The 72089-nt window shown below is 40.4% G+C and overlaps 1 protein-coding gene and 1 long non-coding RNA gene across 2 annotated transcripts in view; both read left to right on the top strand.

Moving 5' to 3' along the window:
* The window catches only part of LOC138568750 (uncharacterized), an 810508-nt gene extending 793640 nt beyond the window's left edge, over nt 1-16868 (top strand). The window contains exons 13-14 of the mRNA XM_069646535.1: nt 10086-10178; nt 16794-16868. Of these exons, the coding sequence (XP_069502636.1) occupies nt 10086-10178; nt 16794-16868 (168 nt within the window). The remainder of the gene's footprint in view (nt 1-10085; nt 10179-16793) is intronic.
* Nucleotides 16869-25830: 8962 nt separating this feature from the next.
* On the top strand, nt 25831-53050 carry LOC138569464 (uncharacterized). Its single transcript, XR_011303246.1, has 3 exons — nt 25831-26410; nt 44131-44223; nt 49572-53050. It is a non-coding gene; the product is annotated as an uncharacterized lncRNA (long non-coding RNA).
* Nucleotides 53051-72089: the final 19039 nt, after the last annotated feature.

Here is a 72089-nt window from a genome sequence, read left to right as displayed (position 1 = left end):
ACGCACTGAGAGCTATCTAATGTGATAAGCCAAAAGCTGTGTGTTAGGATGTGTATCTCACTGCTCATAACTAGCTCGCCGGCTAGTCTCTCCTTTCCAATCAGCCACACCGACCAAATGTAACCATTTCCAGGAGCCTCCAGCATCTCGCGTCCCATGCCAGGCGTTGGGCGCGGTCCAGCAAACTCACAACGGGGCACAGGAGCCACCAATTACCTGTTGCCCCTCTCTTGCCGACCGCCTGCTCCACTCACCGTGTATACCGCCACCATTCCTCGGTCTCTGGCAATAGGCACAGCAAATGCCCCAAGACGTGGTCAGCAACAGCAAGTAGTTTCTGACAGGGCTACGGGCTGCTTAGAGGAAAGCACCTCAGTACTCTATGGACGTGCATGTCAAGCCGCACTTGCATCGATCAACATGTCTCTCTCTGTCAGCCGCTTCCAACACGCTGCCCTTTTCTCAACACCCTTTGTCAAAAGCCTTTATTTGAAAAAAGATTTTTTTGTTATTTAATTTTTGTTCTTCAGTTTGAGAAAATTAATACCTATTTATTTGTTGACACCATTGTATCTAATGATGTCAAATTGTTAGATGTACCCTAATTACCTTTCTTTGTTCTTACATACTGGGTTATAGTTGTGGACTCACATTTAATATGCAATGTATTATACAAAAATCAAACGTTTGCATGCATTATTATATTATAAATTACAAGAATACATAAAGTTAATTGTCCTGGTTTAGACCTTGGAGCTGTCAATTTTTTAAATCTGTTTAGCTTCTTGTTGGCGCAGTAGTGTTTGACCATTTTCTCCCACAATATGAAGTTTAACTTGGTTTATTCCTGCACATCTGATATCCTTTATTGATGCCTGTGAATGTTTTTCTTGCCAGTGAGTATTTTTATTTTTGTTTTGATTGCTTGAATGTGTTCCTGTATTCTTGTTTTTAATTTTCTTATATTGTTTATATATTTTTGTTGGCATATGCATTCCATCATCCACCACCCACATTCTGTGTTGCACTTCATGAAATCTTCTAAACTGTATTTTTGCCATTCAGCAAAGTGATTTTGGTCAATGTATCTTCCATATATTGACAAACATAGCATTTCCCCCCCTTTTTTTTAACACTTTTTCATTTGTTTTGTAATCAGATTCACTTTTTTGCCCTAATTTCCTGGTCAGTATTTAGAAAGCTTGGACATATTGTTTATGTAGTACTATTTGCTCTCTGATATGTTATGCTTGGTTTGTTCTAAATTCATTTTTTTAAATCTTTGCATGATATAAGAATATTTCAATGTTTGTTTAATATTTATGTTACAATGTAGTTCTGCCAACTTTGTCTTGTTACAAATCTTACTATGTTTCTTTGAGTTAGGATTTTGTTTTTTACTTAGCAGAGATGGTCTTGATATTGTAATTTTTTTTAGGCTTGTTCGATTATTTTTTTTTTTTGTAGCTTCTTTTTGTAACTTATTTGTTGAGTTCTTCTGCCTTTAGTTGGTAATCATCATTGTTGCTACAGTTCCTTTTGTTTGTAAAAATTCTCCATAAGGTATGTTATTTAGTATATGCCTTGGATGGTTACTCTTTGCATGCAGAATAGTATTGCCTGATGCTGGTTTTGTATATATTATAATTAGTATTTTGTTGTTAGGTGTATATACCTCTAAATCTGATAAACAGATTTTTGTTTTAGAACAGTTCATTGTCAACAGGTGGCTCAATAGACACCGCAGCCAGACCGAAAATCTGAGAGCGGACTGCCCCCCCGCCCCAAGAGCCCACCGTCTTCCAGCTTACAGAGGGAATACAAAAGTTTTAAACTTAAAGTGAAAAACCAAAACTGCCCATCTAAAGGAGGGAACTGAGAGTAGATTGGAGGAAGCAGAGTGCAAACATCTACCTAGAGCATAACGGAGGAGTTTGGAGGTGATAAAGTTAGCCAATAGACCATGCAGCACACAATGCACAGTATGTTGAATATTCGTGTTTCCACCGGCAGCCAGAGCAGAGAGCGCATAATAGGCAAAATGTTCTCTTGTCAAACAGCTTTCAGCAGCACTCTGGTGGCTGCATTTTGTATTCTTTGAAGTTGACCGATAGCTACCTTTGGCAGGTAAAGGTATAAAGCATTGCAATAGTCAAGCCGGCTAGAAATAAAGGCATTGACTATTTGAATTTGATGAAAAAATCTCCTAATCTCCAGAGGATGTTTGAGAGACGTCAAATGAAAGAAACAAGCTCTCGAAACTTGGGATACTTGGTTCTCCAGCGATAGTTAAGAGTCAAGCCAGAAGCTAAGTTCCTAGCTTTTTGCACCTGCAAAGGACAGTTTCCTAAGGAAGAAGAACAAAATTGGGACACCCATTCAGCCACTTTGACTTACTCATAAACCAGCACTTGGACTGACTGTATAAGCAGAGCATGTCAACAGCTCAGTCTTCTGAACATTAAACCTGACCCTGTTTTGACTCATCCAAAAGTTGACCTAGTCCAGGCACGATATCAACCTTCTTCCAACTTGCGTCTCAACGTCACCAAGCTGAATAATTAGCTGAGTATCATCAGCATAGATATAAAAATGAACTCCAGCCGACCTTATCAAGTGAGCCATTGGTCTAATATATATATTAAAAAGTAGCAGATTTAAGGAACAATCCTGTGGAACTCTGCAAGAGATTGATTTAGCACTGGATTCAAAAGGAGGACAGACCACTACCTGTGATCTGTCAGATAGAAACGAGACAAGCCACTTTAGGGAACTATCCCCCACCCCCAAACCACTTACTGTTCACAGAACAATATTGTGATATACTGTGTCAAATGCCAGATCAGTGACGTACAGATATCCTACATATTCATCCATTTTCGCTTACATTCCATTCAACATAATCAGGATGTCACCAATATAATGCCACCAATAGACTATATTGTTATTCTGGGTAAATGCAAATCCAAGCATGTTCTATTTCATTGTCTCGGGAGGATGGCACAGGGGCAATGTGCTCACCTTGGAAGCAAAACGACACAGAGCAACACAGGTTTGATCCCCTGGTCCACACTTAGAAACCTCTGGCTATTAAGCGTGTTATAAATAACCTATCATATCATATCATAGTTGCCCATGAACACATTTTCATACAATTGGGCATACTTGGCACCAATAGCTGTTTCTTTGTTATATAGCTCTCCATTGAAATAGAAGACATTGTTGTTAAGTGTGCACGCTAAATCTTTCAGTATCATCTCATTTTATTTGTTGATGTAAGGATATTGTTCTTGTTTTGAGGAAATAGTTAGCGTGGCCAATTCCTTTCTCATGTTTTATGCAAGTATGCATCTCATGTTTTATGCAAGTATGCAATGAGGATACATCCAAGGTTACAAATGCATAATTGACATTGCGCTCTACATTTTCTAGTTGTTTTATCACATCTTTTGTGTCTCTTATGTATGATGAAAGATTTTGAGCAAGAGGGTTGATACATTGGCCTGTGTATTTAAATGCTGGTTCTGTTATAGAGCCTATTCCATTTACTATTGGTTTGCAAGGTGGACAATTGTCATTATCCTTGTAGATTTTAGGCATAAAGTAAATTGTTGCTAAGATTGGATCTTTTACTTGCAAAACAATTAGCAGTTTTCATCCAATAGTTCTCTATTGGCTTTTTGTATGTAGTCTTGTCTTGTCATTATCACAATTTTGCCTCCTTTGTTGGCAAATTCCTTAAGAGAATGTAGTGCTTAGTGCTCCTACTTGGTCAGATTGAAATGTGTTCTCTTTTCTGTGGCTTTTTTTATGCTCCTTTTACGTCTGTCATTACTAATTTATTAGATATATCGATAGAATGATCTTGTGCTAGATGTGTAGAATGTTGATTGTGTTTTTATTAGAGAGCTTATGCATGCATCTTTTGGAATGTCAATTTCATTTTTAAATGTTTCAATACTGTTACAGAAACTTTATGGTAACTGTGGTGGTTAGAAGAAGAACACAGACTCTGTTTTTCCATTTTATTATAGTGTTTTTTTAAATGAAAGGTCGAAACGTCTAACTTTCCCTAAATTATGGATGTTCCCTACCGAAAATACTAACTACGGTGCTCGTCAGTCATCAGTGAGAGTCCCAAATCAGATTCAGTCCACTGTCCAAAGATAACCTATCCTGACCCTACCACTATTAGAACAATTAAAGTAGAGGAGAATGACTCCCTTCTCCTAATGGGTAGGATTTCCCCAAGTTCAGTTCAATATAGTATTCGTGCGTAGTTTTTAGCAACTACTATCATCAAGTCACACAGCTCAGAGACTGGATTTTTCCAGGTCTCAATGGTTTCCTTCACTTGTTTTCTCTTCTTTTTCTTTTTCTTGTCTTCTCCTTTCATTCTATTGTTTATTATCACTTTCTTTTACCAGGATATGTCAGCACATTTATCTTTATTCTCACACAAGTTCTTCCAGTAGTTTATTGCTCACTCTTTATCTTGACTGGGACGAGTATGAGCATTCCAGTAACAATTCCCACTCTCTTTGGGTATTTTTAATACTTTATGAGCGTTCCAGTAATGATTTTCACTCTCTTGAGGTATTCTCAAAACTTTATCTTGACTGGTACAACTATAAATGTTCCAATAATGATGATCACCCTCTTTAGGTATTTTCTATACTTTGGGCCTCATGATGAGTGTTGCAGTAAGGCAACAACGGTGCCGGTAGTGCGACCAGCGCCGTTGTTACCTCGCCGCAATTATGAGTTCTGCTCGCAGGGCCGCTCTGTATGCCTGGTCAGACCAGATGTGCAGAGCAGCACCCCTAGCAGAACAGGATGCTAGCAACGGTTCCGTAATTAACGGGACCATTGTTACCATCCCCCATTCCCACTGAGCCCTGTGGGGGCTCCAATGGGAATGGGGATGTACCGGGTCCGGGTCCCGCAAATGGGAATTACCGGGCCCGCAAAGGTAGGAATGGCCTGGTAATTCCCATTTTTCGGGACCCGAACCCAAGTTTGGGGGTAACCATGCCAGTAAAAATGGCATGGCTACCTCCAAACTCGTAATGAGTCCCTTTATCTTGACTGAGGCGGGTATGAGCTCCCAGTAACAAATCTCTCTTTCTTCAGGTATTCACATTGCTTTATCTTGAATGGGATGGGTATGAGCGTTCCAGTAACAATGCTCATTGGCTTCAGTCCCCCTCCTGGGTCACCCATTTTCCCTGATACCTATTTTCAGCAGGGATAACGCCAATGGGGTACTTATTAGACTGGGACCTTCTCCTTCCTGTGTCAGAATGGCGTTGCACCTCTGCAGGAACATCACAGATTGTTCCTCTGTTCACTTCACTCTGCAATACTTCTGCCAATGTGATATCAGCATCGTTCAGGCACCCCCAGGTCCATCACGACTCACCTGCAGTTACGCTACCACTTTTCCTTTGCTCAGATGAAGGACGCTGTTCGGTATACCTTCCCTTTAGCTCAGCATTCAAGATCTCTTCCCTTTCCCATCGTCTTGCTTTGGCTGCTTCACCTTGTGCTCTTCCTTGCATCAGACGCTGCACATCCAGGACTCCTTCAGCAGGTCTTGGTCAACTGATTTGAAACTCCCAGGCTTTCTCTCATTCTCGGGCCTTGCCTCCCAGTTTTATGACATTCTCATGGGGCTTCCCTGGTACCTTGTCAAAGTCCTGCTTTCCTTTTAGATTCATGCTCGGTAGGTTTCCAGTGATCTTCTTCATCCCAGTTTCCTTTAAGTTTTCTTTCATAGACACCAATAATGTGTTTGGTGGACAATAACACATTTTGAATTGTTCCTCATGTCTTCCCTCATAGGAGGTTATTGAAGAAGGAGTAGTGGTACTTTGTTTAGGGAGTTCCTCACAGGAATGGGATTCCTTGTCCCCAGCGCGGGAGTCTCTCCTGAGAGGTCCTGCTTGCCTCTACCACTATAGAGGGTGTTGCATAGTGGGCTCACCTCCTGAGACTCAAAGAGAAATGATCCACTGAGGGAGAAGTGACCGAATCATGCAATTTGTCACAAAACAAAGGTTGCTCTTTACAAACTTTGTCAAAATCTAAAGGTACAGAAATCTTTTAAACTATAATTGAAAAGAACTTCAGACAGAGGTAAACGTCTTTGACCAAATGATACAGTGACACCGATGAATGTAGAAGAAACAGAAGATATCTATAGTATTGAATCTTTTGCAAATGAAATGAACATTATAACAGATGCACTCATAAGATCTCAAGTAAAAACACAATCAAAAGTCATCCTGTGTCTACTACAAGATAATGCTTTTGATATATTCAACAAATTAGTAATGACAGACCTAAAAGGAGCAGAAAATAAAAGACACAAAAAGAATATATTTAAATCTGGCCAAGGGGGAGAACCAAGCCCTACAGTCCCTTAAGAAAAGCCTAAGAGTAAAACCTGCCAACAAAAGAGATACACTTTTGATCAAGACACGACTACATTCTAGAAGCCAATAGGCAACTATCGGATGGAGGAAAACTGCTATACCAAAATCCATAGAGATACTGTTGTAAAAATCCAACAAACATCTGCAACTCAAATTGGAGAATGGAATCGAGCAGGTATATTCGATGATGATGAAACAGCATTTTTGCAAATAGGATATCAAATCTTAGCAACAGTTTACTTTAGCCCTAAAATCCACAAGGATTATGCAATTTTTTCACTTTGCAGACTGATAATGAATGGAATAGTCTCTATTTTTGATCTAGCATACAAATACAAAAGCACATTCCTCAACCCTATCTCAAAATCTTTTAAAAGAGCCACAAAAGATGTCCTTAAACAATTAGAAAATGTAGAGTGGAATGATAATTATGCATATGTAACCTTAGCTGTGTCCTCGTTTTATACCTGCATAAAACATGAGAAAGGAATTGATTGTGTCAGCTATTTCCTCAAAACAAGATAGTTATTGTTATGTAAACAAAATGAGATGATACTAAAGATGTATTTCACACTTAACAATGTTTTCTGTTTCAATGGAGAGCTGTATAAATAAAAACAAGCCATGGTGCCAAGTATGTACCTTGGATGACATGTTGCTCATGGGAAACATTGAAAAAGAACATGCTTAGACACATCTAGCATTTACCCAGAATAATAATAAAGTCTATTGGGGAAGTTATAGTGATGACATCCTGATAATTTGGAATGGTATGAAAACGGAATTGGATGAATAAGTAGGGTATCTTAACTTTAACAACTACAATGTAACATTTATAGGAAAAAATATCTTTCTTAAATTTAGAATAATAAATGTCAAACAAAAAAATACAAACTACAATATATACAAAACCATAATCAGAAATACATATTTTGCATGCAAAGAATAACAATCCGAGGCATGCCATAAATACCATATCTTATATGGATTTATTTAACAAAAAAAAGAAGAAACTGTAGCGAAAGTGATGATTACCAACGGAAAGCAGATGAACTGAAAAAGAAATTCTAAGAAAGAGGCTAAAGCTACAATGTACAGATAATCAAACACGCCTCAGAAAGAACCATATTAAGATTTCTAACAAGACAAAGCTCTCAGAACAACATTGTAACTAAAATATTGTAGAAACATTACAATATTCTGACATCAGACAACGATTTCAAAACATATATTCGGAATAAACCAAAGATAACATATCAGAGAGCTAATAGTATTAAAGAAGCAAATACGTCCAAGGTTTCTAAAAACAGACCAAGGAAACTAGTACAAAAAAGGAAAACTGGTTACAAAACAAATGTCAAGGTTTTTACACATGTGGAAAATGCAATATTTGTCAATGTATGGAAGATAAATTGACCAAAATAACATTGCCAAATGGCATAAAATACAGTTTGGAAGACTACATAAAGTTCAACACCAATTTGTTTTGTACATGATAAAATGTGTATGACAGCAAAAACAAACAACAAGAAAATTAAAAACAAGAATACAGGAACATATTTGAGCGATCAAAAACAAGAATGAAAAATACAGAATGTCTGTAAACTGGCAAGAAAAGCTTTTCCAGGCATCAATGCAGTACATCAAATGTGCTGGCATAAAATAAGCTAAAGTTCATTTTAGGGGAGTGCATTGTGAGAAACTGATATGCCAGCATGAAGCTAAATGGATAACATAATGGACAGCAGGTTCCAGCATCTAAAAAATTACAAAATGCTTGTAAATGTTCCATTTTTCTATTCTACATTTCCGATTTCATGCACTTTTTTCACATTAGTGCACAACTAAAACCCAAAATGTAAGAGCAAAGAACTTTAATTAGGATAGAACTAACATTTTGAAGTGCAAAAAATATGTTGATACAATGGTGTCAACAAATGAATCAGTATTAATATACTCAAAATGAAGCATGAGTAGTAGTGGATTGGAAACAAAGAGAATAAAACATATCAAATATATTAAGTAGAATGGAGTTCAGAGTATAGTCCAACAGTACAGTAACAAAACAACCAAAAATTAATTATCAAATTAATCATAACAGATCAGGAAATAATTAAAAAAACCGAAATGAGAGCATTCAAATCATAAAGATACAATCCGTTAAATAGAACGTGACATGGTTGTAGTGGCATTTAGCAAAATAACCCAAAAAACCGAGAACAGCGCTCCTGTGATGTCATTGTGTATACGTACGACGTGTTGTACAATTAAATCCCCTATTAGATTGAGGCAAATGTACAAAAAGAAGCATGTGCAGCCAAAGTGACAGACAAGCTTTATGTTGCAGGCCACACCAAGGATGTGGTAGCTCACACAGAGAGATACTCTTAGAAAATGTGTAAGGTAAGCAAAACAATTCACTAGGGTTGAATAAATATAATATCCATAACATCAGTAAATGGTAATGTTCGAAAACAATTAAATCAATAAATGTAACATATGAAGTAATATGTAAACATACTAGCAACCAAACATTAGATTCATATGTGTATTCATGCAAGAACATATTGGACAAATATAAGGTACCTTTTATTATGTATTTTAATAGGAAAATACATAATAAAAGGTACCTTAATATCTAAAAATAACATTCGAAAGTAAGAGCTAATTTGACCAAAGAGGGGGCCATTTTGTTTTTAAAAAAGGGAAATAAATGAGAAACAATACGCATTTTTGTTTTTTATATAAACACTGTGTTTTTGGTTGTTGCTCTCCATCTTACTTTTCTCTCTTTTTTCTATATGTGAATTGAAGTAATTATTTTGAAAAAGTAAATCCCAGATGAACCTACAGGAGTGGAGAAACACGTGTTGGAATAACAATGTGAAATAAAAATAATTAATGTATAGTAAAAGAATAAAAAAACAAACGAACAATATGTTACAATAAGGAAAGGCGCAAACATCATGTCAAATTACACCAGTTCATCGAATAATCTAAGCAGCAATACAGAAGAAGCTGAAATACGAGGCAAGCAGCCACAATCCATTAACATGTCAAACAGCAATTCTGCACAAGGCATGTCTACTCTGCCTTTATTATCAAAAGAGTCTGATTAATTTCTTCCCATTATAAATGTTTTTAAGTAATACAGATTGTGACAAAACCTGTTTGCTCCATTCCATATCATCTAAGCATTTGCTCAATGTTTAGCACCCATGCAAATGTTTAATAATCTGTCCCCAAGACATAATAGTATCCTACTGCTATACTGATGAAGTGGCTGTCATAGTGCAGACAATACTGATAAGCTGCAGCTGCAGTAGTCTAGATGGTACTGCAGTCGTGCTTCTCCCTAGTGCAGTGAGCCCTGTTTGTATTTATGTCTGTAAGCATGGGTGCAGTTATTGTTGCGCAAGCACAATTATTTATTATTTCAAAAACAATCATCAACATAATTCAATATTTATTTTGTATATATTAGCTACAGAACATGCTTCATTGGGTAATGAGAACTTGCAACTACAACTAGATGTGAAATATACATTGAAAAATACATAGTTATACTAAATTAAATTTGGAAATGTAAAACACTTTTGCACAATCAAAAGTTTAAAGTATTTTTTTAAACTATTGTTCTCTTTCCAGAGCACAGAAAATCAATCGTCCCGTTTGAACATAGAAGATTTTTTGATTAAGGATGCTGTGGGAGAAGATGAAGAAGGCGTTTGGCGCCCGGTGGTAAGGAGGACTTCTGATAACCATGGAAAGAATGCAGTGCTGCCCCAATGCTGGCAGGGCAGGGTATGCTCTCATGATGCACCCCGAGTGGTGGTTTTGACCTTCAACTTCAGGCAGCATTGGTTGGCGCCATCCTTGTATTACAATGTTTCCAAGAAATGTATCTGGGGAAAAGTTATGTATCTATACATCCCTTTATACATGCCTTCTTTCTGCATAGAATCTTACATCGATATATTCACAATTTGTTTTGAAAGATTTTACAAAAGATCTCTGTTTATTCATATTACAGATAACTGCTACAAATCATTAAAATACTTCATACCATTCCACGTGAATTCATTTGATCACCAAACACTTTTACTCTCAACAAATAATTTCATTATAGTCCATCAATATTCTAAAACACCCCATCAATTTAAACATTTACTAGCAATAGTTTTGCCAAATGGGCTACTTCCTTTGGATGTTGTCACCAGAAAAGAAGGAAGGCAGCACTTTCCTGATACTGGGAGGCCAGACAGATCTCTGAGGTGGTGTCTTTCTAGTGCAGTCAGATCTGAATGATGATAATGTGCTTTGAATTTAGGCAGAGCTGGGTGCTCTTCTTCTTGTATTATCAACTGGCAATTACCAATTCTCTCCCATTCAACACTGCATGTTGTTAGGATGTCTGATGCTGAACTCTTCTGAAAAATATAAAATCTTTCAGATCGCTAGCTTGCAGCCTCTCTCCCATACCCTTCCCACAGACATCATTATCCCTTATGACTTGGCTAGCCATGCCAGGATCTTCTCTATTTTTCTTCCCTCCTACCCCCTTAACCCTCCAACCCCCGTGACGATATACCCTGCCCACCCTTTGGGGTGTCTGGTGAGGTGATTATGGGGGTGGGTGCTGCCACCTATTCCGTGATGTAAGGCCAGGGGTGATATGGGGAGGGCACCCTGTTCACCACCCCTTACATCTGGGTCAGAGGGCAGGAGTTTGTCACATGGGGCCTAGCAAGATATCCGCACCTTTAACTAAAACATTAACTGGTATGGAGGCAGATCCTGTATTTATTTATTTCATTTGTTGATAGCATCCAGACCCGGAAGTATTACAGCTCTAGGTTACAATAGTTACAGAAGCATGGTAGGGTAACAGTTAATATCCGGCACTCAGTTACAGTTGGTATCCCTACATATTATTCCCACCAAAAATATCGCCGTATATATGGTCGTCTGGAACGCCATAGGTGATATATTTGGGGGGATAATTTGTGGGAGCAGGGGTTGCAGGGGTGTCCCCAGCACATTTAAAAGTAGGGTTGTTCCCCGCAGTGTCCATGCCTCAATATCGCCGCAAAAATATGGCGATATTTTTGTATTGCAATATTTTTGCGGGGACATTAACACATGGAACCGTTACAGAGGTGGTAATTAGGCATATTATTTAACAGGTCAGTTTTGAGTTTTTTACCGAAGATCAGGTAGGAAGGCTCTTCTTGTATAGATGTAGGGAAAGCATTCCATATGGAAGAGTTTGGAAGTATGGAAGAGTGTGTTATGTTCACTGCCAAAAACCATTTAATTGGCCTACAGAGGTAACCGGTTTACCAAACCAGAAATTAGGAAGTAATTTGCTCAGGCATCCGAGCATTAAGGCTGACGTGCACAGAGCTCTAACGCATCCATACATGTGCAGAATGTGAACAGAATTCAAGATGGCTGATCAGCATTAAATGAACTCTGTTCGAGGAATGTGGTAAAAGCGTGTTCCTCTACCTACAACGCCTGATTTGAAATGGATATTTGAAAGCAACCAGTTTCATACAGAAAGAGAAAATCACACACAGAAATAGGACAGGACCATATATAAGAGAAGCCAAAAGGTGCAGAGTTGTAGGTGTTCCGGGAAGATGCTGGTGTGTGTTTGGATAAGGCTGGAGAGAGGAGAATTTGGTGGGAGCAGAGTAGATTGGGCAGGGAAGAGACTGGTTAAAAGAGCAAGGAGAGAAGAGGTGGAGTATAGAGTAAGATCAGAGAATGTTCTCGCAGCTAGGTCCGCGCTCAGAAATACCATAATAATAATAAAAAGTGAAGAGCAGAGAGGTGTAAGGAAGAATATTATCAGATGCAAGTTCTGAAAGGAGAAGCAGAGGAGGTGAAGGGAGAGTATGCTCAGAGGAAAAGGTGGTGAAAGGAGGAGTCGAAGGGGAGGTGATAAAGGGAGGAGTAGAGAGGTAGAAGAAGAGCAGACCTGAAGAAGAGTTGGAGAACAAACTAGTGAAGGAGGGTGTCTGGCGAGGGAGACACACACCCTATTCAAAGGTAGTGTGTGATGCTTGTGGGTAATATTTTTCATCCACTGAGTAAATCACATTATGGTCAATTGTTAATGGTCACAAGAATTGTAAGTGATGGGCCCATCTTGAGTCAAGTGTTGGAGAGTATGAAGAACACATTTACTGAAAGAGGATATTCATGATCTTAGTAGACTGGCTGATTGCAAAATTATTTTGCACACTCATCAGGAGACTTGCAGTTTTCAGGTGTGATCCTAAGACTAAAGTGTCTTTTGAAAAGAAACATATGTATATGTTTTCTTACAAGCCATGTAGGAATTGATGAGATTTTTTAGTAAAAAGTTGTCTGGCCATTGCAGACAAACTTTTCAATGTTTAAAATGATTAAGTGGAACAATGTTGTTATGAGTGAAGTGCTGTATTATCTGAAAACTGGGAGAATATGTTTTAGGCATTTTGCCAAGAGTGATAAAGCAATGTCATTTATACTATGAGATGCCCCTGTCTTATACGTTATGTCGCAAAGCAACATCCGGTAGGTGGAACATGGGTCTAATATTAGATTAGGTAATCTAATGTCACTGCTACCCAGATATTTTAAAGAATTTGGACATCAAGTTAAGAAAATGCGGTTTCAGATTGTTGAGGTACTCTTCATAACAAAGAGTGAATACAATGTGCATACATGACTGTCAGTGAAAATGGTATTGGGGAGGTCAACTAGGCAATCATTTTCATATTGGGATGAATGGAACTTTTTTGTATGGTATTTGTGGGAAAGCAGCATTACGTAAAATATCAGGCATCTTACAAAGTTCTTAAATTTCCATTGAAGCTGATTACCTGTTGTGGCTCAGAGTACCTGTTGTGGCCTAGATCTTAAGGAGCCATTTCACCGTCTGACAAACAGCCTCTTGCCGGTCGAAGTGTCACAGTTGCAAAGTTGTGCTTAGACAAAGAGAAACTAATTTGCGTAGAGCCTGCAACCAAAAATCAACCCTCATTCTTCCAGCCTTATGGGGTTTACAATTTGGCAGGTTCCCTGTGATGAAGAAGAGTTGAACCTAACAAGCTGCTTCCCATGCTTCCAAAACCTTTACCTCCTTCGGATTCACATGCCATGAAAGTAAAGGAACCCAAAATACCAGCAGCAATGACAAGACAAATGGAGTTTGGCAGAGAATGGTGATAGAGAGGACTACTGGGAGGACAGCGGGAGGACAGCAGGAGGATGGGGCTGAAGGCAGGAGTGTCATCTTATTATATCATCTTAAATAGTTTTCATAGAGTGTGGATAATTGTTGGGGAGTGGAGGTGGTGGACCATGAGAATGGGAGAGGGTTGGAGGAAGAGAGGAAGAGAGAGTTGCCATCAGGGCGAGAGGAGTTGTTGGTGAGTGAAGAAGACAGTGCTTTAGAGAGAGTGAGAGTGTTTTGCAGGTGCTGGTGGAAGAGAAATTTACAACCAGAAGAAGAGGAGCTTTTTGGGAGTGGAAGAGGTTGGTGAAAAGCAATCGGAGAAACAACAATCCCTGAGACAGAGATGGAGTGGAAGTTCCTAGACACCAGTGTCTGGAATAGTAGAGTTAGAGGAGGAGTTATCATGACTATACCTAAGGATGTGGTAGAAGCACATGTACTCCTTATAGAGAGAGAGGGAATAGGGAGGTTTCAAAGGACCGAGTCACTCCATAACAAAATCTAAATCAGGTGGAAGGAGGTGCGCGATGGTGCATTCTCACTGGTGGTCAGGTAGTGGACCACACAAGGCATCCAAGAGAGAATTCTCTTGGATCAGGTTCTCCAGACTAGGGAGCTACCCAACAAATAGGGAACTCCCTGAGCTTGACTGAGACATGTGACAACAGTCTTTTAGCCAAATACATACAGCTCACAACTTAACCTCCTAGAGCGGTTCTTCTGGCTTTTTCCAAGCCTGGTTTGAATTGCCCATGATTCATTGCACTCAAAAGACAAGGTTTTGTGAACCCTGTGAAATCCACAACCCAAAGACAGTCCAGAGTCATCATTTGAACACTCAAGCAGGAGCAGACTGAGGCCAACCAATGAAAATTTGCAGTACCCGCTGTACTCTTTTTTTTTTTTTGGCTTCCCAGAGAAACTATCACAAAGGCCCAGTAATCCTCAGAGAGCTCCCCCTGAAACAAGCTGAATTTTAGTTTCCTTATTGCTACCCTTGCCACTTTGACTTACCGCTTTCATTTGCCTTACCTAACTCACTGTATTCCCTGTAAATATGTAATACCATTCTTTAGCTTGACACCAACCTTAGTCTTTTCGTGGGTCCCCCACATGGCACACTCTTTGACAATGTATACTCCATAGTGGTAGAAGTGGAACTGTGACTCCGGTGGGAGAAGGGCAAGGCAATAGCATGGTGCAACATGCATGTCAAGGAGTTGCAGCTGAGGCAGGTTAACAGCTAAATGTGTGCACAAGGCAAAAGAAGGATGTCCTCATGTATGATTTTTCATGGTTTTCTATCAGTCATTTGGAACATCCTGCTATCGTGTTTTCTATCGTGCATTTTCTTGCTTTCATTCGTTTCCGGCTAAGGTGTACAATAATCAACATTTGAGTTTGGAGTATTGAGCATACTAAGCTCAATCGGTGAATCCTCACCCATGTCTCCTCCAATAGCCACGTCCATTATTTTCCCAGGGCCCTTTCAGCCACACTATTAAATAGTATCACGTCCACTACCGTGCGAGTATCTGCTTAATTGCTTGCTCTTGGTTGGCTAGCCATTGTAACTTCTATGGTATTCAAGCTTGGCCTAAAATTAGTCATCATCAATGCTGTCATCGTCCTGGGAAGTTGTTGCTGAACTATCAAGGCTTGAGTGAACTGCATCAGGCACGTGCCTATTAACTTTATCTTCAAGGTCAGGCGTTGCAGAAAAGTTTGTAGGGGCTGGTGATGTAGCGAGTTCATTGTTACAGGCATTTCCTTCAGTGATGCACATCTAAGATTCAGGCACATATTCAACAAATAATTATTATTGTCGATATTGGCCATCAAGTTAGGCGAGCTGGCCGCTACAGGCGGACCTACAGGTTTTGCTGAGGAAAAGATTGGGAAGAGATTGGAGGTCTTCTCTTGTTCCCATGGTATTCTGTCTACAGATCGTGTACACCTTACGATCTTTACTGGCATTGACACGTTCTGTGCTCGCCCTCTGTACTTCAAGTAAATGGGTCTCACCCTCAGAGCATTGCCTTGGGTCTCCAATGTTTATGTCACCCACGGCGTCAGTGGGAACCCTTAACACCTGTTGTCGGCAGGGTTTGGAGAGAATCAGATCACTTTTTACTATGGGCCAACTACAATTCGCCAGTCTACGTAGGGAATAAATGCGAGGGGACAAAGGCTTGGATGCTTTTTTCTTGAGTCTAGGGCCTTCCCTTCTAGGCATTAGTCTGTGAGTATTATTACAATGTATATTTAGAAGGCTTTTTCCTTCAAATCAGCATATACCAATCAAGGTTATAGGCTGTTTCAAACAACCAGTTAAATTACCCTCAGGACCAGCATAGTGCAGTAGATGGAGATTTTCCCAGTGCTAGGAAAAATTAATATGCCTATGTGTGGGCACCGCAGGGGTGCTACTTAAAATAAGCACCGTTTGTCCCCACTAATGCAATACTATAAGGTAGGGCGTCTTTGTAGGGTGCAAGTAGCTCATAGGGGCCTTAATAGGGGGCTCACAGTCACTGCACACACACTCTAGAACTTTAATACACTTTTTTTCTTAAATGCATTTAGTGCATGTAAACACACTGAGAGCTATCTAATGTGATAAGCCAAAAGCTGTGTGTTAGGATGTGTATCACACTGCTCATAACTAGCTCGCCGGCTAGTCTCTCCTCTCCAATCAGCCACACCGACCAAATGTAACCATTTCCAGGAGCCTCCAGCATCTCGCGTCCCATGCCAGGCGTTGGCTGCTGTCCAGCAAACTCAGAACGGGGCACAGGAGCCACCAACTACCTGTTGCCCCTCTCTTGCCGACCGCCTGCTCCACTCACCGTGTATACCTCCACCAGTCCTCGGTCTCTAGCAATAGGCACAGCAGATGCACCAAGACGTGGACAGCAACAGCAGGTAGTTTCTGACAGGGCTACTGGCTGCTTAGAGGAAAGCACCTCAGTACGCTATGGACGTGCATGTCAAGCCACACTTGCATCGATCAACATGTCTCTCTCTGTCAGCCGCTTCCAACACGCTGCCCTTTTCTCAACACCCTTTGTCGAAAGCCTTTATTTGAAAAAAGATTTTTTTGTTATTTAATTTTTGTTCTTCAGTTTGAGAATATTAATACCTATTTATTTGTTGACACCATTGTATCTAATGATGTCAAAGTGTTAGATGTATCCTAATTACCTTTCTTTGTTCTTAAATACTGGGTTATAGTTGTGGACTCACATTTAATAGGCAATGTATTATACAAAAATCAAACGTTTGCATGCATTATTATATTATAAATTACAAGAATACATAAAGTTAATTGTCCTGGTTTAGACCTTGGAGCTGTCAATTTTTTAAATCTGTTTAGCTTCTTGTTGGCGCAGTAGTGTTTGCCCATTTTCTCCCACAATATGAAGTTTAACTTGGTTTATTCCTGCACATCTGATATCCTTTACTGATGCCTGTGAATGTTTTTCTTGCCAGTGAGTATTTTTATTTTTGTTTTGATTGCTTGAATGTGTTCCTGTATTCTTGTTTTTAATTTTCTTATACTGTTTATATATTTTTGTTGGCATATGCATTCCATCATGCACCCCCCACATTCTGTGTTGCACTTCATGAAATCTTCTAAACTGTATTTTTGCCATTCGGCAAAGTGATTTTGGTCAATGTATCGTCCATAAATTGACAAACATAGCATTTCCCCCCTTTTTTTTTTAACACTTTTTCATTTGTTTTGTAACCAGATTCCCTTTTTTACCCTAATTTCCTGGTCAGTTTTTAGAAAGCTTGGACATATTGTTTATGTAGTACTATTTTCTCTCTGATATGTTATGCTTGGTTTGATCTAAATTCATTTTTTTAAATCTTTGCATGATATAAGAATATTTCAATGTTTGTTTAATATTTATGTTACAATGTAGTTCTGCCAACTTTGTCTTCTTACAATTCTTACTATGTTTCTTTGAGTTAGGATTTTGTTTTTTACTTAGCAGAGATGGTCTTGATATTGTAATTTTTTTTAGGCTTGTTCGATTATTTTTTTTATTTTGTAGCTTCTTTTTGTAACTTATTTGTTGAGTTCTTCTGCCTTTAGTTGGTAATCATCATTGTTGCTACAGTTCCTTTTGTTTGTAAAAATTCTCCATAAGGTATGTTATTTAGTATATGCCTTGGATGGTTACTCTTTGCATGCAGAATAGTATTGCCTGATGCTGGTTTTGTATATATTATAATTAGTATTTTGTTGTTTGATGTATATACCTCTAAATCTGATAAACATATTTTTGTTTTAGAACAGTTCATGGTCAACAAGTGGCTCAATAGACACTGCAACCAGACCGAAAACCTGAGAGCGGACTGCCCACCCGCCCCACGAGCCCACCGTCGTTCCAGTTTACAGAGGGAATAAAAAAGTTTTAAACTTATGGTGAAAAACCAAAACTGCATCAATCCTGTTGAAAATTCATTGGCAGGGAGCTTCACAGCCAGAGAAAGAGTGACCTCCTCATTTTGCCCATCTAAAGGAGGGAACTGAGAGTAGATTGGAGGACGCAGAGTGCAAACATCTACCTAGAGCATAACAGAGGAGTTTGGAGGTGATAAAGTTAGCCAATAGACCATGCAGCACACAATGCACAATATGTTGAATATTCGTGTTTCCACCGGCAGCCGGAGCAGAGAGCGCATAATTGGCAAAATGTGCTCTTGTCAAACAGCTTTCAGCAGCACTCTGGTGGCTGCATTTTGTATTCTTTGAAGTTGACCGATAGCTACCTTTGGCAGGCCAAGGTATAAAGCATTGCAATAGTCAAGCCGGCTAGAAATAAAGGCATTGACTATTTGAATTTGATGAAAAAATCTCCCAATCTCCAGAGGATGTTTGAGAGACTTCAAATGAAAGAAACAAGCACTCGAAACTTGGGATACCTGGTTCTCCAGCGATAGTTAAGAGTCAAGCCAGAAGCTAAGTTCCTAGCTTTTTGCACCTGCAAAGGACAGTTTCCTAAGGAAGAACAACAAAATTGGGATACCCATTCAGCCACTTTGACTTACTCATAAACCAGCACTTGGACTCACTGTATAAGCAGAACATGTCAACAGCTCAGTCTTCTGAACATTAAACCTGACCCTGTTTTGACTCATCCAAAAGTTGACCTGCTCCAGGCACGATATCAACCTTCTTCCAACATGCGTCTCAACCTCACCAAGCTGAATAATTAGCTGAGTATCATCAGCATAGATATAAAAATGAACTCCAGCCGACCTTATCAAGTGAGCAATTGGTCTAATATATATATTAAAAAGTAGCAGATTTAAGGAACAATCCTGTGGAACTCTGCAAGAGATTGATTTAGCACTGGATTCAAAAGGAGGACAGACCACTACCTGTGATCTGTCAGATAGAAACGAGACAAGCCACTTTAGGGAACTATCCCCCACCCCCAAACCACTTACTGTTCACAGAACAATATTGTGATATACTGTGTCAAATGCCAGATCAGTGACGTACAGATATCCTACATATTCATCCATTTTCGCTTACATTCCATTCAACATGATCAGGATGTCACCAATATGATGCCACCAATAGACTATATTGTTATTCTGGGTAAATGCAAATCCAAGCATGTTCTATTTCATTGTCTCGGGAGGATGGCACAGGGGCAATGTGCTCACCTTGGAAGCAAGACGACACAGAGCAACACAGGTTCGATCCCCTGGTCCACGCTTAGAAACCTCTGGCTATTAAGCGTGTTATAAATAACCTATCATATCATAGTTGCCCATGAACACATTTTCATACAATTGGGCATAATTGGCACCAATAGCTGTTTCTTTGTTATATAGCTCTCCATTGAAATAGAAGACATTGTTGTTAAGTGTGCACGCTAAACCTTTCAGGATCACCTCATTTTATTTGTTGATGTAAGGATATTGTTCTTGTTTTGAGGAAATAGTTAGCGTGGCCAATTCCTTTCTCATGTTTTATGCAAGTATGCATCTCATGTTGTATGCAAGTATGCAATGAGGATACATCCAAGGTTATAAATGCATAATTGACATTGCGCTCTACATTTTCTAGTTGTTTTATCACATCTTTTGTGTCTCTTATATATGATGAAAGATTTTGAGCAAGAGGGTTGATACATTGGCCTCTGTATTTAAATGCTGGTTCTGTTATAGGGCCTATTCCATTTACTATTGGTTTGCAAGGTGGACAATTGTCATCATCCTTGTAGATTTTAGGCATAAAGTAAATTGCTGCTAAGATTGGATATTTTACTTGCAAAACAATTAGCAGTTTTCATCCAATAGTTCTCTATTGGCTTTTTGTATGTAGTCTTGTCTTGTCATTATCACAATTTTGCCTCCTTTGTTGGCAAATTCCTTAAGAGAATGTAGTGCTTAGTGCTCCTACTTGGTCAGATTGAAATGTGTTCTCTTTTTTGTGGCTTTTTTTATGCTCCTTTTACGTCTGTCATTACTAATTTATTAGATATATCTATAGAATTATCTTGTGCTAGATGTGTAGAATGTTGATTGTGTTTTTATGAGAGATTATGCATGCATCTTTTGGAATGTTCATTTCATTTTTAAATGTTTCAATACTGTTACAGAAACTTTATGGTAACTGTGGTGGTTAGAAGAAGAACACAGACTCTGTTTTTCCATTTTATTATAGTGTTTTTTTTTCCCTAAACTATGGATGTTCCCTACCGAAAATACTACCTAAGGTGCTCGTCTGTCATCAGTGAGAGTCCCAAATCAGATTCAGTCCACTGTCCAAAGATAACCTATCCTGACCCTACCACTATTAGAACAATTAAAGTAGAGGAGAATGACTCCCTTCTCCTAATGGGTAGGATTTCCCCAAGTTCAGGTCAATATAGTATTCGTAGGTAGTTTTTAGCAACTACTATCATCAAGTCACATAGCTCAGAGACTGGATTTTTCCAGGTTTCAATGGTTTCCTTCACTTGTTTTCTCTTCTTTTTCTTTTTCTTGTCTTCCCCTTTTATTCTATTGTTTATTATCACTTTATTTTACCAGGATATGTCAGCACATTTATCTTTATTCTCACACAAGTTCTTCCAGTAGTTTATTGCTCTTTATCTTGACTGGGACGAGTATTCCAGTAACAATTCTCACTCTCTTTGGGTATTTTTAATACTTTATGAGCGTTCCAGTAATGATTTTCACTCTCTTGAGGTATTCTCAAAACTTTATCTTGACTGGTACAAGGATAAGTGTTCCAATAATGATTATCACCCTCTTTAGGTATTTTCTATACTTTGGGCCTCATGATGAGTGTTGCGGTAAGGCAACAACGGCGCCGGTAGTGCGACTGGCGCCGTTGTTACCACGCCGCAATTATGAGTTCTGCTCGCAGGGCCGCTCTGTACGCCTGGTCAAACCAGATGTGCAGAGCAGCAGCCCTAGCAGAACAGGATGCTAGCAACGGTCCCGTAATTAACGGGACCATTGTTACCATCCCCCATTCCCACTGAGCCCTGTGGGGGCTCAAATGGGAATGGGGATGTACCGGGTCCGGGTCCCGCAAATGGGAATTACTGGGCCCGCAAAGGTCGGAATGGCCTGGTAATTCCCATTTTCCGGGACCCGAACCCAAGTTTGGGGGTAACCATGCCAGTAAAAATGGCATGGCTACCTCCAAACTCTTAATGAGTCCCTTTATTTTGACTGAGGCGAGTATGAGCTTCCAGTAACAAATCTCTATTTCTGCAGGTATTCACATTGCTTTATCTTGAATGAGATGAGTATGAGCGTTCCAGTAACAATGCTCATTGGCTTCAGTCCCCCTCCTGGGTCACCCATTTTCCCTGTTACCTATTTTCAGCAGGGATAACGCCACTGGGGTACCCATTAGACTGGGACCTTATCCTTCCTGTGTCAGAATGGCGTTGCACCTCTGCAGGAACATCACAGATTGTTCCTCTGTTCACTTCACTCTGCAATACTTCTGCCAATGTGATATCAGCATCGTTCAGGCACCCCCAGGTCCATTGCGACTCACCTGCAGTCACGCTACCACTTTTCCTTTGCTCAGATGAAGGACGCTGCTCGGTATACCTTCCCTTCAGCTCAGCATTCAACATCTCTTCCCTTTCCCATCGTCTTGCGTTGGCTGCTTCACCTTGTGCTCTTCCTTGCATCAGACGCTGCACATCCAGGACTCCTTCAGCAGGTCTCGGCCAGCTGATTTGAAACTCCCAGGCTTTCTCTCATTCTCGGGCCTTGCCTCTCAATTTTATGACATTCTCATGGGGCTTCCCTGGTACCTTGTCAAAGTCCTGCTTTCCTTTTAGATTCATGCTCGGTAGGTTTCCAGTGATCTTCTTCATCCCAGTTTCCTTTAAGTTTTCTTTCATAGACACCAATGATGTGTTTGGTGGACAATAACACATTTTGAATTGTTCCTCATGTCTTCCTTCATAGGAGGTTATTGAAGAAGGAGTAGTGGTACTTTGTTTAGGGAGTTCCTCACAGGAATGGGATTCCTTGTCCCCAGCGCGGGAGTCTCTCCTGAGAGGTCCTGCTTGCCTCTACCACTATAGAGGTTGTTGCATAGTGGGCTCACCTCCTGAGACTCACATAGAAATGATCCACTGAGGGAGAAGTGACGGAATCATGCAATTTGTCACAAAACAAAGGTTGCTCTTTACAAACTTTGTCAAAATCTAAAGGTACAAAAATCTTTTAAACTATAACTGAAAAGAACTTCAGACAGAGGTAAACAACTTTGACCAAATCATACAGTGACACCGATCAATGTAGAAGAAACAGAAGATATCTATAGTATTGAATCTTTTGCAAATGAAATGGACATTCTAACAGATGCACTCATAAGCGCTCAAGTAAAAACACAATCAAAAGTCATCCTGTGTCTACTACAAGATAATGTTTTTGATATATTCAACAAATTAGTAATGACAGACCTAAAAGGAGCAGAAAATAAAAGACACAAAAAGAATATATTTAAATCTGGCCAAGGGGGAGAACCAAGCCCTACAGTCCCTTAAGAAAAGCCTAAGAGTAAAACCTGCCAACAAAAGAGATACACTTTTGATCAAGACACGACTACATTCTAGAAGCCAATAGGCAACTATTGGATGGCGGAAAACTGCTATACCAAAATCCATAGAGATACTGTTGTAAAAATCCAACAAACATCTGCAACTCAAATTGGAGAATGGAATCGAGCAGGTATATTCGATGATGATGAAACAGCATTTTTGCAAATAGGATATCAAATCTTAGCGACAGTTTACTTTAGCCCTAAAATCCACAAGGATTATGCAATTTTTCCACTTTGCAGACTGATAATGAATGGAATAGTCTCTATTTTTGATCTGGCATACAAATACAAAAGCACATTCCTCAACCCTATCTCAAAATCTTTTAAAAGAGCCACAAAAGATGTCCTTAAACAATTAGAAAATGTAGAGTGGAATGATAATTATGCATATGTAACCTTACCTGTGTCCTCGTTTTATACCTGCATAAAACATGAGAAAGGAATTGATTGTGTCAGCTATTTCCTCAAAACAAGATAGTTATTGTTATGTAAACAAAAGGAGATGATACTAAAGATGTATTTCACACTTAACAATGTTTTCTGTTTCAATGGAGAGCTGTATAAATAAAAACAAGCCATGGTGCCAAGTATGTACCTTGGATGACATGTTGCTCATGGGAAACATTGAAAAAGAACATGCTTAGACACATCTAGCATTTACCCAGAATAATAATAAAGTCTATTGGGGAAGTTATAGTGATGACATCCTGATAATTTGGAATGGTATGAAAACGGAATTGGATGAATAAGTAGGGTATCTTAACTTTAACAACTACAATGTAACATTTATAGGAAAAAATATCTTTCTTAAATTTAGAATGGAGTTCAGAGTCTAGTCCAACAGTACAGTAACAAAACAACCAAAAATTAATTATCAAATTAATCATAACAGATCCGGAAATAATTATTTAACAAAAAAAAGGAGAAACTGTTGCGAAAGTGATGATTACCAACGGAAAGCAGATGAACTGAAAAAAAAATTCTAAGAAAGAGGCTAAGGCTGCAATGTACAGATAATCAAACACGCCCTAGAAAGAACCATATTAACAACATTGTAACTAAAATATTGAAGAAACATTAGAATATTCTGACATCAGACAACGATTTCAAAACATATATTCGGAATAAACCAAAGATAACATATCAGAGAGCTAATAGTATTAAAGAAGAAAATACGTCCAAGGTTTCTAAAAACAGACCAGGGAAACTAGTACAAAAAAGGAAAACTGGTTACAAAACAAATGTCAAGGTTTTTACACATGTCGAAAATGCAATATTTGTCAATGTACAGAAGATAAATTGACCAAAATAACATTGCCAAATGGCATAAAATACAGTTTGGAAGACTACATAAAGTTCAACACCAATTTGTGGTGTACATGATAAAATGTGTATGACAGCAAAAATATACAACAAGAAAATTAAAAACAAGAATACAGGAACATATTTGAGCGATCAAAAACAAGAATGAAAAATACAGAATGTCTGTAAACTGGCAAGAAAAGCATTTCCAGGCATCAATGCAGTACATCAAATGTGCTGGCATAAAATAAGCTAAAGTTAATTTTAGGGGAGTGCATTGTGAGAAACTGATATGCCAGCAGGAAGCTAAATGGATAACATAATGGACAGCAGGTTCCAGCATCTAAAAAATTACAAAATGCTTGCAAATGTTCAATTTTTCAATTATACATTTCCGATTTCATGCACTTTTTTCACAATATATTCATTAGTGCACAACTAAAACCCAAAATGTAAGAGTAAATAACTTTAATTAGGATAGAACTAACATTTTGAAGTGCAAAAAATATGTTGATACAATGGTGTCAACAAATGAATCAGTATTAATATACTCAAAATGAAGAACAACAATGAAATAGGAATAGATATTTTCAAATAAAAACGATTTAAAATGTAAATATTGTAATATTAATTTCATGAGTAGTAGTGGATTGGAAACAAAGAGAATAAAACATATCAAATATATTAAGTAGAATGGAGTTCGGAGTATAGTCCAACAGTACAGTAACAAAACAACCAAAAATTAATTATCAAATTAATCATAACAGACCAGGAAATAATTAACAAACCGAAATGACAGCATTCAAATCATAAAGATACAATCCGTTAAATAGAACGTGACATGGTTGTAGTAGCATTTAGCAAAATAACCCAAAAAACCGAGAACAGCGCTCCTGTAATGTCATTGTGTATACATACGACTTGTTGTACAATTAAATCCCCTATTAGAATGAGGCAAATGTACAAAAAGAAGCATGTGCAGCCAAAGTGACAGACAAGCTTTATGTTGCAGGCCACACCAAGGATGTGTTAGCGCACACAGAGAGATACTCTTAGAAAATGTGCAAGGTAAGCAAAACAATTCACTAGGGTTGAATAAATATAATATCCATAACATCAGTAAATGGTAATGTTCGAAAACAATTAAATCAATAAATGTAACATATGAAGTATTATGTAAACATACTAGCAACCAAACATTAGATTCATATGTGTGTTCATGCAAGAAAATATTGGACAAATATAAGGTACCTTTTATTATGTATTTTAAGAGGAAAATACATAATAAAAGGTACCTTAATATCTAAAAATAGCATTCGAAGTAAGAGCTAATTTGACCAAAGAGGGGGCCATTTTTTTTAAAAAAAGGGAAATAAATGAGAAACAATACGCATTTTTGTTTTTTATATAAACACTGTGTTTTTGGTTGTTGCTCTCCATCTTACTTTTCTCTCTTTTTTCTATATGTGAATTGAAGTAATTATTTTGAAAAAGTAAATCCCAGATGAACCTACAGGAGTGGAGAAACATGTGTTGGAATAACAATGTGAAATAAAAATAATTAATGTATAGTGTATAATTTTAAAAAAGAATAAAAAAAAACCAACAATATGTTACAATAAGGAAAGGCGCAAACATCATGTCAAATTACACCAGTTCATCTAATAATCTAAGCAGCAATACAGAAGAAGCTGAAATATGAGGCAAGCAGCCACAATCCATTAACATGTCAATGCACAAGGCATGTCTACTCTGCCTTTATTATCAAAAGAGTCTGATTAATTTTTTCCCATTGTAAATGTTTTTAAGTAATACAGATTGTGGCAAAACCTGTTTGCTCCATTCCATATCATCTAAGCATTTGCTCAATGTTTAGCACCCATGCAAATGTTTAATAATCTGTCCCCAAGACATAATAGTATCCTACTGCTATACTGATGAAGTGGCTGTCATAGTGCAGACTGTTTGTATTTATGTCTGTAAGCATGGGTGCAGTTATTGTTGTGCAAGCACAATTATTTATTATTTCAAAAACAATCATCAACATAATTCAATATTTATTTTGTATGTATTAGCTACAGAACATGCTTCATTGGGTAATGAGAACTTGCAACTACAACTAGATGTGAAATATAAATTGAAAAATACATAGTTATGCTAAATTAAATTTGGAAATGTAAATCACTTTTGCACAATCAAACGTTTAAAGTATTTTTTAAACTATTGTTCTCTTTCCAGAGCACAGAACATCAATCGTCCCGTTTGAACATAGAAGATTTTTTGATTAAGGATGCTGTGGGAGAAGATGAAGAAGGCGTTTGGCGCCCGGTGGTAAGGAGGACTTCTGATAACCATGGAAAGAATGCAGTGCTGCCCCAATGCTGGCAGGGTATGCTCTCATGATGCACCCCGAGTGGTGGTTTTGCCCTTCAACTTCAGGCAGCGTTGGTTGGCGCCATCCTTGTATTACAATGTTCCCAAGAAATGTATCTGGGGAAAAGTTATGTATCTATACATCCCTTTATACATGCCTTCTTTCTGCATAGAATCTTACATCGATATATTCACAATTTGTTTTGAAAGATTTGACAAAAGATCTCTGTTTATTCATATTACAGATAACTGCTACAAATCATTAAAATACTTCATACCATTCCAAGTGAATTCATTTGATCATCAAACACTTTTACTCTCAACAAATAATTTCACTATAGCGCATCAATATTCTAAAACACCCCATCAATTTAAACATTTACTAGCAATAGTTTTGCCAAATGGGCTACTTCCTTTGGATGTTGTCACCAGAAAAGAAGGAAGGCATCACTTTCCAGATACTGGGAGGCCAGACAGGTCTCTGAGGTGGTGTCTTTCTAGTGCAGGCAGATCTGAATGATGATAATGTGCTTTGAATGTAGGCAGAGCTGGGTGCTCTTCTACTTGTATTATCAACTGGCAATTACCAATTCTCTCCCATTCAACACTGCATGTTGTTAGGATGTCTGATGCTGAACTCTTGTGAAAAATATAAAATCTTTCAGATCGCTAGCTTGCAGCCTCTCTCCCATACCCTTCCCACAGACATCATTATCCCTTATGACTTGGCTAGCCATGCCAGGATCTTCTCTATTTTTCTTCCCTCCTACCCCCTTAACCCTCCAACCCCCGTGACGATATACCCTGCCCACCCTTTGGGGTGTCTGGTGAGGTGATTATGGGGGTGGGTGCTGCCACCTATTCCGTGATGTAAGGCCAGGGGTGGTATGGGGAGGGCACCCTGTTCACCACCCCTTACACCTGGGTCAGAGGGCAGGAGTTTGTCACATGGGGCCTAGCAAGATATCCGCACCTTTAACTAAAACATTAACTGGTATGGAGGCAGATCCTGTATTTATTTATTTCATTTGTTGATAGCATCCAGACCCGGAAGTATTACAGCTCTAGGTTACAATAGTTACAGAAGCATGGTAGGGTAACAGTTAATATCCGGCACTCATTTACACATGGTATCCCTACATATTATCCCCACCAAACATATTGCCGTATATATGGTCGTCTGGAACACCATAGGTGATATATTTGGGGGGATAATTTGTGGGTGCAGGGACTGCAGGGGTGTCCCCCGCACATTTAAAAGTAGGGTTGTTCCCCGCAGGGTCCATGCCTCAATATCGCCGCAAAAATATGGTGATATTTTTGTATTGCAATATTTTTGCGGGACATTAACTCATGGAACCGTTACAGAGGTGGTAATTAGGCGTATTTATTTAACAGGTCAGTTTTGAGGTTTTTACCGAAGATCAGGTAGGAAGGCTCTTCTTGTTTAGATGTAGGGAAAGCATTCCATATGGAAGAGTTTGGAAGTATGGAAGAGTGTGTTATGTTCACTGCCAAAAACCATTTAATTGGCCTACAGAGGTAACCGGTTTACCAAACCAGAAATTGGGAAGTAATTCGCTCAGGCATCCGAGCATTAAGGCTGACGTGCACAGAGCTCTAACGCATCCATACATGTGCAGAATGTGAACAGAATTCAAGATGGCTGATCAGCATTAAATGAACTCTGTTCGAGGAATGTGGTAAAAGCGTGTTCCTCTACCTACAACGCCTGATTTGAAATGGATATTTGAAAGCAACCCGTTTCATACAGAAAGAGAAAATCACACACAGGAATAGGACAGGACCATATATAAGAGAGGCCAAAAGGTGCAGAGTTGTAAGTGTTTCGGGAAGATGCTGGTGTGTGTTTGGATAAGGCTGCAGAGAGGAAAATTTGGTGGGCGCAGAGGAGATTGGGCAGGGAAGAGACTGGTTAAAAGAACAAGGAGAGAAGAGGTGGAGTATAGAGTAAGATCAGAGAATGTTCTCGCAGCTAGGTCCGCGCTCAGAAATTGTAACGCTCACCTGATTCCCGCAGAGGCGCCGGTCTTGACTGGGTGAATGCCGTATCTTCAAAGGTGATGTGTAACACACGGTTGGCTCTTTGGGCTGGACCTCTGTGCACTGTATGTCTGACTCGAAGAGTAAGATGTCTTAGGTAAGTGAACGCCGAGCTCTCCATCTGCCTCAGGGCAGGGTGCCGTAACCAGTTTCTTCACTGGATAAGGGTGCAGGCCTCTTGACCTCAGAGGACTGCTGTCCGTCGTTAACTGCACGAACGGTAAGTTCTGGGCACTTCAAATGTCTTAAAAGTCTTTTGTAATGATATCTCTTGTTTTGCAGGGTTCCGGCGATGGCGGATGGCGGGCTGATGAGAGTTGAGGATCGAACCCGCGTGAGGAATAGAAGCGCCTGGAAGCACGTAAGTAAGCGCTTGTAGCCTGCTTCACGATGCGCACTAACTGTCCCTTTTATCTTGCAGGTACAAGTTCGGAGCTTTAGAGAAGCTGAAGGGTGCTGGAATACCCACTGGATTCGGCGTGGGAAGGAGTAATGGCACGTGAGTAATAAAGTTGCCCAATGTCTTTAAACGCACCTTCTTTTGTCTTTCAGATGCCGGATGCAGCGCCGAAGGCCTCTGGAGCGTGCAAAGAGCTGGTAAGCTTTTGTCTTTCAGATGCCGGAATGCAGTGCGAAGACCTCCGGAGCATGCGAAGAGTAGGTAAGCCTTTGTCTTTCAGATGCCGGAATGCAGCGCGAGGCGTTGGTGACAGCCGATGGACCAGGTAAGAGATGCGCTGCCACTGAAGACCGTAGTGCTAACCTGTTCTTTCTTTGTCTTTACAGGTGCTGCTGAAGACTGGATTCCAGGATGGTAAGCCTTTGTTCCCTTAGGCCCAGGATCAGAAGCAGAAGACACGATGAGCGTTCTGCTGCAGAGAATGCAGAATAACGCAAAGCAAGATTCATCCATCGGGTGTGGTTTAAATAGCCTCCTGTAGTGCTTAGGTGTCTCCTTCCACAGCCTCGCCTAGGTGAGAAAAGAGTTCCTGCTTTCCAGAAGAGTTCCAGTGTTCTGAACCTAGGGAGTGGCTCCTGCCCCACCCAACAGGAAAAGTAGTCCCAAACAGAAGAGGATCAGGGGCTCAACTGGCAGGTAAGTAAGCAGCATGGTCTGCTGCAGGTAAGTCCACCCAAGCATTATGAGCCCGTCGCTTCCAGCGCTGGGACTGGGCATCTTTATGAGCCTGGTGCCACTGGCGCCAGGACAGGGTCCAAAAGGTCCCAATTGGGACTGGCTGGCACTCGGAACCGGGGTTATGGGTCTGCTTCCAAGGGAGTCGGGCAAGTCCTGATTTTTTGGAAGCAGAGATCATGACGGAAATACCAAAATAATAATAAAAAGTGAAGAGCAGAGAGGTGTAAGGAAGAATATTATCAGATGCAAGTTCTGAAAGGAGAAGCAGAGGAGGTGAAGGGAGAGTATGCTCAGAGGAAAAAGTGGTGAAAGGAGGAGTCGAAGGGGAGGTGATAAAGGGAGGAGTAGAGAAGTAGAAGAAGAGCAGACCTGAAGAAGAGTTGGAGAACCAACTAGTGAAGGAGGGTGTCTGGCGAGGGAGACACACACCCTATTCAAAGGTAGTGTGTGATGCTTGTGGGTAATATTTTTCATCCACTGAGTAAATCACATTATGGTCAATTTTTAATGGTCACAAGAATTGTAAGTGATGGGCCCATCTTGAGTCAAGTGTTGGAGAGTATGAAGAACACATTTACAGAAAGAGGATATTCATGATCTTAGTAAATCACATTATGGTCAATTGTTAATGGTCACAAGAATTGTAAGTGATGGGCCCATCTTGAGTCAAGTATTTGAGAGTATGAAGAACACATTTACAGAAAGAGGATATTCATGATCTTAGTAGACTGGCTGATTGCAAAATTATTTTGCACACTCATCAGGAGACTTGCTTTTAACACAAATGGCCAGATGTACTCCAAGTTTTCAGGTGTGATCCCAAGACTAAAGTGTTTTTTGAAAAGAAACATATGTTTTCTTACAAGCCAAGTAGGAATTGATGAGCTTTTTTAGTAAAAAGTTGTCTGGACGTTGCAGACAAACTTTTCAATGTTTAAAATGATTAATTGGAACAATGTTGTAATGGGTGAAGTGCTGTATTATCTGAAAACTGGGGAGAAGATGTTTTAGGCATTTTGCCAAGAGTGATACAAGCAATGTCATTTATACTATCAGATGCCCCTGTCTTAGACGTTATGTCGCAAAGCAACATCCGGTAGGTGGAACATGGGTCTAATATTAGATTAGGTAATCTAATGTCACTGCTACCCAGACATTTTAAAGAATTTGGACATCAAGTTAAGAAAATGCGGTTTCAGATTGTTGAGGTACTCTTCATAACAAAGAGTGAATACAATGTGCAGACATGACTGTCAGTGAAAATGGTATTGGGGAGGTCAACTAAGCAATCATCTTCATACTGGGATGAATGGAACTTTTTGTATGGTATTTGTGGGAAAGCAGCATTAAGTAAAATATCAGGCATCTTACAAAGTTCTTAAATTTCCATTGAAGGAGATTACCTGTTGTGGCTCAGAGTACCTGTTGTGGCCTAGATCTTAAGGAGCCATTTCACCGTCTGACAAACAGCCTCTTGCCTCTTGCCGGTGGAAGTGTCACAGTTGCAAAGTTGTGCTTAGACAAAGAGAAACTAATTTGCGTAGAGCCTGCAACCAAAAATCAACCCTCATTCTTCCAGCCTTATGGGGTTTACAATTTGGCAGGTTCCCTGTGATGAAGAAGAGTTGAACCTAACAAGCTGCTTCCCATGCTTCCAAAACCTTTACCTACTTCGGATTCACATGCCATGAAAGTAAAGGAACCCAAAATAACAGCAGCAATGACAAGACAAATGGAGTTTGGCAGAGAATGGTGATAGAGAGGACTACTGGGAGGACAGCAGGAGGACAGCAGGAGGATAGGGCTGAAGGCAGGAGTGTCATCTTATTATATCATCTTAAATAGTTTTCATAGAGTGTGGATAATTGTTGGGGAATGGAGGTGGTGGACCATGAGAATGGGAGAGGGTTGGAGGAAGAGAGGAAGAGAGAGTTGCCATCAGGGCGAGAGGAGTTGTTGGTGAGTGAAGAAGGCAGTGCTTTAGAGAGAGAGAGAGTGAGAGTGTTTTGCAGGTGCTGGTGGAAGAGAAATTTACCACCAGAAGAAGAGGAGCTTTTTGGAAGTGGAAGAGGTTGGTGAAGAGCAATCGGAGAAACAACAATCCCTGAGACAGAGATTTAGTGGAAGTTCCTAGACACCAGTGTCTGGAAGAGTAGAGTTAGAGGAGGAGTTATCATGACTATACCTAAGGATGTGGTAGAAGCACAGGTACTCCTTATAGAGAGAGAGGGAATAGGGAGGTTTCAAAGAACCGAGTCACTCCATAACAAAATCTAAATCAGGTGGAAGGAGGTGCGCGATGGTGCATTCTCACTGGTGGTCAGGTAGTGGACCACACAAGGCATCCAAGAGAGAATTCTCTTGGATCAGGTTCTCCAGACTAGGGAGCTACCCAACAAATAGGGAACTCCCTGAGCTTGACTGAGACATGTGACAACAGTCTTTCAGCCGAATACATACCGCTCACAACTTAACCTCCTAGAGCGGTTCTTCTTGCTTTTTCCAAGACTGGTTTGAATTGGCCATGATTCATTGCACTCAAAAGACAAGGTTTTGTGAACCCTGCGAAATCCACAACCCAAAGACAGTCCAGAGTCATCATTTGAACACTCAAGCAGGAGCAGACTGAGGCCAACCAATGAAAGTGTGCAGTACCCGCTGTATTCTTTTTTTTTTGGCTTCCCACAGAAACTATCACAAAGGCCCAGTAATCCTCAGAGAGCTCCCACTGAAACAAGCTGAATTTTAGTTTCCTTATTGCTACCCTTCCCACTTTGACTTACCGCTTTCATTTGCCTTACCTAATTGACTGTATTCCCTGTAAATATGTAATACCATTCTTTAGCTTGACACCAACCTTAGTCTTTTCGTGGGTCCCCCACATGGCACACTCTTTGACAATGTATACTCCATAGTGGTAGAAGTGGAACTGTGACTCCGGTGAGAGAAGGGCAAGGCAATAGCATGGTGCAACATGCATGTCAAGGAGTTGCAGCTGAGGTAGGTTAACAGCTAAATGTGTGCACAAGGCAAAAGAAGGAGGTCCTCATGGATGATTTTTCATGGTTTTCTATCAGTCATTTGGAACATTGTGCTATCGTGTTTTCTATTGTGCATGTTCTTGCTTTCATTTGTTTCCGGCGAAGGTGTAGAATAATCAACATTTGAGTTTGGAGTATTGAGCATACTAAACTCAATCGGTGAATCCTCACCCATGTCTCCTCCAATAGCCACATCCACTATTTTCCCAGGGCCCTTTCAGCCACACTATTAGGTAGTATCACCTCCACTACCGTGGCGAGTATCTGCTTAATTGCTTGCTGTTGGTTGGCTAGCCATTGTAACTTCTATGGTATTCAAGCTTGGCCTAAAATTAGTCATCATCAATGCTGTCATCGTCCTGGGAAGTTCTTGCTGAACTATCAAGGCTTGAGTGAACTGCATCAGGCACGTGTCTATTAACTTTATCTTCAAGGTCAGGCATTGCAGAAAAGTTTGTAGGAGTTGGTGATGTAGCGAGTTCATTGTTACAGGCATTTCCTTCAGTGATGCACATCTAAGATTCAGGCACATATTCACCAAAGAATTATTATTGTCGATATTGACCATCAAGTTAGGCGAGCTGGCCGCTACAGGCGGACCTGCAGGTTTTGCTGAGGAAAAGATTGGGAAGAAATTGGAGGTCTTCTCTTGTTCCCATGGTATTCTGTCTACAGATCGTGTACACCTTACGATCTTTACTGGCATTGACACGTTCTGTGCTCGCCCTCTGTACTTCAAGTAAATGGGTCTCACCCTCAGAGCATTGCCTTGGGTCTCCAATGTTTATGTCACCCACGGCGTCAGTGGGAACCCTTAACACCTGTTGTCGGCAGGGTTTGGAGAGAATCAGATCACTTTTTACTATGGGCCAACTACAATTCACCAGTCTACGTAGGGAATAAATGCGAGGGGACAAAGGCTTGGATGCTTTTTTCTTGAGTCTAGGGCCTTCCCTTCTAGGCATTAGGCTGTGAGTATTATTACAATGTATATCTAGAAGGCTTTTTCCTTCAAATCAGCATATACCAATCAGGGGTATAGGCTGTATCAAACAACCCGTTAAATTACCATCAGGACCAGCATAGACTTCAGTTAAGTGCAGTAGATGGAGATTTTCCCAGCGCTAGGAAAAATGAATATGCCTATGTGTGGGCACTGCAGGGGTGCCACTTAAAATAAGCACCTATGTGCCCACTAATGCAATACTATAAGGTAGGGTGTCTTTGTAGGGTGCAAGTAGCTCATAGGGCCTTACTAGGGGGCCCACAGTCACTGCACACACACTCTAGAACTTTAATACACTTTTTTTTTAAATGCATTTAGTGCATGTTAACACACTGAGAGCTATCTAATGTGATAAGCCAAAAGCTCTCCTTTCCAATCAGCCACACTGACCAAATGTAACCATTTCCAGGAGCCTCCAGCATCTCGCGTCCCTTGCCAGGCGTTGGGCGCGGTCCAGCAAACTCAGAACGGGGCACAGGAGCCACCAATTACCTGTTGCCCCTCTCTTGCCGACCGCCTGCTCCACTCACCGTGTATGCCTCCACCAGTCCTCGGTCTCTGGCAATAGGCACAGCAGATGCACCAAGACGTGGACAGCAACAGCAGGTAGTTTCTGACAGGGCTATGGGCTGCTTAGAGGAAAGCACCTCAGTACGCTATGGACGTGCATGTCAAGCCAACCTTGCATCGATCAACATGTCTCTCTCTGTCAGCTGCTTCCAACACGCTGCCCTTTTCTCAACACCCTTTGTCGAAAGCCTTTATTTGAAAAAAGATTTTTTTGTTATTTAATTTTTGTTCTTCAGTTTGAGAATATTAATACCTATTTATTTGTTGACATCATTGTATCTAATGATGTCAAAGTGTTAGATGTATCCTAATTACCTTTCTTTGTTCTTAAATACTGGGTTATAGTTGTGGACTCACATTTAATAGGCAATGTATTATACAAAAATCAAACGTTTGCATGCATTATTATATTATAAATTACAAGAATACATAAAGTTAATTGCCCTGGTTTAGACCTTGGAGCTGTCAATTTTTTAATCTGTTTAGCTTCTTGTTGGCACAGTAGTGTTTGCCCATTTTCTCCCACAATATGAAGTTTAACTTGTTTTATTCCTGCACATCTGATATCCTTTATTGATGCCTGTGAATGTTTTTCTTGCCAGTGAGTATTTTTATTTTTGTTTTGATTGCTTGAATGTGTTCCTGTATTCTTGTTTTTAATTTTCTTATACTGTTTATATATTTTTGTTGGCATATGCATTCCATCATGCACCCCCCCACATTCTGTGTTGCACTTCATGAAATCTTCTAAACTGTATGTTTGCCATTCGGCAAAGTGATGTTGGTCAATGTAGCTTCCATATATTGACAAACATAGCATTTCCCCCCCTTTTTTTTAACACTTTTTCATTTGTTTTGTAACCAGATTCCCTTTTTTACCCTAATTTCCTGGTCAGTTTTTAGAAAGCTTGGGCATATTGTTTATGTAGTACTATTTGCTCTCTGATATGTTATGCTTGGTTTGTTCTAAATTCATTTTTTTAAATCTTTGCATGATGTAAGAATATTTCAATGTTTGTTTAATATTTTTGTTACAATGTAATTCTGCCAACTTTGTCTTGTTACAAATCTTACTATGTTTCTTTGAGTTAGGATTTTGTTTTTTACTCAGCAGAGATGGTCTTGATATTGTAATTTTTTTTAGGCATGTTCGATTATTTTTTTTATTTTGTAGCTTCTTTTTGTAACTTATTTGTTGAGTTCTTCTGCCTTTAGTTGGTAATCATCATTGTTGCTACAGTTCCTTTTGTTTGTAAAAATTCTCCATAAGGTATGTTATTTAGTATATGCCTTGGATGGTTACTCTGTGCATGCAGAATAGTATTGCCTGATGCTGGGTTTGTATATATTATAATTAGTATTTTGTTGTTTGATGTATATACCTCTAAATCTGATAAACAGATTTTTGTTTTAGAACAGTTCATTGTCAACAAGTGACTCAATAGACACCGCAACCAGACCGAAAATCTGAGAGCGGACTTCCCCCTCGCCCCACGAGCCCACCGTCGTTCCAGTTTACAGAGGGAATAAAAAAGTTTTAAACTTATGGTGAAAAACCAAAACTGCATCAATCATGTTGAAAATTCATTGGCAGGGAGCTTCAAAGCCAGAGAAAGAGTGACCTCCCCATTTTGCCCATCTAAAGGAGGGAACTGAGAGTAGATTGGAGGAAGCAGAGTGCAAACATCTACCTAGAGCATAACGGAGGAGTTTGGAGGTGATAAAGTTAGCCAATAGACCATGCAGCACACAATGCACAGTATGTGAAATATTCGTGTTTCCACCGGCAGCCGGAGCAGAGAGCGCATAATAGGCAAAATGTGCTCTTGTCAAACAGCTTTCAGCAGCACTCTGGTGGCTGCATTTTGTATTCTTTGAAGTTGACCGATAGCTACCTTTGGCAGGTAAAGGTATAAAGCATTGCAATAGTCAAGCCGGCTAGAAATAAAGGCATTGACTATTTGAATTTGATGAAAAAATCTCCCAATCTCCAGAGGATGTTTGAGAGACTTCAAATGAAAGAAACAAGCACTCTAAACTTGGGATACCTGGTTCTCCAGCGATAGTTAAGAGTCAAGCCAGAAGCTAAGTTCCTAGCTTTTTGCACCTGCAAAGGACAGTTTCCTAAGGAAGAAGAACAAAATTGGGACACCCATTCAGCCACTTTGACTTACTCATAAACCAGCACTTGGACTGACTGTATAAGCAGAGCATGTCAACAGCTCAGTCTTCTGAACATTAAACCTGACCCTGTTTTGACTCATCCAAAAGTTGACCTGCTCCAGGCACGATATCAACCTTCTTCCAACTTGCGTCTCAACCTCACCAAGCTGAATAATTAGCTGAGTATCATCAGCATAGATATAAAAATGAACTCCAGCCGACCTTATCAAGTGAGCCATTGGTAGAATATATATATTAAAAAGTAGCAGATTTAAGGAACAATCCTGTGGAACTCTGTAAGAGATTGATTTAGCACTGGATTCAAAAGGAGGACATTACACTACCTGTGATCTGTCAGCTAGAAACGAGACAAGCCACTTTAGGGAACTATCCGCCACCCCCAAACCACTTACTGTTCACAGAACAATATTGTGATATACTGTGTCAAATGCCAGATCAGTGACGTACAGATATCCTACTTATTCATCCATTTTCGCTTACATTCCATTCAACATGATCAGGATGTCACCAATATAATGCCACCAATAGACGATATTGTTATTCTGGGTAAATGGAAATCCAAGCATGTTCTATTTCATTGTCTCGGGAGGATGGCACAGGGGCAATGTGCTCACCTTGGAAGCAAGACGACACAGAGCAACACAGGTTCGATCCCCTGGTCCACGCTTAGAAACCTCTGGCTATTAAGTGTGTTATAAATAACCTATCATATCATATCATATAGTTGCCCATGAACACATTTTCATACAATCGGGCATACTTGGCACCAATAGCTGTTTCTTTGTTATATAGCTCTCCATTGAAATAGAAGACATTGTTGTTAAGTGTGCACGGTAAAACTTTTAGTATCATCTCATTTTATTTGTTGATGTAAGGATATTGTTCTTGTTTTGAGGAAATAGTTAGCCTGGCCAATTCCTTTCTCATGTTTTATGCGAGTATGCATCTCATGTTTTATGCAAGTATGCAATGAGGATACATCCAAGGTTACAAATGCATAATTGACATTCCGCTCTACTTTTTCTAGTTGTTTTATCACATCTTTTGTATCTCTTATATATGATGAAAGATTTTGAGCAAGAGGGTTGATACATTGGCCTCTGTATTTAAATGATGGTTCTGTTATAGAGCCTTAATACATTTACTATTGGTTTGCAAGGTGAACAATTGTCATCATCCTTGTAGATTTTAGGCATAAAGTAAATTGCTGCTAAGATTGGATCTTTTACTTGCAAAACAATTAGCAGTTTTCATCCAATAGTTCTCTATTGGCTTTTTATATGTAGTCTTGTCTTGTCATTATCACAATTTTGCCTCCTTTGTTGGCAAATTCCTTAAGAGAATGTAGTGCTTAGTGCTCCTACTTGGTCAGATTGAAATGTGTTCTCTTTTTTGTGGTTTTTTCTATGCTCCTTTTACGTCTGTCATTACTAATTTATTATATATATCGATAGAATTATCTTTTGCTAGATGTGTAGAATGTTGATTGTGTTTTTATTAGAGAGATTATGCATGCATCTTTTGGAATGTCCATTTCATTTTTAAATGTTTCAATACTGTTACAGAAACTTTATGGTAACTGTGGTGGTTAGAAGAAGAACACAGACTCTGTTTTTCCATTTTATTATAGTGTTTTTTAAATCAAAGGTCGAAACGCCTAACTTTCCCTAAACTATGGATGTTCCCTACCGAAAATACTAACTACGGTGCTCGTCAGTCATCAGTGAGAGTCCCAAATCAGATTCAGTCCACTGTCCAAAGATAACCTATCCTGACCCTACCACTATTAGAACAATTAAAGTAGAGGAGAATGACTCCCTTCTCCTAATGGGTAGGATTTCCCCAAGTTCAGTTCAATATAGTATTCATAGGTAGTTTTTAGCAACTGCTATCATCAAGTCACACAGCTCAGAGACTGGATTTTTCCAGGTCTCAATGGTTTCCTTCACTTGTTTTCTCTTCTTTTTCTTTTTCTTGTCTTCTCCTTTCATTCTATTGTTTATTATCACTTTCTTTTACCAGGATATGTCAGCACATTTATCTTTATTCTCACACAAGTTCTTCCAGTATTTTATTGCTCACTCTTTATCTTGACTGGGACGAGTATGAGCATTCCAGTAACAATTCCCACTCTCTTCGGGTATTTTTAATACTTTATGAGCGTTCCAGTAATGATTTTCACTCTCTTGAGGTATTCTCAAAACTTTATCTTGACTGGTACAAGTATAAGTGTGTTCCAATAATGATTATCACCCTCTTTAGGTATTTTCTATACTTTGGGCCTCATGATGAGTGTTGCAGTAAGGCAACAACGGTGCCAGTAGTGCAACCGGCGCCGTTGTTACCTCGCCGCAATTATGAGTTCTGCTCGCAGGGCCGCTCTGTACGCCTGGTCAGACCAGATGTGCAGAGCAGCACCCCTAGCAGAACAGGATGCTAGCAACGGTCCCGTAATTAACGGGACCATTGTTACCATCTCCCATTCCCACTGAGCCCTGTGGGGGCTCAAATGGGAATGGGAATGGGGATGTACCGGGTCCGGGTCCCGCAAATGGGAGTTACCGGGTCCGCAAAGGTCGGAATGGCCTGGTAATTCCCATTATTCGGGACCCGAACCCAAGTTTGGGGGTAACCATGCCAGTAAAAATAGCATGGCTACCTCCAAACTCGTAATGAGTCCCTTTATCTTGACTGAGGCGAGTATGAGCTTCCAGTAACAAATGTCTCTTTCTTCAGGTATTCACATTGCTTTATCTTGAATGGGATGAGTATGAGCGTTCCAGTAACAATGCTCATTGGCTTCAGTCCCCCTCCTGGGTCACCCATTTTCCCTGTTACCTATTTTCAGCAGGGATAACGCCACTGGGGTACTTATTGACTGGGACCTTCTCCTTCCTGTGTCAGAATGGTGTTGCACCTCTGCAGGAACATCACAGATTGTTCCTCTGTTCACTTCACTCTGCAATACTTCTGCCAATGTGATATCAGCATCATTCAGGCACGCCCAGGTCCATCGCGACTCACCTGCAGTCACGCTACCACTTTTCCTTTGCTCAGATGAAGGACGCTGTTCGGTATACCTTCCCTTCAGCTCAGCATTCGACATCTCTTCCCTTTCCCCTTCGTCTTGTGTTGGCTGCTTCACCTTGTGCTCTTCCTTGCATCAGACGCTGCACATCCAGGACTCCTTCAGCAGGTCTCGGCCAGCGGATTTGAAACTCCCAGGCTTTCTCTCATTCTCGGGCCTTGCCTCTCAGTTTTATGACATTCTCATGGGGCTTCCCTGTTACCTTGTCAAAGTCCTGCTTTCCTTTTAGATTCATGCACGGTAGGTTTCCAGTGATCTTCTTCATCCCAGTTTCCTTTAAGTTTTCTTTCATAGACACCAATGATGTGTTTGGTGGACAATAACACATTTTGAATTTTTCCTCATGTCTTCCTTCATAGGAGGTTATTGAAGAAGGAGTAGTGGTACTTTTTTTAGGGTGTTCCTCACAGGAGTTGGATTCCTTGTCCCCAGCGCGGGAGTCTCTCCTGAGAGGTCCTGCTTGCCTCTACCACTATAGAGGGTGTTGCATAGTGGGCTCACCTCCTGAGACTCACAGAGAAATGATCCACTGAGGGAGAAGTGACGGATCATGCAATTTGTCACAAAACAAAGGTTGCTCTTTACAAACTTTGTCGAAATCTAAAGGTACAAAAATCTTTTAAACTATAACTGAAAAGTACTTCAGACAGAGGTAAACAACTTTGACCAAATCATACAGTGACACCAATGAATGTAGAAGAAACAGAAGATATCTATAGTATTGAATCTTTTGCAAATGAAATGGACATTCTAACAGATGCACTCAGAAGCTCTCAAGTAAAAACACAATCAAAAGTCATCCTGTGTCTACTACAAGATAATGCTTTTGATATATTCAACAAATTAGTAATGACAGACCTAAAAGGAGCAGAAAATAAAAGACACAAAAAGAATATATTTAAATCTGGCCAAGGGGGAGAACCAAGCCCTACAGTCCCTTATGAAAAGCCTAAGAGTAAAACCTGCCAACAAAAGAGATACACTTTTGATCAAGACACAACTACATTCTAGAAGCCAATAGGCAACTATCGGATGGAGGAAAACTGCTATACCAAAATCCATAGAGATACTGTTGTAAAAATCCAACAAACATCTGCAACTCAAATTGGAGAATGGAATCAAGCAGGTATATTCGATGATGATGAAACAGCATTTTTGCAAATAGGATATCAAATCTTAGCAACAGTTTACTTTAGCCCTAAAATCCACAAGGATTATGCAATTTTTCCACTTTGCAGACTGATAATGAATGGAATAGTCTCTATTTTTGATCTGGCATACAAATACAAAGGCACATTCCTCAACCCTGTCTCAAAATCTTTTAAAAGAGCCACAAAAGATGTCCTTTAACAATTAGAAAATGTAGAGTGGAATGATAATTATGCATATGTAACCTTAGCTGTGTCCTCATTTTATACCTGCATAAAACATGACAAAGGAATTGATTGTGTCAGCTATTTCCTCAAAACAAGATAGTTATTGTTATGTAAACAAAATGAGATGATACTAAAGATGTATTTCACACTTAACAATGTTTTCTTTTTCAATGGAGAGCTGTATAAATAAAAACAAGCCATGGTGCCAAGTATGTACCTTGGATGACATGTTGCTCATGGGAAACATTGAAAAAGAACATGCTTAGACACATCTAGCATTTACCCAGAATAATAATAAAGTCTATTGGGGAAGTTATAGTGATGACATCCTGATAATTTGGAATGGTATGAAAACGGAATTGGATGAATAAGTAGGGTATCTTAACTTTAACAACTACAATGTAACATTTATAGGAAAAAATATCTTTCTTAAATTTAGAATGGAGTTCAGAGTATAGTCCAACAGTACAGTAACAAAACAACCAAAAATTAATTATCAAATTAATCATAACAGATCCGGAAATAATTATTTAACAAAAAAAAGGAGAAACTGTTGCGAAATTGATGATTACCAACGGAAAGCAGATGAACTGAAAAATAAATTCTAAGAAAGAGGCTAAGGCTGCAATGTACAGATAATCAAACACGCCCTAGAAAGAACCATATTAAGATTTCTAACAAGACAAAGCTCTCAGAACAACATTGTAACTAAAATATTGAAGAAACATTAGAATATTCTGACATCAGACAACGATTTCAAAACATATATTCGGAATAAACCAAAGATAACATATCAGAGAGCTAATAGTATTAAAGAAGCAAATACGTCCACGGTTTCTAAAAACAGACCAGGGAAACTAGTACAAAAAAGGAAAACTGGTTACAAAACAAATGTCAAGGTTTTTACACATGTGGAAAATGCAATATTTGTTAATGTACGGAAGATAAATTGACCAAAATAACATTGCCAAATGGCATAAAATACAGTTTGGAAGACTACATAAAGTTCAACACCAATTTGTGGTGTACATGATAAAATGTGTATGACAGCAAAAATATACAATAAGAACATTAAAAACAAGAATACAGGAACATATTTGAGCGATCAAAAACAAGAATGAAAAATACAGAATGTCTGTAAACTGGCAAGAAAAGCATTTCCAGGCATCAATGCAGTACATCAAATGTGCTGGCATAAAATAAGCTAAAGTTCATTTTAGGGGAGTGCATTGTGAGAAACTGATATGCCAGCAGGAAGCTAAATGGATAACATAATGGACAGCAGGTTCCAGCATCTAAAAAATTACAAAATGCTTGCAAATGTTCAATTTTTCAATTATACATTTCCGATTTCATGCACTTTTTCACAATATATTCATTAGTGCACAACTAAAACCCAAAATGTAAGAGTAAAGAACTTTAATTAGGATAGAACTAACATTTTGAAGTGCAAAAAATATGTTGATACAATGGTGTCAACAAATGAATCAGTATTAATATACTCAAAATGAAGAACAACAATGAAATAGCAATAGATATTTTCAAATAAAAACGATTTAAAATATAAATATTGTAATATTAATTTCATGAGTAGTAGTGGATTGGAAACAAAGAGAATAAAACATATCAAACATATTAAGTAGAATGGAGTTCGGAGTATAGTCCAACAGTACAGTAACAAAACAACCAAAAATTGATTATCAAATTAATCATAACAGACCAGGAAATAATTAACAAACCGAAATGACAGCATTCAAATCATAAAGATACAATCCGTTAAATAGAACGTGACATGGTTGTAGTAGCATTTAGCAAAATAACCCAAAAAACCGAGAACAGCGCTCCTGTAATGTCATTGTGTGTACATACGACTTGTTGTACAATTAAATCCCCTATTAGAATGAGGAAAATGTACAAAAAGAAGCGTGTGCAGCCAAAGTGACAGACAAGCTTTATGTTGCAGGCCACACCAAGGATGTGTTAGCGCACACAGAGAGATACTCTTAGAAAATGTGCAAGGTAAGCAAAACAATTCACTAGGTTTGAATAAATGTAATATCTATAACATCAGTAAATGGTAATGTTCGAAAACAATTAAATCAATAAATGTAACATATGAAGTATTATGTAAACATACTAGCAACCATACATTAGATTCATATGTGTGTTCATGCAAGAAAATATTGGACAAATATAAGGTACCTTTTATTATGTATTTTAAGAGGAAAATACATAATAAAAGGTACCTTAATATCTAAAAATAGCATTCGAAAGTAAGAGCTAATTTGACCAAAGAGGGAGCCATTTTTTTTTAAAAAAGGGAAATAAATGAGAAACAATACGCATTTTTGTTTTTTATATAAACACTGTGTTTTGGTTATTGCTCTCCATCTTACTTTTCTCTCTTTTTTCTATATGTGAATTGAAGTAATTATTTTGAAAAAGTAAATCCCAGATGAACCTACAGGAGTGTAGAAACACGTGTTGGAATAACAATGTGAAATAAAAATAATTAATGTATAGTGTATAATTTTAAAAAAGAATAAAAAAAAAACAACAATAAGTTACAATAAGGAAAGGCGCAAACATCATGTCAAATTACACCAGTTCATCTAATAATCTAAGCAGCAATACAGAAGAAGCTGAAATATGAGGCAAGCAGCCACAATCCATTAACATGTCAATCAGCAATTCTGCACAAGGCATGTCTACTCTGCCTTTATTATCAAAAGAGTCTGATTAATTTTTTCCCATTGTAAATGTTTTTAAGTAATACAGATTGTGACAAAACCTGTTTGCTCCATTGCATATCATCTAAGCATTTGCTCAATGTTTAGCACCCATGCAAATGTTTAATAATCTGTCCCCAAGACATAATAGTATCCTACTGCTATACTGATGAAGTGGCTGTCATAGTGCAGACTGTTTGTATTTATGTCTGTAAGCATGGGTGCAGTTATTGTTGTGCAAGCGCAATTATTTATTATTTCAAAAACAATCATCATTATTTCAAAAAACATAATTCAATATTTATTTTGTATGTATTAGCTACAGAAGATGCTTCATTGGGTAATGAGAACTTGCAACTACAACTAGATGTGAAATATAAATTGAAAAATACATAGTTATACTAAATTAAATTTGGAAATGTAAATCACTTTTGCACAATCAAAAGTTTAAAGTATTTTTTAAACTATTGTTCTCTTTCCAGAGCACAGAACATCAATCGTCCCATTTGAACATAGAAGATTTTTTGATTAAGGATGCTGTGGGAGAAGATGAAGAAGGCGTTTGGCGCCCGGTGGTAAGGAGGACTTCTGATAACCATGGAAAGAATGCAGTGCTGCCCCAATGCTGGCAGGGCAGGGTATGCTCTCATGATGCACCCCGAGTGGTGGTTTTGCCCTTCAACTTCATGCAGCTATGGTTGGCGCCATCCTTGTATTACAATGTTTCCAAGAAATGTATCTGGGGAAAAGTTATGTATCTATACATCCCTTTATACATGCCTTCTTTCTGCATAGAATCTTACATCGATATATTCATAATTTGTTTTGAAAGATTTGACAAAAGATCTCTGTTTATTCATATTACAGATAACTGCTACAAATCATTAAAATACTTCATACCATTCCACGTGAATTCATTTGATCATCAAACACTTTTACTCTCAACAAATAATTTCACTATAGTGCATCAATATTCTAAAACACCCCATCAATTTAAACATTTACTAGCAATAGTTTTGCCAAATGGGCTACTTCCTTTGGATGTTGTCACCAGAAAAGAAGGAAGGCATCACTTTCCTGATACTGGGAGGCCAGACGGGTCTCTGAGGTGGTGTCTTTCTAGTGCAGGCAGATCTGAAAGATGATAATGTGCTTTGAATGTAGGCAGAGCTGGGTGCTCTTCTACTTGTATTATCAACTGGCAATTACCAATTCTCTCCCATTCAATACTGCATGTTGTTAGGATGTCTGATGCTGAACTCTTGTGAAAAATATAAAATCTTTCAGATCGCTAGCTTGCAGCCTCTCTCCCATACCCTTCCCACAGACATCATTATCCCTTATGATGTGGCTAGCCATGCCAGGATCCTCTCTATTTTTCTTCCCACCTACCCCCTTAACCCTCCAACCCCTGTGACGATATACCCTGCCCACCCTTTGGGGTGTCTGGTGAGGTGATTATGGGGGTGGGTGCTGCCACCTATTCCGTGATGTAAGGCCAGGGGTGGTATGGGGAGGGCACCCGGTTCACCACCCCTTACACCTGGGTCAGAGGGCAGGAGTTTGTCACATGGGGCCTAGCAAGATATCCGCACCTTTAACTAAAACATTAACTGGTATGGAGGCAGATCCTGTATTTATTTATTTCATTTGTTGATAGCGTCCAGACCCGGAGGTATCACAGCTCTAGGTTACAATAGTTACAGAAGCATGGTAGTGTAACAGTTAATATCCGGCACTCATTTACAGATGGTATCCCTACATATTATCCCACCCAAACATATCGCCGTATATATGGTCGTCTGGAACGCCATAGGTGATATATTTGGGGGATAATTTGTGGGAGCAGGGGCTGCAGGGGTGTCCCCCGCACATTTAAAAGTAGGGTTGTTCCCCGCAGGGTCCATGCCTCAATATCGCCGCAAAAATATGGCGATATTTTTGTATTGCGATATTTTTGCGGGGACATTAACACATGGAACCGTTACAGAGGTGGTAATTAGGCGTATTTATTTAGAAGGCTCTTCTTGTTTAGATGTAGGGAAAGCATTCCATATGGAAGAGTTTGGAAGTATGGAAGAGTGTGTTATGTTCACTGCCAAAAACCATTTAATTGGCCTACAGAGGTAACCGGTTTACCAAACCAGAAATTGGGAAGTAATTCGCTCAGGCATCCAAGCATTAAGGCTGACGTGCACAGAGCTCTAACGCATCCATACATGTGCAGAATGTGAACAGAATTCAAGATGGCTGATCAGCATTAAATGAACTCTGTTCGAGGAATGTGGTAAAAGCGTGTTCCTCTACCTACAACGCCTGATTTGAAATGGATATTTGAAAGCAACCAGTTTCATACAGAAAGAGAAAATCACACACAGGAATAGGACAGGACCATATATAAGAGAGGCCAAAAGGTGCAGAGTTGTAAGTGTTTCGGGAAGATGCTGGTGTGTGTTTGGATAAGGCTGCAGAGAGGAAAATTTGCTGGGAGCAGAGGAGATTGGGCAGGGAAGAGACTGGTTAAAAGAACAAAGAGAGAAGAGGTGGAGTATAGAGTAAGATCAGAGAATGTTCTCGCAGCTAGGTCCGCGCTCAGAAATACCATAATAATAATAAAAAGTGAAGAGCAGAGAGGTGTAAGGAAGAATATTATCAGATGCAAGTTCTGAAAGGAGAAGCAGAGGAGGTGAAGGGAGAGTATGCTCAGAGGAAAAAGTGGTGAAAGGAGGAGTCGAAGGGGAGGTGATAAAGGGAGGAGTAGAGAAGTAGAAGAAGAGCAGACCTGAAGAAGAGTTGGAGAACAAACTAGTGAAGGAGGGTGTCTGGCGAGGGAGACACACACCCTATTCAAAGGTAGTGTGTGATGCTTGTGGGTAATATTTTTCATCCACTGAGTAAATCACATTATGGTCAATTGTTAATGGTCACAAGAATTGTAAGTGATGGGCCCATCTTGAGTCAAGTGTTGGAGAGTATGAAGAACACATTTACAGAAAGAGGATATTCATGATCTTAGTAAATCACATTATGGTCAATTGTTAATGGTCACAAGAATTGTAAGTGATGGGCCCATCTTGAGTCAAGTATTTGAGAGTATGAAGAACACATTTACAGAAAGAGGATATTCATGATCTTAGTAGACTGGCTGATTGCAAAAAATTTTTGCACACTCATCAGGAGACTTGCTTTTAACACAAATGGCCAGATGTACTCCAAGTTTTCAGGTGTGATCCCAAGACTAAAGTGTTTTTTGAAAAGAGACATATGTTTTCTTACAAGCCAAATAGGAATTGATGAGATTTTATAGTAAAAAGTTGTCTGGCCATTGCAGACAAACTTTTCAATGTTTAAAATGATTAATTGGAACAATGTTGTAATGGGTGAAGTGCTGTATTATCTGAAAACTGGGGAGAAGATGTTTTAGGCATTTTGCCAAGAGTGATACAAGCAATGTCATTTATACTATCAGATGCCCCTGTCTTATACGTTATGTCGCAAAGCAACATCCGGTAGGTGGAACATGGGTCTAATATTAGATTAGGTAATCTAATGTCACTGCTACCCAGACATTTTAAAGAATTTGGACATCAAGTTAAGAAAATGCGGTTTCAGATTGTTGAGGTACTCTTATTAACAAAGAGTGAATTCAATGTGCAGACATGACTGTCAGTGAAAATGGTATTGGGGTGGTCAACTAAGCAATCATTTTCATATTGGGATGAATGGAACTTTTTTGTATGGTATTTGTGGGAAAGCAGCATTAAGTAAAATATCAGGCATCTTACAAAGTTCTTAAATTTCCATTGAAGCTGATTACCTGTTGTGGCTCAGGGTACCTGTTGTGGCCTAGATCTTAAGGAGCCATTTCACCGTCTGACAAACAGCCTCTTGCCGGTGGAAGTGTCACAGTTGCAAAGTTGTGCTTAGACAAAGAGAAACTAATTTGCGTAGAGCCTGCAACAAAAAATCAACCCTCATTCTTCCAGCCTTATGGGGTTTACAATTTGGCAGGTTCCCTGTGATGAAGAAGAGTTGAACCTAACAAGCTGCTTCCCATGCTTCCAAAACCTTTACCAACTGCGGATTCACATGCCATGAAAGTAAAGGAACCCAAAATAACAGCAGCAATGACAAGACAAAGGGAGTTTGACAGAGAATGGTGATAGAGAGGACTACTGGGAGGACAGCAGGAGGACAGCAGGAGGATAGGGCTGAAGGCAGGAGTGTCATCTTATTATATCATCTTAAATAGTTTTCATAGAGTGTGGATAATTGTTGGGGAGTGGAGGTGGTGGACCATGAGAATGTGATGGAGCTTTGGGAGAGGGTTGGAGGAAGAGAGAGTTGCCATCAGGGCGAGAGGAGTTGTTGGTGAGTGAAGAAGACAGTGCTTTAGAGAGAGAGAGAGAGTGAGAGTGTTTTGCAGGTGCTGGTGGAAGACAAATTTACAACCAGAAGAAGAGGAGCTTTTTGGGAGTGGAAGAGGTTGGTGAAGAGCAATCGGAGAAACAACAATCCCTGAGACAGAGATGTAGTGGAAGTTCCTAGACACCAGTGTCTGGAAGAGTAGAGTTAGAGGAGGAGTTATCATGACTATACCTAAGGATGTGGTAGAAGCACAGGTACTCCTTATAGAGAGAGAGGCAATAGGGAGGTTTCAAAGGACCAAGTCACTCCATAACAAAATCTAAATCAGGTGGAAGGAGGTGCGCGATGGTGCATTCTCACTGGTGGTCAGGTAGTGGACCACACAAGGCATCCAAGAGAGAATTCCCTTAGATCAGGTTCTCCAGACTAGGGAGCTACCCAACAAATAGGGAACTGAGCTTGACTGAGACATGTGACAACAGTCTTTTAGCCGAATACATACAGCTCACAACTTAACCTCCTAGAGCGGTTCTTCTGGCTTTTTCCAAGCCTGGTTTGAAATGGCCATGATTCATTGCACTCAAAAGACAAGGTTTTGTGAACCCTGCGAAATCCACAACCCAAAGACAGTCCAGAGTCATCATTTGAAAACTCAAGCAGGAGCAGACTGAGGCCAACCAATTAAAGTTGGGAGTACCAGCTTTCCCAGAGAAACTATCACAAAGGCCCAGTAATCCTCAGAGAGCTCCCACTGAAACAAGCTGAAACAAGCTGAATTTTAGTTTCCTTATTGCTACCCTTCCCACTTTGACTTACAGCTTTCATTTGCCTTACCTAACTCACTGTATTCCCTGTAAATATGTAATACCATTCTTTAGCTTGACACCAACCTTAGTCTTTTTGTGGGTCCCCCACATGGCACACTCTTTGACAATGTATACTCCATAGTGGTAGAATTGGAACTGTGACTCCGGTGGGAGAAGGGCAAGGCAATAGCATGGTGCAACATGCATGTCAAGGAGTTGCAGCTGAGGCAGGTTAACAGCTAAATGTGTGCACAAGGCAAAAGAAGGAGGTCCTCATCTATGATTTCTCATGGTTTTCTATCAGTCATTTGGAACATTTAAATATCTCATTTGTGAAATCAGTCGTCTCAGTGCACAGATCTTACCTCCGCTGGAACCCATACCTAAAAACTAGAAAAATCAAGGCTGTCATTAATAGAATTTGGCAATGCATTTCAAAGTCTGCCTCACAAGACTGAGTCCTAGAGATGCTCAGAACGTCTTCCGTACGGTTGGTGTATTAGTTATTTCTCCTTGCATTTAAAGAATGAAGGACTGCAGTGGTTATTTTCTAAGTGAAACTAGCAAATTCATCGTCACATAAAGGTGTACTCGATTTTATAATTGTCATTTGGAATTATGATTAATGACAAGTTGTTTCTTTTGCCAGTGTACTCATCCTGCTTGTATAACCCTCTCTCCCCTCTCTGTTATCACTCTACATCTCTCTACTTGTATGTTCCCTCATTTATCCACTATTCTTCTTCCAGATAATGGAAATTCTCAGCGTGGGGGCCGGCGTGGCTATTTGTCGCTGAATTATGCTGGTCCAATGGAAGTTTCTGCCTCTGGATTAACCCCACCTACAGCTTCTGTAGTACGCTGACCTGACACTGAGACTGACACTGTGAACTACGTTTAATGTTTCATCCTATCATAAGCAGAATGACAAGCACCTTCTCCTACTCCCCACTGTGGAACCGATGTATGTGCTGGAAGACTATTAGCTGTTTTTTTAGTCTGGTATTTGTCGTCATATCTCCATACCTACCATTAATTCATTAAAGGGGGGCACACACATATTGATCTCACCCTTTCAATAACTATCCTATCATTCACCCAGTCTTAAACTCATCACTTTATGCTACTACTCAACCACCATGCTTTTTCTTAAACATTTATCCAGACAGCTGTTCATACTTGTGGTATGGCAAGGCCCCAGGCCCAAGGCAAGTCTCATATGGCATGTAAAAGATAAACATTGATCTGTGGGGGGTTTACTGCGAAAAATGATATGAGGAATGCCCTGTCTGACTATTGCATTTAGATGGGGATTGTTCCCTTTTTGAAAAGGGGAACAGGGGTAACCCATCTGTTTACAGGGTGATTTCGCTACTTTAGAGTAATGCAAAAATCTACATTTGTTTGTAGGCCTTACAAAGCTGGGTTGATGTGAATGTGGTCCTTTCCCGTACCCAGCTAAGTTTCAGGGCTGGGGTTCCGGAAGTCAAACAGTGCCATAATTGTAATCTCCTTTTGACCGAGTATGAGCACTACAAAGAACAGCCCTTATACATAGCATGCCTGGACCTTAAAACTGCTTCACAATGTGGATAGAACACGCTGTTGTCTGTCCCCTCTCATTTTGGTGTTGAGAAGTGCTTACTTAATGCCACTATTGGTCTTCATCAAGACAATTTAGCTAGGGTTATCTATTGTGAGAGATGGCAAACCTCTGATTGTTTTATGATGACGACGAGTGCGGCAGGCTGTGTCCTGTCAACCCTATTTAGGGGATTAAAATGAAAGTACAAAAAAAAACGACACAGATCTTGGGATCAGCTGTTAACATCCACCCTTTTGTGGCTATCTCCTATTGTTGATTGAAGCGTTGGTATGGCTCAATACAATAGTAGGTCTATTTTTAAACTGGAGAATACACTTATGAAGAGTATTCTTGCTGCAGCTCTGTCTACAGTAAATGAGCTTGCCCGCCATGAATTGGGGGCTGGATTCCTAGAGGACCAGATAATGCTAGCGCCCCTTGGGCTTTGGGTAAAGATCTGGACAAAAATTGCTCTCCACTTCTGCAAAGGTTAATGTTGGATGTAATTGAATGCAACACATGCCAAACAGGCCATCAGTACCTTATATTCACACCAGTTTTAGTGTGCTCCAGCTCTGGGATCAGTTCAGTAATCTTTGGGACATCCCTGTAGGAGAAAAGAATGAGAAATAATGAGTTAAAATCATGCGTTGGTTTTTAGTCCTATTTGGATATCCTTGCTACTACAAAAGTTTGGCTTTTGTATCCCATGATGCAGTTTGGGCAGTTACTGCAACACTCACTTATTGCTAAGTGGGCACATTTGCTAAATAGCTCTGTGTTTATTAAACGAGAGGAGGGATGAGACATTAGCACATCTCCTATTGCTTTGCGAATGGTCCAGGAGATTATGATCTAATTCCCTTCTTCCCCTCTTCCATTCAAATAGAACCAGGATATGGAAGGAAGCATTACGATGCTCACTACCTAGTATCCTAGACAGCTTTTAAAAATGACATTGCACGTACAAAGGGGATGAGGGGACTGGATAATCGAAACAAGATAGTGCAGGCGATGTGCTAGTTTAGCTGGAGAAAGACCTAAGAAACAGGAGTATTTGTGACAAACCGAAGTGCATTATTTTCATATGTTATATTTATTAATTGACTTTCTATTAGGCAAACTTTGCTTCCATTTTTATTGATTGGGATTTATGTGTGCTGTTATTTTGTATGGATTTTAATGTAACTTGTTTTTTATGCTTCATGGTGGTTTCCAATTGTATTGTTAATTATGTGATGTATGAGGATTGTTTTTAATATGAATAAACCTTGTGTAGAGGAGCAGCCACATGCCTCTGCAGGAAGTCCCGCCCCCTACTAGCTATAAATTGTGAGCCTCGACATTGTGCCATGTTTGACACCAGCCGTTGTAATTATTCCACGGTGAATATTCGAGAAAAGGTATCCATTCAGAAAGCCATATCAAATGTATTCCCGAAGAGAAGACAATCTAATGGAGGAGCTCCCTGAAGGAATATGAAAATAAGAGAAGGAGAAGAATGGAGCGTGACGCCCTGAAGAATGGCTGAAGAAGAAAACAAGGATAATATAAAAACTGATGATGAAATGAAGAATCGAGAGTAACTTTAAAGTATGAGAGAAGATTGCACGTGTGAGGATGCAAGCTGTTCAATAACTGTACAGATGCAGCAACGCAAGTAGATCAAGCAATCTTAGAAGCTGGCCATAAGTAGTGAATAGACTGCAGGCGGAGCCGCCATTATATAAAAGCTGGACATCAGTGTCACCAATATAGTAAGTTCAATCCCATGGAGAAGGATCGAAAGCTGTGGCACAGCTAAGAATTAGCTGGGATTGTGGCAAGACTATTAGCTGTCAAGAAGGGCTGATCCGGCCTGGTGTCAAGGCTGAAGCAGCCAAGACTGGTTATCTATTCTTGAAGGCAGTAAAAGCGAGATGCTGAATCATTCCTTGTTAAGGTACAAAGAAACAACACCGTAAGTGCCAAGATGTATTCATTTAAGACAATTAAATGCTACAAATTGGGCCGAATTGTGGTCTTCTGATACGTGAGCCAAGGATGGAAATAGAGTTTGGCATGTAGTTCCAGAACTATGATAGCATGCACTGCATCTCCCTTATATTCCTAGAGAGGAGAATACACTGCAAGGCCAAGTTCAAAGACAATCTTCATGGCAGAAGGCATGGGTGATGAGAGACGTTGGGCTAATTGGGTGGGGAGGGAAAGTCATGTCCACCTCCTGGCACCTGGGTATGAGCTTACATGCTGATACTGAGCTGAATGTCCAGACTGGCACAACCATGCCAACCAATTATAGAGGGCCATATAAGGAAGGGCCTTATAGTTTGTGAGCCAATGATATACTGTGTACTTAATAATGATGAAGATGATTTGCATTAGAGGTGGGCATACATTGTCCACCTGGTAGTAAGTATCCAATCACATATGAAACCCTTATAGAAAGTATACTTAGATATTCCACTTGAGCTATCTCAATAACCCATAGGTTTCTCTTAGTTTGCCAATAGTATGACATCATGTAAGATGAATATTTTGTATATTAGTGTGATTTTTCATTAACTGCTTTGAGAAAGCTTGTGCGACTTCCGTTGATGTCCGTTGTAACTCCCTGTTTTAGATGATTGATATTAAAACAGAAAATACTTTGCCATCTTTCTGAGTTGGTTTTGATTATTTGGTGTCCGAGTTATTCTGCATCCCATCCATTGCATGCGTGCTAACAAAGGTCTCTAACGCTCACTTGTTTATTACTCACATATTACTTTATTAAGCACTTTCATCCACTCTTTACCTATCAGCCCTTTTGTCCCTTTTCTCACCTCTTCCTCATGTATTCCTTCACAATGGCATTCCATTCTATGGGCCTCATTACGACCCTTGCGCTAATGGGTTAACGGTGCCGTAAAAGGCTGCGGCGCCGTTAACCCATTAGCGCCTGATTACGAGGTCCCTTTGCGGGACCCGACCTTAACGGCTGGTCTACACCAGCCATTAAAGTAGGGTCCCACAAAGGGACCTTGGTGCTAAGTACGGTACCGCAATTTGCAGTACCGTACTTAGAGCCTTCCCCATTGCCATTGAGCCCTAAGGGGTGAAAATGCTAATGGGGAAGGGCCATGGTTCAATGGGGAATTACCGCCCCGCCAACCTTGGAATGGGGTGGTAATTCCCCAATGAACCATGGCGGACACGTTACAACACCGGCACCAACCATGGTGCTAATAGCGCCATGGTTTAGCGCCGGTGTTATAATGAGGGCCTATGTCTATATCTACCAATCCTGTAACTGACCCATACTTCTGTAAAACTAGTGAAATCCTCATTGGGTTAATACTTTTACTTTACTTTAATACATTTATATAGCGCAGACATAGACCCAAAGGCGTGTGGGCACTACATGACATATACCACGAGTAACAAAAAGAGTAGAGGAGCCAGTATGCATCGCCGCAAGAGGTGATATTCCAGAGACAGCTCAGAATAATTTAATTGAAAAGATGGGTCTTCAATCTTTTCTTGAATTTTTCTAAGGAATCTATAGATCTCATTTCTAGGGGTAGGGCATTCCAAGCCCTTGGTCCAATGGAGAAGAAGGCTGAGTTGGCTACTCTGGCAGTTTGGCACTTTGGTTCAGACAAGAGGTGCTGATTATTCGACCTTAGTGTTCTCATATTATTTCTCTTAGTAAAGAGCTGTTGCAAATATCCAGGCATATGCTGAACATGGTGCCACTTAGCGATTTAGGGTGCATTCCCAGTCAGAGGATGAAAGCAATATGTTCTTTAGAGTGCCAAGCGGCCACCGTCACACCATTAACTCTAATTGAAACCGTCTTCTTGGGTCACTAGTAATGTGTGCATCTCATAGTGGGTGAAGGTGTGGTCTGATTGCAGGGCCTTGTTCCAGAAAGGATGGTCATGGTTCCCTTGCAAGTTAATGGCAGCCAGGTTTCCACAAGGATTTCTGTTCAGAGCAGGACTTGATATCATTCCCCCCAGCAGCAGATGACTAAATGAGTAGAAGATCAGCCTGTTGTTTATCTTCTATAAGGCTGTTGACGTGACCAAGCCCAGAAGAGTGTCCTAAGTGGAGTAAAGAGATAAGAGCCTAAGCTCAGAGAGAGTGTGAACACTTTTCCCTTGAAAGCATCCCTTCCATTTTCCATGTGAACTAAGAGTACTGCATCAGAAGTGAACGTCCAATGTGAAGCCTGTGACAGAGGGCCTACTCCTTTTGGAGTGCAAGGGTCTCCTGTGCTAGAGCAGGTAGGGGTCCCCTCACTCCTTTTACCAATATCAAATACCATGACTCTCCTGTCGAGCCAACCCGAGAGTGACTCTCAGGGGCTATCCCAATCAGAGCCTCTGAAGGGGCTCTGACAATGAAGGGAGTCAGGCATTAGCAACAGCACAAATAAAATAGTGACCAATGTGTTGAAATCCCATGTTCGTAGCTGAAGAACGGGACCGGGGAGACTATGAGGCCCAAGTGCCTCCACACCCTCTCTCTGATGCAGGGTCTAGAGGAAGTAGATGTGTATCCCCAGGCTTCCCAGTCCATCCATGACACTGCGAGACCCTCATAATAGCAAAGACCCTAAAGCTCAGCTCACTTTTCATGAGGAAGAGAAGGACAAGGGCCTGGAAGAGATATGGTATCAGAGAGCCAAAGAGACGGAGTACTAAGAGGAAACGTCCCTTCCAAATATGAAGACCCTGTTAACCCACCCCAAATTATATTCCCCAGCAAGGTTAGTGTAAATGGTACATCCAGTAGAAAGTGTCTATTTTGCAAATGGCCAATACTGTGCTTGACCATCAGAGAGACCGCTGCACAGGGGTGTGACTCAGAGACTGGAGAAAAAATCTGCTCAAATTATTTTAAACACAGGATCACCCCCCCAAACCCCCCTTTTGGGCAAGCAGCCATAGGTACCTACGGCAAATTGGCTCCAACATTGCAGAATGGTTTGCCAAAATACATTTTCGAGTAGCAGGTCCTGCTCGTCTCTGCTTGGACAGGGCACCCTCAGTAGTACTCTCCTATCCAGCTTCAAGATGTGCTTCCAATTCACCTTTTGTTTGAGTTTCACTTGCTTTGTTTACCTCTTATGAGCATTTATGCTGTGGCTCCCCTTATCTCTGTTCTTTGGTCTCTCTCTACCATCCTGTCCGTGAGCTTTGATCTTCATCTCAATTTTTTCTTCCTGTCCCTCGTCCTCCTTATGCTGCTTCTCATTTCTGCTCTTTCCAACTCCTTGCTCTTCATCTTTGGAATGCTGTCCCTCTAGATGTCTGTTCCAGCCCATCTCTTAATCAATTCAAGAAATTACTCAAATTCCATCTTGTTCAGTCTGTCATCCTAACCTTCACTTGTACCTAAAGTTTGCCTTCTGAGTGGCACTGTTACCTGGTCTTTGCCTTTTTCTCACTTTCATTTTTTGTACCTTCTCTTATTATGTTCAGCGCTTTCACTAAAAGCGCTATACGAGCGTTGTTAAATAAATAAATAAGATGGGGTCCTCCCTGGACATCAATCACAGCCTTCCAAATTAGGTGCAACCTGAGCATGCCAATTTCCACACTTGGGTGATACGAATGAACAACTGAACTTAATACATCAATTATTGATTTAAGTCTATAAAAAGGCTAAAGTATAACAGGGCACAGTTAGCAAGGGAATATGTGTAAGTTAGAAGCTGAAAGCTTACAGAGTTGGAGTTAGCAGCACAGTGCTGCAAGAAAGTTTCAGGAGGTGACAGAGGAGGAGGCGGGGAAGCAATTGGTGCAGGAGGAAGGGTGGAGAGGAGAACATGAAGAAAGGGGTCATCAAGAGGTGGAGGCAATAACATCAACAAAAGTGAAAACCAGAAGAGAAGGTAAAGGAGGGGAGAAATCATCTAGAGGAGAAGAAGGTGGTGGAATCCCAGAAAGTGGAAACTGGTAAAGTAGAGGAGGTGAAGGTGGGAAGGAATCACCCAGAAGAGAGGAAGGAGGCAAACATTAAGGGGAGAGAAGGAAGCCAGGAGGGGAGAGCAGGTCAAATTGACACATGAGGGGGTGCTAACAGACGGATGACATCAGGAGGTAAAGGGAGGTTTCAAGGTGGAGAGGAAAGCTAATCAGGAAAACAGTGGAGTGGAAGAAAGTGGAGAGACGAAGATCAGAGCATTGCAAGTCATCAAGAAGGATAGAGGATAAACAGGTTAATAAGTCAGTGGAGGAAAAGGCAGAAAGAGAGATAAGCAAGGAGAAGGAGGTGGAGGAGCCTGAGGGAAAGGATTAAAGCTTGGTGGAAAGATAACCCCCCCCCCCCAAGAGCTGCTAGAGAATCTGATATAGTTAGCCAAAGGCTCTCAAGACTTGCCAATTCTTGTGCCTACATCGATCGAAGCCAAGATCATCAGAGGTTGGAAGACTGGCTCATGATTCAAGGGCCTTGAAGACGTTAGAGGGTGGAGAGTTCTGCAGATCAGAGTGGCATCCTGACAACCATGATGAAAGACACTGACTGCCACCTATCAAAGGCAAGAAAGAAGTGCTGGGACACTTAAACTGAAAGACTCTGTGACTTTGTTTCACCACTGACTGACGAAGCCTGTGTGGGAGATGGAAGGGCTGGTGGACTACGATCCTCTAGCCAGCAGGATTTATTCCACATTTTCTTAGCAGTTTCCCATTACCCTGTTTCTAGTCCACATTAATCCCTGGACATATTTATGTTGTGGCATAAACCCTTTGAACTTGACTTTCTGGGCTAGTAGTTGTTGATCACCTGGCTGGGATAGTGTCCCCACTATGCCTCCTGCCTGGTAATTAGCCCACCTTATAAATAGAGTGAGTAGAGAGAAGTGTTCAACCTCCCCCTCCTCATTGTGTATCCTGTGCCCAGATATCCAAACATGTGTGCGCCCAGGGCCGGTCTTTGCATCAGACTGTCCCGGTGATTTCGTGGCGGCGTCTGCTAATAGGTTCACAGGACAAGAGTGAATTTAGCCAGTTTGGAAAAATGAGTGTGTTTCATTTCTTCATTAAATTGACAAATTAACTATAGGAAAAATTGCATGCAGACTACTAGGTTGAGACTCTCAGCAATGTGCAACATTTGTTTCCCCTGTGGCTGCTGTGAGGGTTCAGAATTGAGAAGCAGACACAAAGTGATACTGTTTTCAACATTAGACATCTTTATTCAAATAAAAGGGTTGGATAAAGGCCTTTCTTTCTCTATCCTAAAGAGAGTTTCCCTTCCTAGGAAACTGAAAGTAAACATCAGTCTGTGTCTTGTCGTCAAAATTATATACACTGTCCTTCTGTCCAAACCTATTACTCTGACCCTCACACTAGAAATTAACAACCAACGGTGTAAGGGAAGTGTCTATGATGTAGGTTTGGTAAAAGTGTTCAAAAACAGTTAGATAAATCCAACAAAAACAATCCTTGGATCCAGCGGGTGGTTCCCTTCCCCTGGATGTCTCCGGTAGGATGACACAAGTGTCTCTTTCAAACAATAGTTCCTTAAAGGTGGCAAAAGTGTCTCTTTCAAGCAACCACTTCTTAAGGATAGCAAAAGTGTCTCCTTCAAGCAACCACTTATTAAGCATGGCAAAAGTGTCTCTTTCATATAACCACTTTTTTTTTTTTTTAAGATCTCTTTATTAGATTTTCAGTAAATCATAACAACTTCTCATAGATTCAACAGAATCTTACAATAAGCATTAACATCCAAAGTTCCCGTACATCTTACATTATAGTCTTCATTAAAATAACCATCCTATTTGAAACATTAGAGCTATCACTACCAAATGTACTCACTAACATACACAAAAAACACAAAAGACAACATGAATGGTTAAGAGCAAGGAAAAGGAAAGAGAGAGGGAAGAAAACAAAAGAAAAGGTGGCGTGGACGCGGGGGGCGAGAGGTGAGTAAACTGAACTTCTCTCACTATTACCTTAAGAGCCCCTCATAGTCTCTCTACTATATCAATCATAAAGGGCTTCAAAGGGTCCCCATAACGATAAATAAGTATTCCTCTTCTTTATCTTTATTCTTCAATGAGACCTTATCATATTTTGATAGAACCTGTAATTCCGTTAACCAATCTTCAATATTAGGTTTCTTCCTCGTCTTTCAAATCCTGAGGATCAGCTTAATCGCTACCATCACAGCCCTGTCAATCCAGAAATTGTGTTTCCTAGTGCGCACACATCTTTCTTTATGTGAGAGAAATATTATGTTTGCTGCAGATCTTTGTAAGCTTATTCCAAAAATTAAATAAATTCTATCAACTACATCCTTCCAAAATGTTTGTACTCTCAGGCATTCCCACAGTAGATGTAAAAGAGTATCTCTATCAGTACCACAGCTCCAGCACAGCTCATCTAATTTCAGTTTCAATTTGAACATTTTTACTTTTGTCCAGTAAACTCTTCCAATTATTTTCTGTTGAATTAAACGCACATTTATATCTTTCCCTAAATTCATGCTCACTCTTAGAACATCTCTCCAATCTTTTTAAAAAATGACCTTATTGACATCATTCGACCAAGCCTCCTTTAACCCATTCCATGCTAAAAGATGTCCTACTTCTATGGGCATGAAATGCATGTAAGTCTGTACACTGTATTCTTGTCCAACTAATAGTTTACTAATCTCTGGTTTCATTCCAAGTGAGCCACCGGCCATATCTTTCCTTTGATTAATTAGGGAAACCAAATCCAAATATCTATTAATCTCTCTTTGTCCTAGATTATATTTACTTGTAACTCATACTTGATCAGGAAGTTTCTGCACAAACAATATGTCCCACACCCTTCAGCCATTTCTAGGTTTCTTCGCACTGAGTTCACAAATCGAAGGGGTCTTACTTACGATGAGAAATTCTATGGTTCTCTTTATAAATCTCTTTGATATTTTAGCACACTACCTGATGTATTTGTCCATCAGAAATCCTCTTGTGAGCTTTTTAGGTCTCCACTTATATCCTTCAACCAGGTATTTTGATTTGTTTGTTTTCTTAGAGTCTTTGATTCACTTGTTTTGCCATGTATCTGCAAACATGTATTTCTAGGACTTGAATGGACTTCCTGTTATACTCCCGTGCCAGGAACCCTTTAATAGGTTTATCAGATCCCCAAGTATACTCTCCTGCCAAGTATCTTCCCACAATGTCTTATTCCTCTGTGTTTTTCAAATGGATTACCTGATGTACTTCCCTGCCAGGAATCCCTTTCTGGGACTTGAAGATTCCCTGGTATGTTTCTCTGCCAGGTATCTTGCTCACTGCCTGATGTGCTTCATTCACCAGGGCTTCTTTTAATTTTCTCGCTGTCTTTGTATAGCACAGTTGTATTCCTTCACTGTCTATACTTTCTTGGCTTCACTTACTGCTTGTTCCAATTTTCCCCACATTGACATGTGCAAATTCTGCCTTTGTATTTCACTTGTTCATCATTCAAAATAGTTTTTGTATTGCCCACATGTCTATTGGTATGCCCTGGGGTCCCCAATGGCTTGGGGAGACTCACCGGTATCTGGTAGTGTTCCCAACCCGTGACATGTTGCTGCAGTGAAGCTTTCACTCTCGGGTGGCGTTTCCCACTCTGCAGACCTTCTCTCAGCTTCCTTGCCAGCTCTGCATACACCCACCAGTAAAATTGCTGGTGCTTGTCACGGCCGCGTCTCCATTAGCTGCGCTGCAGCTGCCGTCTTCTCAGAGGTTCTCTCATGGTGCTTGCTTTGTCTTCTGTGGCCTCACACCAGGTCGGTAAGTAATGTTGAGAAGTGGCAGCTTGGAAGCTTCTGCCTTTTCCAGCACGGTCAATTCCTGTGCTGTTGCCTGCTCCCTCGACTCTGCTTTCTGCTTCTACCTTTCTGCATGTTCAGTTTGGTGTTTCCTTCAATCCACATTAACTCCTTTCTCCTGTTCCTCGTCTTAGTACTTGGGGCTTTGTGGGAGCTGGAGTTCATAGGATTTATGGAACTTTTGAAGTCATATCGTTTGATATCTTGGTTTGGAACAAAAACCTCAGAGATATGAGATGTTAGGTGTGTGTTGTGTGTTTATGAGGCATGAATCGTATTATGCATAGAGTGTTCTACATGAAGGCATTTTGGAGTTTTACAACCGGAGACATGTGCATAGTGACAACAAGCCATCAAGACTTTAGGACTTATGAGGGTTTCTTCCTCATAAAGAGAGGAATACTGTCTCTCTCCTGATGGGGTCACCACCTTCCCACGACAGCCGTCTCCTCCCATGGGATCCTCCCGCATAGTACCACCCCCAGGGTCAGGATCGGGTAGCGGTTGCCATTCCCTGGCCACATGGGAGGAGATCTGTGACTGGGATTCAGTGATGACTCCACAGGATTCATTACACTGCCCTCCCGCTGCACGTGCTGAGTCCAACCGAGCATGTAGGAAGGATCTCAAGCTCATGGCAGTGTTTGGAGTCGGGAGAGTGTAACGAGAGTGCACAGTCTATGGAGCAAGGTAAGGAGCACGTAGGCTGAACTGGTGCAGGGTGATAGGGGTTCGAGCATGAGAAAGGAGTGGAGTGAGGGGTAGAAAATAAAATCGAACTTCTCTGTTGTTTGTGTTCTGGCTCCAGCAAAGAGATTGCTATCTAGTCCTTCAACATTTAACAAGTCTGCAGACATTTAATCTGAGTGCAGGTCTCAATGATTTTCCAAAAAGTACTTTATCCACAATTTCCCTTATTGTAAATTGACATTAATCAAATTGGGTTTCTTTTGACCAGTTGCCATAGGGTGCAGAGCCACGGTTTTGATGTCGTTTTTGCTTATTCTTATATGCTAACATTCTTATTTCATCCACTGCACCTTCTAGGCTGCAAGCTCTAACCTTTTATCGGCCAACAAATGTACCTCACAGATGTGTCTATTCTGTGTACTTTCCTTACAAACAGTCCTCAGACTCTTTTCTGTTTAAAGTTTGATTTCATGTGCGTGAAAAGATCATGGCTTGCCAAGTATCCCAGTTATTCTGCGTGTAATAAAGTATGGATAGGCTGGTTCAATTCTGCTGCCTACAGAAGAGGGTCGTTTTCAACAGTCTTCACAGTGTACTGTTGAGAACGCCAGAGATGCGCATTTCAATCTTTTAATCCAGGTTGCTAAATTGTCCTTTGCAATATGTATCCACTTTTATGCTCATTTGTCCTTTGAAAGTGAATCATGCTTCTTTTGCCTAACATGTTTCTGTGAAGACTTGTCACATTGATTTTCTGTGTGGTGGTGTACTTTATACGGCAGCTTTAGTGAACACAGAGTATCTCATTCAAGAAAGCTATTCTGCAATCTTTGTACATTGGTATAAACATAATGATGGGATCAGCAGGAGAAGAGGAGTTGTAGTTTCCTTTTGAGTTGAAGCAGGAACTTTGAACCTTGAGTTCAAATCCAGGGGTTCCCCACTTGACCAAATGATGGGGCTTTGGGCAAATCACTTAACTTACCATGTTGTAGCCTGTATAAGTTCAAGGTAGTGTTGCGATGTGGAACGTAACCGGTTTGGTCCTCATGTATTAGTGTCGCTATGCAGTGCAGCGGTCTGTACGAATCACACACATCTGATGGTTTGCAAGGTTTAAGAATGGGGATGATCCATGTTTCCCTCATTGTATCTGGAAGTTTCCCGGTTTCAAAGCTCTCCTCAAAGACCTTTAGGAGTGTTGGGGCTATTGTACTTTGGTACGTTTTATAAAACTCTGCCAGGAGGCCATCACTTCCCGCCGTCTTCCCTGAGGTGGATGCAGCAATCGCGTCCTCTAGGACCTGTAGAGTGAAGGGTTGATCCAAAAGATCACGCTGGCTGGTAGCAAGTGTGGGGAGCTTAATTACAGTTAAGGCTTCCTCTGTCGGCTGCCGGTATGTGTGCATTATGGCTGTATAATGTGGCATAATCAGTGGCGAATATGTCATTGATGACTGATTGTGCCCTCCATGATTCCCCACGTTCGTCCCTCAGGAGCGTGATCAGTGTTTTGGGTGCTCTCTGCGGCATAGCCAGACAAAGAGCCTCCCTGACTTATCCCTTCTGTGTGTGTACGCGCAGTGCTAGCAGCATAGTCAAACTTTGATCATCGTTCCCATGTGGTTTGATGGTTGAGTTGGGCTTCCCGGAGGGTCCGTTCAGCGACTCTTCCTGTAGGTTGTATAGTTTCCAGAAGTCCAACTATCGTTAGCTAATAAAATTGGGAACACCACGAAGTGATTTTTTTGAGGGACCATATACTATAAGCCCCACTTGTGCATTAATAATAATAATAATAATAATAATAATAATAATAATAATAATAATAATGATAATAATAATAATAATAATAATAATAATAATAGACATGTATATAGAACTCACCACAGGCAGAATGTTGCTTTTGATCCACAGTAAGTTAAAAAAAAAAGATATATTTCAGGGTTTGATGGGTTGGGGATATTACATGAGGCTTCGCCAGCAGGAGACAGCATGAATTGCTGAACTATGTATTGGATCCTGTCCTCGAGATAAACAATGAAATCAATGCCAATAATTTCTGCTCAGTACCCAATAAGGTTTCTTTGGTGGGAGGGTTGGTATTATGCTTGCTTGCACTGACAATATATTTTGTGTCATTCCATTGTGCGAGTATTTATATCATTTTTAATCAGGAGAGCAGGCTTTGAATCGCAGATTCCACAACGTCCCAAAAATTGTTTGATCCTAGCAAATAACTGTATCTCTTTGTGCCTCTGTGATCACTGTAAGAATTAAGTGCTATATAAACATTTTAATGAAATTGGGCATTATGAATGGCCAATACCCACCCACTTTTCGCCTGAAGGGCCATTTGGCCTGAGAACAGCACTGGCTGTGCACAACTCTTCTTCTCCTTAAAGCCAGTCCACTATAATTACTGAATGGGAACTCAAATCTGATGGTGCATTGTCCCTTTAAATAAAGCCATTTCTGCCCAATTCACCACAAGGATCGGACTGCTTCTGAGTCTGTCCTTTGTATTTTGTTTTTTGGTAATGGTTGAAAACGTCAACCTTTCAATTAATACAAAACAAATTAAATTCAAAATGATCAGTTAGATAAATGGATAAGAGAAAGAGAAGAAGATGATGTAGTACACCATTACATAGTCTTAAGAATTTAAAATTGCATGGAATCACGAGGTTAAAAGGAATTTAATGCACTTGTGCTTAGTGAATTTGATGTTCAGAGCATTTTTAGCCACATGTTCGACCACTTAATACCCTTATAAAATGTAAAAAACATATGAAATATAGCAACAAGGTGAATCTTAAAATTCGATACGTTTAACCTCAAATAAACAATTGCAATCCAGAAAGGGCGAGAATGTATATTTGGCACATCATAAAAAAGGGGGGAAAATGCTGTGGTATGTTAAACTATTAAAGGCTTAGTGACAATAAAAATGTCATGGCTGCAATGATAAAACAAATGCGCTCACCATTAAAAACCTTGTACCATAACAAGTCACAAGTTAAATTTGACTAGTGTTGGAATTGGGATTGCAAAAAGAATGGCCTCTTTGATGACAAGGAGGGACAAAATGTAAGCAAATGCTTGAGTGTTTCAGGTTCGTTTGGGTTTTGACCATATCTACACAAATTGTCCACAATTTCTCTCTGATTGGCCAAGATATCTCTCGTTGGCCACAGATTCAGCCAAAATCGAAGAAATACATTTCTGTACATCGGAGAACGGAACTTCACAAGATAAGATTCTGATTCATGAAGGCTCTTGAAGTTTCCAAATCTGAAGTGTTGATAAGTCATGAATTGTTGGCGTGTTAAAATCCAATCATATCATAGCGCCATAGTTTCTGATTTGCACGATCCGGGTTGGACGTGAGGAGTAGGGTTGAAATATCCACGGTCTCCATTACTTCAGCAAGTTGTTGTCTCCAGACTGCCATGAAATGATGCTTAGTAGAATTAAAATAAGTGGCCAAGGTATATAACAAAGAGTGAGGATCATTGGCGAGTAAGCATTTCCTATACAGATGACACAATTTTTAGATATAGGAAAAGCCAAGTGATAGCAACCCTAATTCGTGCCTGACTAGTGTAGAGGAAGAGTCAAGTTCCGCCACCTCAACCACCTCACCCATATTGCCTATATGTTGGGAAACCGAATGTGGAAAACCTTGCAGTACCAGTGGGTATACCGATACCTAGGAGAATCGTGGAAGCAAGGTTCCCATTGAGAAAACCGTACCTGCATACAAGAAAATATGATAGCCATTTGAATGAAATCCCGTAAGAAGCAGGGCAAATAAATGGCAAAGACGAATGGTGACGTCACACAGAGCTGAGCTGACATGCCCAGAAAAGATGCAGAGACTAGAGAATGCAGACATTCTATAAGGCATCATGAGAGTATCAAAGATAAGTGACATCTTTCGATCAAGGTGAAGAAGCTTATGCTACAGAAATGATAGAGATATCAAGTCATTTTACGTGTGTACAGATGCAAAAGAAACACAAGCAGACAAAGTAACCCTGAGGCTAGCTTTATAGTGAATAGATTGCGGCATTAACCAATATATATACATATATGCATAAAGAGTAAAGGGTGGATGTTTCCAGTGGCAGTGCCTAGCCCTGGTACAAATCCCATTTGAAATTTATCATGCAGATGCTGACTAGTCATCCAGCGATTCAAATCTCTCAAGATCAAGCGAGCAAATAGTTTTCCTGCGGCATCTAACAAAGTGATTGGTCGATAGTACTCTGGCCGTTCGCGATCACCTTTTTTAAAGATTGGGATTATAATGCACTTTTGCCACGACGGTGGAATCTGTTTCTGGATAATGACATTAGAGAAGATATTGAAAAGAGTAGTGGCACAAGCTTCAGGGTACGTTTTCAGCATTACATTTTCAGCATTACATTAGTGAGCCCATCAGGCCCTGGAGCTCTATAAGTACTTAGTTTTGATATCTGATGTGTATATTATAGTACTCTATAAGTACTTAGTTTTGATATCTGATGTGTCTAACTGAATGCTGATGTCTACAGTCTGTGTCTCTGTTGTTTCCCATTGATTATTGGGTGCTATGTTTGAAAGTATCGTACCCAGACTGCTTCTTGAACCACATTGATTTGCATCAGAGTTTGAGTGATATGATGTGCACAGCACAATTTAACAAGCCCCAAATCAATGCAGAGTTTTGGGAAGCTAGAGCTCTTAACATTTGTTCAGCATCTTGTTGAAAGATGATGTTTTTATGAGATTTAAGCCAGTTTTTATGTTGGGCTTTCAGGTGTCTCACCTTTAAGGTTCTGATCTCAAGGGTCAGACTAATAAGATTTCTTATGCGATTGCGTAACTGCGTCTTTCTTGTATGCAGCTCGTAATCATAGACATACTCCTGCCTGTAAATTGGTTTAGCAAGCGTAGACAGCTGCAACTTGAAAATCTGCAATGCAGCCACATATAAACCATCAGACTTGATCACTTCTGGCTTTAGCGATTCATGATCATCCTGCATGTATCTATTAAAATGCATCAATGATTCTGGGGACCATTTGAATCTATTTCGGCCACCAGAAAGTTTGAGGGCAGAGTAGTTCATGATTGCTATGTTCTTGGGGACGACTTGAAAATGCCTAATGATTGCGAACATATTTCTATGTTCTATGACTACTAAAGAAGTAGTCAATAATGGCTGTTTGTCGGCCTCTCTTCCAGATACTCTGTGGAGGTATGTCACCCTGAATTGCACCGATGAGCATAACAAATTGACTTTCATCCATTAATGATAGCCAACGCTGCATGAGAACTACAGATTTGTGCAGCTTTTTTGCTAGGCAATGAAGATTGTGATCACCCGCCAGTATCACATGGCCTATGGAAACGTTGTTAGTGATTAGGTCTAAAATGTGCTCCATGTCTCGAAAAAATAACCCTGCACCAATGCTGGAATGATTCCACAAAGGTTTTACAAGGGCCAGCGCCTATGAGGGAGTGCCAATCTTGACCAGCTGAATGAATATATTCGGGTAGCCCATGGCTCCACTTGGAAACCCTGGCTGGATTAAACTGCAACCAAGAGGCCCGCCTTTGGTCTTCCCTTGTCTGGGCTCTTGGCTGGCAATAGCGAGATGGCATAGTCATCCCATAAAGGGAGTTCCGTGAGCCAGATTTCTTGTAGAGCTATAATGTCAAAGCCACTTACCGGGTTGTTGACGGAGGTTAAGAGATGTTTAAAGCCCCTGGTGTTCCAAACGGCAAGCTTGCAGGTTCGCTCCTGCATGGGCATGAGTTGTTCATTTGAATTTGGGTCCTGTATCTGAGAGGTGCAACTAGCTTTATGTGTAGTTTCCACATGGCGAAATGACTCAAAGGCCCCACGAGTGCAAGTAACTTTTAGGGTAACATTAGTGCAGGCGCACTTGGTCTATCATGCATAGTAATTTTATGAGGTGGTCGTTCTTGAGTGAGTGTGAAGCCCAGTTGATATAATTGATTGTGCTCTTGTCTGCCATAAAGTGTTAAGAACTATGTCAGATTGGATCCACAGTCTTACAGCTGTGAGATTGTTGTCGAACAAAAATTCGCAAATATAGATGTATCCCACCCGAGTGAGAAAAGCGTGAAGTAAAACTAGTACTGGACAACACCCTACTGTTGCTTCGCGGGTGTCACTTCTGAATCTTCAATTATCCAAACCAATTATTTAGAAATGTCTAAGGATAATTGAACATATTGGAGAGGGAACACATGCTATGTACCAGATTATAGAAAATTGTCATATGCCCATACTTTGCTAATTTGTGAACGAATAAACAGTGCTGTAACATATAATATTTTAATTCACGTATGCTGAGAGAAGGTAAAAAATGTTTGGGTTAACTAAACAATATTTCAAAGAAATGTCTTGAAAAGAAAAAACGCAAACAATACAATGGACAACATTAATCATGATACATTTTGACAGAAACATGAATCAACATCAAAAACAAAATGCAAAACACTAAGAGTGAATTGAAATTGGAAATTCCCAATTATACACCTAAACAGAGGTGTCGTGAAGTAATCCCTGTATCTATTGTTATACTTGGTAAAGAACAGGAAATTGTGGAATAGGATAGTGTCCTTAGGCTAAAATAGAGCCTATATCCTGGTCTTCGGGTAAAAGAATTGCCTACGTGGAGCTTGATATCCAACCAAACTATACACGTTTCGGCGGTCTTAAAAAACATTTAGTCCGCCTTCATCAGGGCGTCTGTTCGGAGACTCGGTGTGAAAATATGGAAAGAGCAGTCATTTAGTTCCCCATCTCAATAGGTGCCAAAATGTATCTGGCTATAACAACCAAATAAACTTAAGTTAAAACTCAAAATGACCCGCCGTGGCTTTACCTGCCGATACTGAAATCCCAAGTCTTGAGTCGTGTCCGGTACGGAGCACAAAGTGGTCCTTGGACTTAACCGCTATGTAGTCTATGTTTCTTTATTGCAACGGGTGCTAAAGTGTACTTGCAGATCATGCTGTTTCTGTTGATTCCCCCTTGGTGTTAAATCAAACTACCTGTTGGCATAGATAATCATGAAGGACTAGTTAAGTAAGGGGTGAATAATGTTAGAAGCCATAGATATGCATGCCAAATTACACGCCAATCTGAAAGAAAAAGACTCCAAAATTTTACCTCGGGGTCCCTTGAAGCTTCAAATTTTGGATAAATGCAGAATTAAGCTGGTGTGTTGGAGGGGTTTATTCCTTTCATCTAACGTAACAAAAAATGCTCAGATACAACTGAAAAAATAGTACAAATGTATAAACTAATGAGTCTCTTGGTTGGCTCACTGCTATGTTCTAGTTGGCGTTTTCCGCAGCTAATGGCTTACATAAATACTTGTATTAGCTGGCATGTAGGGTACGTTCTTAGGAGCAATTGTGATGAGGATGGTGGCATCCCCCTTGATCTCTGTCCCTGTGAAGAAAAAAGACAGAGGGCGTGTATATTTGGCTGTGTGTGGCCTCATTATCGGGGTGCTGTATATGGAGCATGCTGTGTGCTCAGTTCGCATCTGCAGTTACTGGTGACAGGTAGAAAGTGAAAGCTTTTCTACTTCAGAGTCATTTATGGCTGTGTCGAACAAACATTCTACTTGGCTACATCAGAGGAACAAAGGTCCTCTAAGGTTTGAATGTCACTGAAGATGTTCAATATACTTGCTCTATTTAAATCGCAAACTGGATAAGAACCACCTCTGCGCTGAAGAATTAGATGATGATAATCTGATTTAGATTGGGAAAATCTATTCTGGTGACTTGCGGATAAATGCTGCAAATTCTTGTGATTGACAATAGCATTGCGCACAGAAGAGGAGTGTATCTCAGATCTGGGTTCTGAAAATTACTTCGGAATGACCGGATTAACTGAAACATTGTGATTAGACACAGGCTACTTTTGACCCCATGTCTCATTTTATGATTTGTCGTGACTAATTTGAAATGTAGGCAAGGCAGCATATTTGGCACCTGATTTGGCAATCTCATTTCTCCTTTGCTCCAGCGTAAGAAACTCGTAATCTTGATGGCATATTGTCTCAGAGCCACTGCCAGTTCTCTCAATGGGCAGGACTAGAGAGGATTCAGAGATAGGCTCGCCCGACTTCTTGTTAAGAAGTTCCACCTCATGTAATAAGTCATCAAGAGCTTCATAGCATAACTCGCCTGTGAGTGAGGGAGTAGAAGCTGAATATTTATCACTCTTTTGTGGGATTCTTTTGGCTCGAGCTAGGGTGGCATATTTTTTAGTTATAGCATTCTTCGCTATTAAGCTTTGTCAGGCATTGTCAGGGATTGAATGAATGTGCGCAAGCCTGATTGAGCAGAGCCAGGCCGAGCATTCATATTTTCTTTTTTGACAGGAGAATGGAGGTTAAGATACTGGGCCCGTGATGGGTGGACTCCCACCTCCCACTGATCCAAGCCTCCTCCCTTGGGGTTATGTCACACCTTAGTTTTTTGTGCATTGAGCTCTTCGTCCTGCGTCTCCGTGCAGGGGCATGTGATAGATGTGGGCTTTCCGAGGACCTAGTTGCTTCACTGGTCCATGTGTCCTCGTGTCGGGTCTAGACCGGCTGTGAATCCTACTCTGCTTGTTGTGTTCAGGTGAGTCTTTCAGTGTCTATTCTGTCCCTTCCTTCCCTTCGCTTTCTGTGTCTTCTCAGTGTTACTTTTCTCCGCTATGCTATTTGTAATAATGTCTCTTTTTGTTTCCACACTGATGGTTTAGATTTCGGAGCTACTATGGTAAGTTGTTAAGGCGCAGAGCGCGGCGCTGTTATGTGGAGTTAGTTTCTAACCTGTGCTCTCTTCTCTTCTTCGTGCAGGTTGCGGTGATGTTCCAGAGTGGTGATCGATCGAAGCGTTGCTTGCCCAGGTAAGTGTTTACTAATGCTGTCCTTGTTTATTTGCCCTTGCAGGTTGCGTTGTAATCCGGAGGTGAGGCGAGGCAAAACGAAGTGCAGAGCGATGTCATGATCCGCTGCTTGCCCAGGTAAGGATTATTAATGCTGTCCTTGTTTCTTTAACTTTACAGGTTGCGGTGAACTCAGGAGATGGGTGAGGGACCGAAGCGCCGGATGGATTCAGGACCTGCTACTCACAGGTAAGTGTATTTGCTTGCTAATGCTGTTCTTGTTCTTCCAGGTTGGCGGTGGAATTCGGATTGATGGCTTCAGGATCGGGCCATCGGGAAAAGCAGATGAGCTGGAGCTGGACACAATCAGCGTTACGCTGCAGGAGTGCAGAATAACGTGAAGCGTGGATTCCAGTTTGGGCATGGCTTATATAGCCAGCCACACCTGAAGACCCGACCACACCCAAAACACTAGTCTGCACAGCTTGCTTCTAGGAACTGAACTGTGTAACAGACCTCCATGTTGGATTAAGGTCCAAATGGGTACTTGCCTTATTCCTGAAAATAAGCCTGGCACCAAAGGCGCAAGGACTGACTCCATGTATGCTGATGATGGGGTTTTAAGGCTCTTGGGGCCACTGTGGAGGGCTGTAGCCCCCTTGTTGGCAGGGGGCTGTTACACCTGAGAGGGTCAGGGATGCGGACCGTGACACTTGGTTGGCGTTCTACTTGATGCAGAGGTAACTAGCGGCCCCTTCTCCTACTGCATCTGGGAGAATTGAGTCTGCAGGCCATCTGAGCAGTTGTTCAATAACATTGTCAGCATAGAGATTTGTTTGTCGATCTTCATGTCTAGATTTTTAAATAATTTAGTTAAGGACAAGAGGGCCATATTCATGGCACTAAGTGTTAGTTCAACAAGGGGCAATGATGGTGCTTGAGGGAGAGTTGGTCTACGCAGTGTAGGGTGAGCAAAGGAGATAGAGCCGATGAGTTATGAGTTGAGTTAGCAAACATAATTGGAGATTGAGATGTTAGTCAGGCGGGGACGGGGCCGATGGACTGGAGAGAGCTGAAGTTCAAATGCCTTACCCCCTGAATTGAGTGAATAACTGGTCACATTGATTGATTCCATGGCAATTGGACGTATAGCAGAGGCAAGATGTGGGCCATTATCGGGGTGTGCCTGAAAGCTTGTCGCAACCTCATGGTTTACAGTATCTCACTTGAATCGCTTTGCTGGTCCATGGGTGGGATCTCCATTAGTTGATTGGAGCTTGGAACAGTGTCAAGAATCCAGCAAACAGTGGATGAAGTGAAGCCTGTAGCCATAATTGAATCTGGGAGAGACAAGTCAATTAGCGACTTGTCAGCATCAGAGTCTTCTTTAGTATTGTGAGTTGACAATGTGGAGGGGTGGCTACCCACTGCTGCTTTGACCGGAGCCTTCAGGATGCGCTCCGTGCTGCAAAAACCTCTGATGTCGGCTGTAAAAGATTGCGAGCAAAGCCTTGACGAAGCTGCAGTTTAGCGTGTCGAGCTTGCAGGTTTATCGTCCCTCACTGGAGTACATTTCACTTGATTAAGCAGCTTGTTAATCTCATTAGGAGATGGCATAGCTGTTTTCAAGGAATACATTTCATGCATGGAGGAACTCTGCAAGAAGTGTGTTCTCAACAAAGACAGATTAAGTCACTATTGGGGTGTAACATGTAGGGACAAGGGCGGTACAGATGAATGAGCACTCACCAGTCACCAGCTCAACTGCTTAACTGCACTCACCAAAGCACGCTGCAATACACGGGCGCAAATGCGGGCAGCTCCTTGTTTGTATGGCAATTGCAGGTAAAAGGGCTGAGCTAATTATTTGTGGGTAAATGGCAGCATTTTCTTTCAAAAAGCAGTAGAATTGTGCTCTAAAATATAAGAGAGCAAGTCAACATTAGATTGATGTCCAAGATGTCTAAAAAAGTTGTTAAACTGTTGAAGTCCAAAAGAGCATACCATCCAGCAGCAACGAGTCCCAGTGTTTAACTGCACTCACCAAAGCAATGCACATGGCTCCTTGTTTTTATGGCAATTGTGGGTAAAAGGGGCAGAGCTAATTATTCATGAGTAAAGCAGTAGAATTGTGCTTGTCCAGCAACAAGTCCAGGTGCTTAACTGCACTCACCAAAGCACTCTGCAATGCTTCTGTCCTTTGTAAAAAAACAGTCCATCTGAATTCCCTATCCTCTGGGTTTTCTCCATTTGTGAACAACTATCTAC

This window comes from Ambystoma mexicanum, chromosome 2q, assembly GCF_040938575.1.
Source record: "Ambystoma mexicanum isolate Mex_15411 chromosome 2q, UKY_AmexF1_1, whole genome shotgun sequence".
NCBI classification, from domain to species: domain Eukaryota; kingdom Metazoa; phylum Chordata; class Amphibia; order Caudata; family Ambystomatidae; genus Ambystoma; species Ambystoma mexicanum.
Note: the sequence above shows the minus strand (reverse complement) of the source record. Positions and strands in the feature narration are given on the sequence as shown.